This window comes from Achroia grisella, unplaced genomic scaffold (assembly GCF_030625045.1).
Source record: "Achroia grisella isolate CSIRO2021 unplaced genomic scaffold, CSIRO_AGI_Agris_v1 utg971, whole genome shotgun sequence".
Classification (NCBI taxonomy): Eukaryota; Metazoa; Arthropoda; class Insecta; order Lepidoptera; family Pyralidae; genus Achroia; species Achroia grisella.
In genome coordinates, this window is record NW_026713077.1 from 308,416 (window position 1) to 369,894 (window position 61,479).

Genomic DNA, 61,479 nt, shown 5'->3' on the forward strand with positions numbered 1-61,479 from the left:
CTTCTAAGAAATCTTGACCTGTCTAGAACTGCAGTTAGTTCTATACTGGAATGTGTATCTTAAGATGTACTAGCAAGTAACCAGATTTGGGCAGGGAGAGAAACACGAGCGGTAAAGGTGTGAGTCCCTTGACGTACGTTGGCAAGGGACTCCTTAAACCTACACCCGGGTCACAAGTCCCGGGAACTGCTCGGAGTTTCCCTGTCCACCTGCACTGTGAATCCATGAAATGCTAGGAAGTTCATCTCGGTTGTAAACCTGATTAAAGTTTGAAGCAAGATAAAAATAAATTGCTAAAAAGCAATAGATAGAGTCATTAAAGAGGAAGGTTACTATGTAAATACAAGCGGGTTATAGTATAGAATAAACCGAGAATTTCAATGATTTGTAATGTACTGCGCGAAGTCGGGATGGGTCGCTAGTTTCTTATATAATATTTATTCGGTCAACACTTGAACGACCTTACTTGTCCCAATGGACGCTAATGCAAAAACTTTCGAGTTTACCAGGGCGGCATAATCGGAGCCCATGTAAATTATGTCAGTTATATTTGCGTGTTGGAAACGTTTTAAATAATAAGTTTTTCTACTCGCTTAACATTTATGTAGTCCTGGTACTCTGAATATTTAAATTATAAGTAACTAGAGTAAACAAATTATTTCTTTACTTACTTTACTTTAACCATCCACATTCAGAACTGAATGTGGATAGTTATAGGGGCAGAGGAAGACGGAAAAAGTGATGGATGGACTGTGTGAAAGATGATATGGTAAGAAAGTAAATAACGAGATGACTGCGAACAGGGATGAATGGAAGAGAAAAACATATTACGCCGACCACAAATATATGGGATAAAGAAGTAGATGAAAAGAAGTAGATCAAGACCAAGATCAAGTCTTAGTGTTTTAAGTATGTGAAATGTTAAACAAATAGACAATCCACCTGATGGTAAATGGTAACTGTCACCACAGCCGTTATCACGTGATCCTCAGGCGTCGTCATTGATAAGGACTAATCTATACAAGTAAATTAAATTAAAGTGTCAGTTTGTAATTATAAATTAACAGCTTTTCACTAAATACTAGCTAACCCGCACAACTTCGTTTGCATTAAGTGTGACATTTATCATTATATTTCGCCCAATTTACAGAATATCTTTTTAAATTATAACCTGTGTATTGTTCTGATGTATACGCTATATTACTGCAAAGTTTTATAAAAATCCGTTTAGTTTTTGCGTAAAAGAGTAACAAACATCTATCCATCCATACTCACAAATTTTGGCCTTTAAAATATTATTATTAGATACGGTACCAATTAATGAAAATATTTGTCTGTTTGTTTGTTGTTGATAATCTCTGAAACAGCTGGGTTTTGAGGGTTTCACTAGCAGATATCTAACGTTATAAGGAATAACATGGGCTACCTTTATTTTAGAGTATTTATTTCATTTAATAAAAATAATATTTATTCGATCGAAGTCACAAGTAACAACTAGTTATATATAAATATATTAGTTCAAACCGAGCGAACTCAGAATGTACCGCTAGTATTATAATGAAGTCTCATGCGGAAACTTGGAAAGTTTCAAGGATCCTAATATAAACTTACACATGTAAATTATAACAGGTACATAGAACGTCCATAGACAACGGGTATTAAAAATATAGGTTCATGGTTGAATGGTAAAAATCTAGGTTTGTATGTATTTTTAATGGCGAATTATAAACAAATAAATAAAAAAATGATGAAAGAAATTAAAATTTAAGGATGGGCCACCCTTACCTTTGAGGTGTATGAAAAATAGATGATGTTGGCTGATTCTCAGACCTACTGAATATGCATACAAAATTTCATAAAAATGGGTAAATCCGTTTCGGAGGAGTATGGTAATAATCACCCCGAGAGATGCGAGAATCTGAATATATAAATAACTCAAAGGTGACTGACATAGTGATCTATCAACGTACAGCCCAAACCACTGGACGGATCGGGCTGAAATTTGGCATGCAGGTAGATGTTATTACATAGGCTTCCGCTAAAAAAGGATTTTACCCTTGAGGGTAGAATTAATCAAAATGCTAGATAAAATAGGGGGTGAAAGTTTGTATGAAACTTTGACAATTTTAAACCGATCGGGCTCATACTTTGCATGCATAAAGCTACTATGACGTAGGCATTCCCTAAGAAAGGATTTAGATAAATTCCACCCCTAAGGGGATAAAATAGGGGATGAAAGTTTGTATGAATCTTCTTAGATTTTCGACTGATTGAACTGAAATTAAAGATTGGAGCTACTATGATGAAGACGTTCGCTCAAGTAGGATGTTGATAAATTCAACCCCCATGGGGATAAAATAAGGGATGATGCAGGATGTAAATGTATTATGTAGTTTGAATCTATGAGTACCTAATGGAACGAATAAATTAAGACGAACAAAATAATTTTTAGTTCTTCAGGCTAGACTTTTATTTTAGAAAAATAGAGTTAAATTCCACGCGTACGAAATCGAGGGAACATCTAGTTTTATATATAAGACAATAATTAAAGTTTAGTGTTTATTAATAAATTGTATGTATAAATACGGACAGTGGAGTAGTATAGACGCTAGTATATAAATCATAACGTAAATGGGATGCTGTCAGTTATACGTCTATCAGAGCGCACTCAGTGTGACGATGTAGCTGAGACGCGAGTGGCCCGTGCTCGTCATTTTTCATCAGTGTCTGTCAATTGTTACAGTATCCTTGGGTATTTCGATATCTGTGGGGTATGAAAGATTTATCTAGTTTCAATGCACTCAAAGACCGATGTTAACTATTTTTTTTTTATTAAAATAAATAAAAATAGATTTCAGTTGACCAGTGACTCCCATTCCCGTATTACTCGTTCATCCCATAATATCCTTCTCTCAACCCCTTCCCATCACTCAGATTTTATGTCCAATTCGTTTACTGTCGCCGCCATTAGCCTCTGGAATAGAATACCTGTAAACCTGAGAAAAGCATCGAGTAAGCCCATTTTTTAAAATAAATTATTTAATTTCTCTTGAGTCACCAAAATAAGCTAGAACTGTATTGCATTGTATTATATTTATCTATATATAGCATGAATGTATTTATTTATTCAGTATTACATTATGTAATATCATGTACTACATACATATATTATTATTTATGTGTATATTTATTTGCATTTCATATATATTATGTCATATTTATTAGTTACTTTGTCATTGTTTATCGATATAACTGCCCCACAACGCTTTCTGTATGCCTAAAGTTTACCTGGTGGAGAATGCCATTAATGACGTTAAGGTTTGTACAAGTTATATTGTGCATTAAAGAATAAAATAAATAAAATAAAATTTTCTAAATAAAAATAAAAATAAAAGTAGCCGCCTAGGTTACTTCTTATAATATTAGCTATCTGCGAGTGAAATTCCCGTCATAAATTAAAGATTGGCGAGAACGAACACACAGACAAAAAATTATAAAAAATATTTTTTCATCTAAGGACCGTATAATTAGGAAATGACCGCCATGATCAGGGGTAAACTGATTTTACCCCTGATCATGACGATTGAAAAACTGCCGAAATATCGGGAAAGCAATAAAAATAAAAAAAAACGTGGTAGGATCCCGTAATTATTCCTAACTATACGTCAAAAAAACCGCATAAATACCATATAGTTTATACATAGTTAGTGAAACGTTAATTTGAAATTATGAACAGACATTTCAATTTTATATCTTTGTATAGATTTCCGAGAATATTAAAGAAAACCATCTAACCTCTAAATCTATGTATTCACTCTGCAGTTTTCTGTTTAATTCAGAAAATAAATCGTCAGCCTGAACAGAAATAATTAGTATAAAATGCAAATAGTTCACACAAAGCACTCGCTTTATTTAACTTAATCAAGAACTGTAATCATAAAAATGCGCAAATGGTACAATGGTAATGTACAAACTTTGTTATTTAATTGCATTAAACCGGCAGAACTCATTTTGTGACAACGATTTATTAAATTTCATTGAAATTTATCGTTGTCACAAATGAGTTTCAGTAACTTGACGGTGTAGAGGTTTAGCACACGCTTCACTTGTTGTTTAAAACCTTTATTATATAAAAATATTTAAAAACAATTGAAATATATTCACATACGTCAACAGACAACAGTCTTTGATTTCATACATAATAATGTATAATATATAAAAAGAACCGGCAAATACAAACACTTGTTATGGTCGCGGATCGATTCTACGCACGCTGCAAACAATTATATTTATGAGTACGTTTGTTTGTATCGGTTTGAAATACTTAAATACATAAAAGATGTATTTTAGTAGTTCTACATAGATTGGGACTAGATAGCGCTGTGTGAATTGTCCTAGGTTATTCTACATTCTAGTTCTTAAAAAAATGTGTCGTCAAAACTCCATCCTTACTAATATTATAAATGCAAAACATCTGTCAAATCATCTGTTTTTCCGCCAACTCTACTGAACCGATTTAACTAAAATTTGGTCTACAGATATAATAATGGGTTTAGGATGTTGTTTGGGCTCCCTCGATTTTGTAGCGCATCAGAGATGTTTGCAGCAGCGCGGATAGATGGTTTTGAAGCCATAATGCGAAATAGAACTGCATCACTGATGTGTAGAATTCGGGGGAGCGCAAACAGCCTCCTAAACACCATATCCAATATGTCGGACTGTCCGCTTCAGGGGCACTGGATATCGCTGCATTGCTGCGGACCCAGGGCTTCTGGACGTGGACAAAGAATATAATACATAAATATATGAATTAAATGTATAAAATTATAATTTACTAACATAGTTTATAACTTGTTTACTAACATAACATGGATGGATAAATATCCGAAATAAATGGAATAATAAAAAGATAGTCTAGATCCTGAGAAAGGGCATAGGTTATCTTTTAATGGAAAAAATAGTTGTAAGGGGAAATGAAAGGTTGTATGGAAGTATTATCATTTTAAAAGCTAGAGTCTTGATTTTTTTGACATAACATTAAATATAAATAATTTTGACATTCAAACTTTGTAAAAAACATTACCCTTAAGGAGTATAATAAGATAGGGGATGAATGGAACAATTTGTACGGCAATTCGTCACATAAACAAGCTAGAATGATTTTACTTTTTTCTTTAGTTTTTGGGGTTAGATTATTAAATATATTTTCTTTATTTGGTCAAGCTCATTATTTCAAGAGGACGAAGTCGCGAACACAGCTTGTTTTACATGAGCCGCTATCCTGAAAATGGTTGATACAAAACATTGAATTTCTGCTTGCAAACAAATGGCTCCCAGAAAATGTTATGTGATTCTTTAATTGCAATTTATAACCGCGAGAGCTTTACATTATCCGTATACCAATTTGTGTGCTGTTCCGCTTTCTGTTTTGTACGTGACATTCACGCGGATTATGTTTTTATGTATATATATTACTTATATCTAATTTATAATATGTATATATTATTCTTTTTTATGTAATCCGAATTTTTTGTCCAAACAACATGAAAAACGGTAACTATTTTTGTTTATGGATGATAATGGAATGGTGCACCCGCCTGCGCTAACGGTTAATGCTGGCGGGGCACCAGTGGAGGATGATGATCATGAGGTCAGATCAATTAGCTCATCGTGACAAATTTATCAGGAATTTGTCATGATGTTTTCCTCCAGGAAGAACCGCGTGGAAGTCATGCTCTGCTGACCAATTTATCATTATTATATATTTGATCTAGCACAATCATTACAACTACAACATAGACAAGACTATTTACTTTTTTTTATCATAGATACAAAGACAACTTTAACATATTTTACTCTATGTATTGATACAGCCTATAAATTATATACATGATAACTTCAGCACTACCGATTTTAAAATATTTTGACTACAAAGAGACACTTAAATTCAAGTACGGTTTAAAAATGAGGTGAATTATGGATAAAAAAATGGTTCACTGCAATTGTTACCATAAAAGTAGCTTATAACGTATATTCCTATTGTTGCTACTTTTACAGTTCTATTTAATGACCTTGATTGATTGAGCTGACCTTTTTAAGGTGTACAATACTGTAGTACATTATTTTGATTTATCTCGTGGGGTTCAGCCAGCTTTCAATGTAAGCCCAAGAAAATGTGTTTATTACGACATCACATTAGAAATCTCTAAATTTATCAGTGTTTCTCTACAATACAATACATATAAACCTTTCTCTTATCGCTCTATGCATTGCTGAAAACTACATTAAAATTCGTTGCGTAATTTAAAAGATAAAAGCGAACAGTCAGCGGCGTCCATTTTGTTTCATACTGTGTAAACATGTAATACATAAAGAAAATCTCGAACCAAAAAGTCCTACGTTGTCCTCCGAATGCCCGCAAACCCCATCCCCTATTTCCCATCCAAACAACCCCATAAATTCACGGTCATCACATCCAAGCTGCTGAGGACAGCCGATCTTTTTGGCAATCTGCCACACATGTATTAGCGAATTGTTTATTTATTAAGTTACTTGTATATTTTCAATATTGAGTTCCTACCGAAAGGATGAGAATCCCCAGTCCCTGGGTCTTGATTCGGCAGGTCTTCTTAAGACATTTTTAAACAATTGCGTTTACATATGCTTTATTGATTACAAGCTGGACTCGCGACTTCGTCCGCGTGGAATTTAACTACATTTTTCTAAAATATAAGTAGCTTACGTTACTCCTTATTACAGCAGCTACCTGCCAAATAAAGTCCCGTCAAAATCGGTCCAGCCATCGGTCAATTTCAGAGATTAGCCGGAACAAACAGACTGGCAGACAGATAGACAAAAATTTTTAAAAATGTTATTTTGGTGTATGTACCATGTTTATATTCATATGTATGTAGGAACTGTTATTTCAATATTACAAACAGACACTCAAATTTATATGTATAGATTATATTACTACGATTATATAGACTGAGAATCCCGTGAGACTGAGTCCGGCTGAAATGGCTGGACTGATTTTGACGGGACTTTTTTTGGAGTAACTTAGACTACTGTTATTTTATAAAAATAAAGTCGAATTCCACGCCGACTATGTCGCGGGCACAGCTAGTGATAAATAAAACGGAAGTGTCCGTTTGTTCTTTAACAGCTTCTCACAAAATTTCTGTCTATTTTAGCTAATCACTAAAACGGCTGAACCAATTTTGTTGCTTAAATTTCACGCGGACTAATTTGCGTATAAAAGTTAGTCTACCTATATCGTCATGTGTATACGCGAACGAAGTCACGTGCAAAACTAATGTTCCATATTTATACACGCGACAAGAAATTCCGAGTGGCAATTTAGAATTTACTGAGAAACTCTCTGAAGTAATACGATTTGGAATGTGTCATTTCCCAAGCGATGGATATTAGTACTGCGCGCCACGCCGCGCCACGCTGCCCTCATTCTATGTTAATTACATCCGACTAGATGTAGGATGTTTCATGTACGTACAATACTCATACTTATTCGACGACCTCGGTGGTCTAGCGGTTTAGCACACCGCTTTACGACCGATGGTCGCGGGTTCGATACCTCGCACGGCACAAACATTTGCATTCATGAGTATGATTGTTTGTATCGGTATGGGTGTTTTCTATGTATAATATGTATGTATTTACAAAAAAAAATCTATGTATATGTATTAGTTATCTAGTACCCATAACACAAGCTTTAGCTAGCTTAACTTGGGTCTAGATGGCGCTGTGTGAATTGTCCTGAGATTATTATTATTATTATATATCTTATACGAGTTGAACAATATAAAATATAGCCTATGTGTTAATCTGATTCATACTGTAAAGTTTCATCAAAAACGGTTCAGTAGTTTTTGCGTGAAAGAGTAACAAACATCCATACTTACAAACTTTCGCGTTTATAATGTTATTAAAATATAAAATTATCGTGTTAGTTACCTTACTCCTCCGAAACGGCTTGACTGATTTTTATGAAATTTTATATGCTTATTCAGTAGGTCTGAGAATCGGCTACTATTTTTCATACCCTTAAGTGATAAAGGTTGTACACCCCTAATTTTGTTATTTGGACAAAACTTTTTATTTTTATTTTTTACTGTAAATAATATATATAATAAGAAAAGCATTTATAAGGTTATTTATTATTTTATTTGATAATAAATGAGATCAATGGAGAAAAGAAAAAAATACCAGTAGTAATGCGTACGTTGCTTCTTTTATATTCTAAAAGTAGTATCATAAATATATATGTATACTATAATACTCGTTCTCTGGGAATGTATATAGGCGACCGTTACCACATAACATTAGGTAGAGTGTCAGCTTTGACATTCCATTCTCATTAAAAATAATATAACAATATGATGCGCAAGTAAGGCCAGTGGTATTTATTCAATGGCTCGGTGCACACGCGCTACTTTTTGTGACGGTGGTTAAAAAATAGTTGCTCGATGCCGCAACTTTTAGTTGCTCGATTTCTGCGATTTCAACTATACCCTATATAATACTTGATAAATCGTTAATCAGTATTGCTTTAATTTCTTACCGCTGCATCTCTAATATAGGCAGATGAATCGATGAAAGTAATTTCTCAAAAGTTACGTAATCTTTGTATGCGAACAAAATGCTTGGATTTTTTCGCTTGTTATTAGAAGCGAAAAATCATATACTTAGAAAACATTCAGATAATACAAACAATTATACTCATGAAAACAAATGTGCGTACGGTCCGAGGTATCGAATCCGGTAAAGGTGTCCCAAACAGTTAAACTACTGAGGTCGTCGATTAAAAAACTAAAAGTTGCCAGTGTCCATAGCCTCATAATTTGCGACTGAAACCCTCCATTATTGTGCATTATTTATTCTTGTAACGAACATTCGTCTTCAGGCAGTGTTTTAGTGCTTCAGTAATAATCTACGCTTTTAAAGGCAGGTGTTGGTGAATAAATGATAGACGGGCGATCGATACGGTCGTGTGTACGACGCTTTACTCTATTCGCCGCTATTCTTAGCTTTTAATCGACTTATTTATAAATTACTTGATCGTAAACTATCTGAAGCAAACGTCTCTATATCTGTGTCAATTTAAATTGTTATAGATTTAACCGTTACGGTTTAAAATGCTGTAAATAAACGATACACTTTGAATGTTATTATTAGCGAAATGATTAATTTAATGTTTAGTATTTTATAGTAATAGTTAATATTTTTAGTTTATTGTTTATTGTATTAGTAGTTTTCATGTTGAGGAAATTATTTATAATTTTTAATGTGAATGAATATCTAAAACCCAGAAACCGTTTATCTGTTCTTCAGAATTTTCCCGACTAGTAACTATCTCGAAATGTGCGTAATGAAAACATAAGGTTCAGATTTAAACCAGGATAGATAATTGTGAAACCAAAAAAATAAATAATAGGAATATGTACCTAACTCAAAATAAAATAGTAGTAGGTAACCCATGCCAACGAAGAAAGAGAATGGGACAAGAAGGAGGAGAAGACAAAAAGACAAAGAGGTCGGGATGTGGAAGGGAGCACGTTTTTATAGGTAAAAACTGGTTTATCTTGTTTCCGGCTAAACTACAAGTCCTATTATATGTATTATAGTAAATTTAAATGGCAATAGTAGGTAATAAAAAGTCTACAACTTTGGTTCTTACACTTTTTATACACACCTAACCACAAAACTTATGTGAATTTTTTCAATAATAATAATAATAATCTCAGGACATTTTACACAGCGCCATCTAGACCCAAGTTAAGCTAGCTAAAGCTTGTGTTATGGGTATTAGACAACTGATACATATACATAGATATATATATTTTTTGTAAATACTTACATAATATACACAGAAAACACCCAGACCGACACAAACAATCATACTCATGAATACAAATGTTTTTGCCGTGTAAGGAATCGAACCCGCGACCATAGGTCGTAAAGCGGTGTGCTAGACCGCTAGACCACCGAGGTCGTCAAGGTTTTTATATCTATGTTTTATTCTTTTACAAAAAAAAATTACCTGTAATATTTTTCACTTAGAATTTTTTTTTACCTAATGTCGAAAAGAAAATCAGTTGGTACTTGTGCATTAAAGTTTAAGTAAATAAAATGTTTTGGTAATAAGATTCATAAGAAGCTTCGACCACATTTGCATTCTGCATGCATACCTCTGCCTACGCCTTGCATGTTGTACAAAATTACATACTGTCATGCGATTGTACGTAATATTCTTGAACGTGAATGCATTTTAAAATAGACTGCAGGAAATAGACTTACCTAATATGTCAAATAAAAGAAAATGAACTAGTATGGAAATAGAGCACGTGAGTTAGAAGTTTGTATGGATTTTAGCTCTTTTCTTGAGTATAAAGTTTTGTGTCTATCTACAATATTGTTATATAAGAGATATAGATAGATATAGATTAAAATTATCACTAGCGATATGTTACCTGCGACTTCGTCCGTGTGGAATTTAACTTTTGTTTCTTTTATTGTTATCAATAATTCTTCTAAAATAAAAGTTTGTTTTGTGTTGACTACCTCGGTGGTCTAGCACCGCTTTACGTCCGATGGTCGCGGGTTCGATTCCTCGCACGGTACAAACATTTATTATTCACGAGTATGATTGTTTGTATCGGTCTGGGTGTTTTCTATGTATATATACAATATGTATGTATTTACTATTCTATTCTATTCTATTCTTTTGATCTAATTTAAATCACTGGACGATGACTAAATGCGCGCTAATTTTATAAACGGCTTAACCGACTTAGATGCGATTATGCATCATTATGCATTCATGCATTGTGGTAAGAATTATTTTTAAATGTTTACATAAAAATATTAAGTTCTTTGGCAGTTCGTTTTCACACAAAATTCTTAAAAATGTATGTAACGAAGAACGATTATTTATTTAAAAGAGCAACACGCAAGTTTTTTCGTCGTCCTTTTTGTGAAGACAGCTTTCTGAATGAGCGGTAGATTAAAATAATAAGTATGGCTATACAAAAGTGCTTTAAGTTTATTTGAATACAGAATTTTCTATTCTTCCACGGGTTTGGAGTGTCATCTGCACTCACCTCCAATCGGTCGGTGAAGCTATAAAGGTCAGCTGCGGCCAAACAGAATTAAAAGAAATATAATATATACATATATCTAAACGTCGTAAATTCCAAAACGTCGTAAAACTTTCAGTGATAATTTTTTTCATATTAACTCACCGGTGATGGGCATGCCGATAACAAACAAAATCCGAGATAAAGATATCTGTTAGTAATGGCTAAATAAATCTCATGTTACAAGGCAATCAAAGCAATGAAGTCTTTCCGAATGAGCGGTAGATTAAAAAAATAGTATAGCTATTCAAAAATACTTAGAGTCAGTTTCAATATGGTGTTTAATTAAATAAAAAATAATTAAATTAAAACTCAAATAAATTTCAAATGCAAAATCGGGCAAATTTAAAAAATATTGAAATGTAAATCAGATTCAATTGATATAAATTTAAAGAAATACCAGAGTAACATAAACAGTATGGATATACATCCTGTAACGTCCCTGTAGAATTATGAATCTTCGTAAGAGACTCGAATTGCAACTCCCACGTGCCGCTGTGAGTTATTGCCAAACCCTATATCGCTCCATGTACTCCGGCTGATAGTCTCCAGTTGAGTTATGAGAGCCTGGTATCGGTAAATTTAATTTACCACGTAAATTGGCTTATTCATAAGCGGATTTTCGATGTTGCCTCATTTATTTGATTTATTATTGTGGAATCTATTTTCCTCCCTTATTCATCCTTATTTAATATATAAATGCGAAAGTAACTTTGTCTCTGTCTGTCGCGCTTTGACGCTATAACTACTGAACCTATTTAAATTAAATTAGGTACATAGATAATCTAGACCCTGAGAAAGGACATAGAGCTACTTTTTAATACGAAAAAAGGGTTGTAAAAGATTTAAAGGGAAATTGAGGTTGTATATAAGTATCGTCATTTTTAATGCTTAGAATAGAATAGAATAGAAAATCATTTATTCAAATAAACTTAATTTAAGCATTTTTGAATAGTCAATTAGATAGTAGATAACATTTATTTTTTTATTATTTTATGATTAGTATAGTAGATAACAATTTGTTTTTTATCTACCACTCGTTCGGAAAGCTGTCTCATCACAAGAAGAACGAGCAAGAAACTTGTGTGTTGCTCTTTTAAATAATCCTTGTAAGTTTACATTTACAAGTCGAAACGTGTGAATACAAACTACCAACAAGCACTAATTTTTTGGGTCAAATATAAATATGCAATAAGATTATCTGTCGTAGTGATAAGAGCAGACTAGTCCCTACAAGCAGCACTCGTTTCACGAGTATGACGGATGAGCCAGCCATCACTACGCTCGACCATATTTTAGGGAGCCCAATGACCCGGCCCGATTAGATCTTAGAAGAAGCTTACATCTTGTTTTTAGTCTGTTGATTAAATATGACAATCAAAGTTTGTAAAAGTTTTACTCTTAGAGGTGTAAAATAAAATAGGAAATGAAAGTTTCTACGGAAATTCGTCCTTTCACGCATACGAAGTTGCGAACACAGCTAGTCTTAAAGAAATATATGTACATTCCGCAACGGTAAAAATAATTCCATTTTTTGAAAATTCTTACCGCGTCTCACTCCTTAATAGAGTTTTTCTTTTGTTTTTTTCACAAACGACTGATTTGAATATATGATAACAGATATCAACAAGACGGTATAAATTTTTGTGTCGTCGCTTTTTACGGATCGGCCGCTGAGAGAAAAAGGGTAACTTTAATAATTCTGCTTCCGTGCGACTCTGTGTATACATACAACCGAACACGCTCGCTGCTCGTTCAATAATTAAATAGTCGTTTGTCAATTCTGCCTTAAACTTGCCGTACAGTCAACCACATAAAAATCGTGGAGTTAAGGATATTTAAAATTAAGTAACAATAATTCAACTAGACGCAGCGTGGGAAGGCCTCCAGCAAGGTGGACCGACGATCTGGTCAAGATCGCTGGAAGGCATTGGATGCGAGCAGCGCAGGACCGATCGTCGTGGAGATCTTTGGGGGAGGCCTATGTCCAGCAGTGGACGTCTTCCGGGCTGCGATGATGATGATGATGATGAATTCAACTAGTGGTCGAAATCTGACTATAATTAATTGTCGATTGATAATTCGACCATAAATATTTAAAGTATGAATTTGAATATATAGTTTCCTTTATAACAGCACGGAAACAAACCTCGATTCGCTGATTTGACAATTGACAAGTGACGTTTATTTATCAGTCGATTACGTTTATTGATTTAATATATTTTTGTGCATAATTAAAAAAATATATTAGCATTCTACAAACATTTAATGCTGGCTCAAAGTATAGTCGTCTCTGATATAAGTTCAATTTGACATTATCTTGACTATTCTGTCAATTTCTATTTATGTGGTTGACTGTACTCACTTTCTCCGTACACTAACGACATGAAGTCGCGTCGCTACACTAATATTGTTATAGATTTATCATTGTTACACTAAGTCAAAAGGCTAACGTGCTAGCGACCTACCAATATACAAATTACTAAGAAACTTTTTTTAGGGATGATAATGGAATTGTTTAACCCGCTTGAGCTAACGGTATACATTGGGGGGCACCATCGGAGGATGCTAGAATGAGCATGAGGTCAGCTCAATTAGCCCACCTTGACAAATTCACCAGGGATCCATCACAATGGTTTCCAGGAGGAACTGCGTGGAAGTCAACCTGACATGGTATATTGCAAGCAACTAAACCTAGTTTGGATTTAGGAAGAGGTACGTTAGATAACGTTAGTACTTTAACCTCAGATATTCACATAGTATTTTCGCAAAATGTGTAAATTTTATCAGCTTTCTTGGATAACTCTTGAATACAAATGTTTGCATCGTACGAGGAATCTATCCCGCGGCACCCAGATGTGAAGCGTTGTGCTAAACCGGTAGACCATCAAGGCCGTAATGATGCTTGCACTAACAGTGGAAAATTATAGGACTAGGATGAAATAGAAATAATCTTTATTTCAATAGACCCCATATAAGCACTCTTTGATATTCATACATCTATATTTTTATAATAATAATATTAATCTCATGACAATTCACACAGCGCCATCCTAGACCCAAATTAAGCTAGCTGAAGCTTGTGCTATGGGTACTAGATAACTGATAAAAATACATAGATTCTTTTTTCGATACAAACAAATACATGAATACAAAATTTACCGTGTGAGGAATACCATAGAAAACACCCAGACCGATACAAACAATTATACTCATGAATACAAAATGTTTGTGCCGTGCGAGGAATCGAACCCGCGACCATCGGATGTAAAGCGATGTGCTAGACCGCTATATCACCGAGGTCGTCAACTTTCATTTTTATTCTATCGCTCATTCGTAAAGCAGACTGATACAAGAAGAACGAAAAACGATAATTGCATGTAGCTCTTTTAAATAAATGTTGTTCAGCAATTTAGAATTTTCTGTGATGATGCTGAAGTAAGTTAACACGAAAGGGAAAGGGCATTTATCCCACAAATATCTATAGAGAAGTTGTAATAATATTAGGACAATATGGATAGGAGAAGGTTTATCAGATGAGATGAGTCCTAACAAAACCAAAAAGATTCGGGCCTTTTACGTGTGTAATGGAAAATGGTACGTCGGCTACACACCTACCAAATGGTAAATATCTATTTCTTAGTTTCATGAAGTTAAACAACGTTATATAAATAATAATGCGACGGAGACATAAATTCACAACAGATAAATCCGCCTCCAAAGTTTTGTTGATAACATTGAAATTCCAGTGAGTTACTAGGACAATATGAAATGTAGGAGAAACTTTATCAGATAATACGCTTTGCGTCCCAGAAGTGCCACAAAACCTTCGTGTAACTGCAAAACTTTGAGCGGATCACAAACTGTTGCATTAGAGATGTGAGAATATCGATGGATATACCTGAAATCCGTCGGGATATTTGCGTCAAGATATTGGGAAAACATAAATATTATATTTTTATTTGTCCTTGTAAGTTGGTGGCCATAAATCTTATTTCCTTACATAATGTTTTTCTTGAGGTTTCTTGGTATACTACAGGTATGTATAGTCTCATGTTACCTAACGATCTGTGTAAGTATTTAATATTACTACTGGATGCCCAGCGGTCGAAATTCGATAATAGTTATTTTAAATTATAAGTATAATACTAGGTTTGTTACCGGTGTTGTTTACACACCAGGTCATATATTGAGCTGAGCGTGTTAATTTTTAAAAACTCGACCTTGACCTATCAGAAATTTTTAAGTGGTACATCATGGAGGCTCGACGATCATCCTTTGAAGAAATTTTGGTCTCAATCGGTCAAACCATTTCGGAGGAGTATCGTTACGGAGTGCGAATCCGATCTCTCAGAACGCTCCTACTTCGCGATCCGCTCAGTAATGGTAGTGATTATGTTTTTTTTATTAATGTATTACTTATGCATAATTAAAAAAAATTGCATCCTGAATTCCTTCTCTATATAAATTATAAGTCTCCATATCGACAATCTTAACGATCACGACACGAAAAACGAATTAAAGTTTAAGTAAATAAATATTTTTATGCAAATTCTGCTTGACTTTTGCCTTATAAGTATATATATATGGTCATTACTGGCGGCTGATGCTCAATTTCTTTAACGACTCCATTTAGGATGGCAGCACTTTTTTATGGGAAGAACATAATATTATCTTATAACGTATCTTCCAAATTTATATGCTTAAATAAAATACTAGGTTCTCAAGTTTACGATACAGGATAAAGTTAAAAAGAAAAGTTGCTTACTATTTATATGACACTAGCGACCCGGCTTCGCACGGACGCATTACAAATCTTTGAATTTCTCGGCTTGTTCTATACTATAACACGCATGTATTATACATATAAATTTTCCTCTTGAATCACTCTATCTATTAATGATAATTGCTTTAGAATCCGTTGTATAATTTAAAAGATATAAGCGAACAGATAGCGGCGGCGACTTTATTTTATACTATGTAAAGATACGATATTAGATTGTGGACTAAAAATATTAATAGAAAAAAATTCATAAGCGTCTAACCATTTTAGATATTACATGCATTTTGAATTAATGGATATTTTTTTTAATTACGATTTGAATTTATCATTCTTCAGGTTCTATATGTGAACAGCTAAGCAGCATTACCAATTTTGATTATATTCAGATATACTTGGATTTTCATAGGTTTTCAATGTTAGTAGTCGAATCTACATATATAATTAATATGTACCTCAAAAACCTGTAAAAAAATAATATATAAAAATATAAAAAGAGGTACTTTTTAGGAAAATTTTATAAAAATCTTAAGGTTATTTTGAGGTTCGCAAAAGAGTATTCGCAAAGTACCTAAAGGTATATTTTACGTCGACTCAGTCTTATGAGTATTTTAAGGGGATTATGAGAATATGTTAAATCTAGGAAATGGTTATATTGGGTGTACAACCCAACACTAAACTTTGACCTACCACAGTGTCCCTCTTCTGTTAAATAAATAAAACTACCAGTGAAGTTGGATTGTTAAACTAAAAAGTGTTTACATCTAGTTTTTTTTTCGGACTAGTCTAATGATGTTGGTCGCAGCTGGCCTTTACAGCTTCACCGAACGATAGGTGACGATTGCAGATGGCACTCCAAACCCGCGGAAGGACTTATGGAGCGGCTGAAGGCCAACTCCCGCCTGACGGATACGACTTTTGTCTGAGGGCACCGCTAGGGGTTCGAACCTCTGCTCAGGCCGTCGTAATTTCGATCTTCGTTTGAATTGGACGGGGGATCGATCCAAGTCACAAACGTTACATGCTAGAAGCTAACTTTAACTAGTGGTCGCCTAATGGTTAATAGTCCATAATATAAATGGATAAAAAGTTGATAAAAATTTGACTTATGGATAAAAATAAATTAAATCTATAAAAAATCATTACACATACTTCCATGTATTTGACAAACGCATATGTACTATTTTGTTTATTTGTTGTTGCTTGTTCGGAAAACTTTTCGTGTTTTTGTTCATTTCTAGAAAATATCTTACACATCTAGACACGCGGCAGCGTGTCAAGCCGAGTTTCAAGTAAACTGGCTTGCAGCACCGTGTGTATATTTACACGAACCATTTGGAGCCACTTTTGACCCCCTCATAACTCAAAAACTCTTTCACACAAACCTGTCAAATTTGTTTCATATATTGAGACTTGCGAGATAAATATGTGTTCCAAATTTCATAAACATATCTTAAACGGTTATTTAGATATTAATGTCCAAAAATCGTCATTTTTATCACTGATCAACTATAGATCAAAATTATAACCCGTTTCCAGATGACCTAGGAAGTTCAAATTTGGTATGCAGATAGGTAATTAGGTGAATATAAAGGAAAAAATCTGAAACTGGTAAATTGTTACCATTTTTACAATTTTTCACTTTAATTGATTCTATTTCAACTTATACTGGACGAATACTAAAATCTCTATGAAAACGTCGATAGGACCAATTGACATTGATCCCTGGCGAAAAATCTCATCTTGTACTGGACGGAAAGTAATATTGTATGAAAACGTCGATCTTTACCAATTTACGTTGACCCCTTCACATCAGTGTCGATAAAGCAAACTTCAAATATTGCATTGAGCGGTAAACACTAGTCGCTATAATTTAGATTCTGTCTAAAATATACTCGTACTTATAACTAGGAGTATAGTCGAATTTCGTATTTATTATGTTATTAACTGAGATTTGGTATTAATTATTTTTTCAATATTTAGCGCACATCGATAGTGTAAAATCATTATTTTTATAAATAATTATTAAATAATAGGCATTTCGGTATATATTCACGCGGTGGCGCCGTGTGGGAGCGGTGCGATAAAACTCAATGTTTTGTTTCTGGATATCTAACCGTTGCGATTTATGCTACGAAATTTATAGATATTTCTTAAATTATACTTATATGTATATTTGTGATTATATTATTATTACATTATTTTAGTAAATACGTATGGTATAGACAATAGTTTAAACCAAAAATTAATAACAATTTTAGTATAGTTATAAGTAGGAATATACAGTTAACTCGAGAATGAGAACTTATTGGTAACAAATTGTTTTCTTGAGAATTCAATAGATAACAGTCAATTTGTTACATAATCGTTGTACGAACTATAACGTGTCAATACGAAGTTTCAGACATTAAATAATGTATATGTTGATAGAGAACAATTCCGTATTTGCTTAACATATGCTATTACTATCCACAAATCACAAGGCCTTAGTTTTGGCAGTCCTCTTCTCAACATAGCCTCCTCTATATTATTTAATAAAGGGCAGGTTTACGTTGGACTCTTCAGAGTTAAAACCTTAGATGGAGTACGTCTTAACAATTTAGATCCAAGTCAACAGTGTATTGTAGGGTTGAACCATCTGTGGACGTTATACCGCCCCGATTTGCCCAAAAAGTCCTGATACTGAATTGGCATTGCACTTGAACATTTAAAAGTTACAAGAAAATATAGAAAATAACACAAAAAAAAGACAATTATACCCCGTAAATATACGAAAATACAGTAATTTATCAAAAATAATTTGGTATTAATTTATTATAAATAAGTACTTTTTCGTATAATTTATGTACAAAAAGTGGATGATATCCCATCAAAAACATAAATGTGAAATGATAGCCGGACAAGTCTCTTTCTATTATGATATATGGCTTGATTGATGACTCTCTCCGACAAAAGAGATGAGATCTAAATGGGTGCCAAAATGGTCTGTTGAAATGTATTTATAACAATATAAAATATCATTTCTTCTTATAACTTAGGATAATATCACTGTAGCCATAAGGTCCTTGACTTTTTTTCATATACGAAATATACTGTAGCCTTCGCAAGTTCTAAACATGTTACTTGTCGGTTCCTATTTTAATATAATAGTAACTAGCAATCGAAAGTAATAATTGGTATATGAGAACTGGCCAAGTTAGACCTTAGGCAACAGTATATAAGAAGAAATGATATTTTATATTGTTATAAATACATTTCAGGACAGACCATTGAACTTGGCACCCATTTAGATCTCATCTCTTTTGTCGTAGAAGTCAACAATCAAGCCATATATCATAATATTAAACTCGGCTATCATTTCACATTTATGTTTTTGATGGGATATATATTACTAATAATATCGCACTACAACCACACAACCACAGCGACAGGTAGTATGTGGTTCGTGTATGTATTCTTAATAAAAGTTCTATTCTTACTAACAAACTTTTTCATTGCGGTTCATTATATTAAGGTTGCACTATTCCATGAAAAATTTGCATTTGTTTGTCTACTTTGGTCATCTATACATATAAATAAAATTGGAGTGTCTGTTTGTAATATTGAAATAACCGTTTTTTACTACATGTGAATATAAATACGGTACATAAACCAAAATAACATTTTTTACAATTTTTGTCTGTCTGTCTTTTTGTTCCGGCTAATCTCTGAAATGGCTGGACCGATTTTGATGGTACCTTTACTGGCAGGTAGCTGATGTAATAAGGAGTAACTGAGGCCACTTGTATTTTAGAAAAATAAAGTAATATTGCAAAATTCCACGCGGATGAAGTCGCGCGTACAGCTAGTATACTATATAATCGCAGATTATGGTCCCTTAGTTTAACCATATTAGCCTGTATACACTACCAAACAGTCTACCAGAAGCGGATGCCCACTTTCATCCGGTCCTAAATTAAGTCCGTCGTAAAATATATTCACGAAATTTACATAAGAGGCGGTGTTTTAAAACAATTCAACGTAACGTTGCTATGTAAAGTATATTAAGATATATTTTTTAAGCACCCAAATCCTTACTAATATTATAAATGTAAGTCTCTGTCTGGCTGTCTCGCTTTCACGCCAACACTACTGGATTTTTTTTTTATAACACAGGGGACAAACGAGCTTGCGGCTCACCTGATGGTAAGTGATTACCGCCGCCCATGAGCACCCGCAACACCAGGGGAATTGTAAGTACGTTGTCGGCCTTTTAAAAAGGAATAAGCTCTTTTCTTGAAGGTTTCAATATAATATCGGTTCGGAAATACCATTGCTGGAAGGTGATTCCACAATGTGGAGGCAAATTTCTTTTTGCATCGCACAACCTGTATTGATTTAAATGAAATTTGGTACACAGGTAGTATGAAGCTACTTTTTAATGCAAAAATAGTGTTTGAAGGGGTTGAAAGGGGAGATGAAGGTATGGAAATATCGTCTTGAAACTTATTTTGTAGGCTGTAAAATATTACCCTTAAGGGGGTAAAATAAAACAGGGGATGAAAGTTTGTATGCAAAATCTACATTTTTTAATTTAGAACAATGAAACTTTTTTCTTTGGATTAAATTATTGAATTATTTGAATAAATGATTTTCTGTTCTATTCTATTTATTTATATAAATTTACTTTGTTTCAGACGCATTGAGAAGAGCGCTTCCAAACGATGGCGAGGTTCGGTGCGCCGGATACTTTCCGCGTGTATTTGTAAGTAAATCAATTGATAGCCTCGGTGTTCTAGCGGTTTAGAAGAAACGGCCTTACTTCCGATGGTTGCAGGTTCGATTCTTCGCACGGTGCCAAACATTTTTTTCATGAGTATGATTGTTTGTATCAGTCTGGGTGTTTTCTATGTATTCGATGGCGCTGTGTGAATTGTCTTGGGTTATTAGTATGATCATTATATATTTATAATTACTGTCTGGACTGGATCATACTTACTACACATTTAGCATTATAATCTTCACCGAATTTCATATTCATAATATTCTTTTACATTATAGCGTTATTTATGCGTTATTTCTTTTTTAACGGATTTTGCATCAAAATCCTTTCCGTAGTTTTTGTGTGAAAAAGTAACAAACATTCATCCATCCAACCATCCATACTCACAAACTTTCACTTTTATAATATTGTGTAAGATGGCCATTTTATGTCATTCTTTTATGCCAAAGAACTTACTTAATATTAAGAAGAAGAAGACTAGAAGTAACCAACCGTTTTATTCGAATTCCAGATAACCTCTCATGTTTCACCCACGGCTGCAGCACTGGTTGGGTGTCAGGTGTACTAGGAACGGAGGCCTTAACAGGAGGTGCATGGCTCGCTGCTCTACCGTGCCTAGTGGCTCTACCAGCAGCTCCCTTCTTTGCAGTATTAGCTGACGCTAAGGGCAGGAAAGCTGGTGCTTTTTGTATTAGTCTTAGTTTCATAGTAAGTACAAACTTGTATTTATTTGTAAGTAAAATTATGCAAATATAAAACGCCTAGCCTAGCCTTTTTTTATGTAACTGGCCCTCCCAACATGAACGACCATCCAGTTCAGCTAGCTAATTCATTTGAGAAGAACCGCAGGTCTAGAGTCTAACTTGTGTATAAATTTCTAACTAATCTAGTCTATTCCAATACTGTTTTTTATTATTTATTCAAGACTAAACTCAATAAATAAAGATCAGCTTTATATAGCTTTAATTGACCACCAAACATCGAATTAATACGAATTATACTCGAAAACGGGTGCTGCTTGTAAGGATTGTTCTGCACACGGACTGATTTATTTTGTTACTCAAGTAACTATACATTTCTTTATATAAACTTTGCTATCTGGCAGTTTGTATTGACATAAAATTCATAGTATATAATATAATAGAGTACAAAATGACGCAACCTAATGTTATTAGATTAGAATTAGTTTCCAGATTAGATAAGCGGGCAAGAAACTCAGTTATTTTTTTTTAATCAGTCATCAGGAGTAATTGATGATTCTTTTAAATTTTTCTAACCTCCAGATTAGTCTATCATTGATAGCACGGTGTGCATGCATTTTCCAGTAGATAGGCTGTGAGAAATTCATCATTTAAGTCATCAGGAGTAGTTTAATTACCTTTTAAATATTTTTAATCATCACATTAGTTGCCCAGTGCATTGTGTGGTATTTTCCAGAGTAAATAGACTGGGAAGAAACTCAAGGGTACTTTTATACACGTCATCAGGTGTACTTTAATGACCTTTTTAAATATTTCAGATCAGCTGGTCCCTGGCGGCATGGTGTGGCCCGCGTGGCGTGTGGGCTGCCAGGGTCGCAGCGGGCGCAGGAGGTGCCGGTGCGTTGGCTCTAGCGCCGCTGTATTGCGCAGAGATAGCTCCCAGAACGAGGGGACTGGCTGCCATGCCTGCGTTGGCTTGCAGGTACATATATAATATAATAATATTAATAACTAACTGTGTCCGAGATTTCACCAGATTGAATTTGTAGCCTATGTTATTCTGATGTATAAGCTATATTATTGTAAAATTTAATTAAAATCCATTCAGTAGTTTTTGCATGAAAGAGTAACAAATATCCATCCATCCTTACCCATAAAATACACTTATATATAAGTACTTATTTAGTATTTTACCTCTCGAAATGAAGAACTTTTTGATGGACGACTACGGATGTTCTCTCTACCGCACTCGCGCAGCGACGGAAGTTTAATGGGGAAAATTCAATAAGGTTGTAAAAAAGTAAGTCATTTATTTGTGTTACAGACAGATATATACATAAACAATTAAGCCACAGAGATATTAGCAGTTTTCGCGTCCTTAACGATAACAATAAATTAAAAATTGTTCACTTCGTTTCAGTTGTGGCATCCTGTTCGCGTACGCTGCAGGTGGGATGCTTTCCGCGCACGCATTGTCGTTGTCAATGGGAGTTCCGCCTTTGGTGCTGCTGGTGTCACTGTTGTGGCTGCAGGAAACACCTTCGTTTCTCATCAGTGTGGGCAAAATACAGGTTACCACCTCTTTACGTTTATGTTGTCCTAATACTCAAAATATATTTACAACCTTTGTAGGCTGTAAAATATTACCCTTGAGCGGGTAAAATAAAATGGGGGATGATAGTTTGTATGGAAAATCTACATTTTTTAATTTAGAACAATTAAACTTTTTTCTTTGGATTAAATTATTGAATAGTTTTTCTTAGTCAAGATAACTATAACAAGTGGACGAAGTCGCTGGCACAACTAGTGAATAAATAATGTTGGTTGTTTCATCTACCATCTACCCTATTAATATGACTAGGTGGTCGCCCAGTGGTCGAAATTCCACCATAATTAATTTAACATTCAGTAAGACCTTAAACAAATAATTTCAATAAAACAAAGTCTGTGGGTAACCACAGACTTTTACAATAAACATAAGAGTAGTAGTGTGAGTAATGTTCTATTTATCGAAAGAATGTATTTCTAAATTTATGCATAATTAAAAAAAAATATTATCATACTGCACTGGTCCTTCTCTATATAAATTATTATTTATTCTTTATTGTACACACACATAGGAAAAAAATAACAGTAATAAAGTAAAAGTAACGTAAAAAGGCGAGCTTATCTCTAAAAAGAGATTTCTTCCAGGGAACCTAGAAATAATATAACCAGTCATACGTCTTAAAAAATAATATTTTCAACAGGATGCAGCCAAAGTAATATGTTGGTTCGATGGCTCTGACTTCCAAGAGGACCTCACTGATGTGATTGAACAACAAGAGGTCCGCATCAGGACCTCAGAATGTTATGGCCGCAGAGAGGCGATGCGTAGACAAGATTCGGACATCTTGCAACCAATGTTGAAGAGGAGTAGCGGGTTGGACTCCAATTCGGAGAAGAAAGCAGATCCTTCGCCTTGTAGGGAGCTGTGTATGTTATGTCTTCCTAGTACTTTTATATATCAAAAGAGAAAAAAATCTAAAACTCAGTCCCGAGGGGGATAAAACGGATTTTGATGTTTGTATAAATAATGATGATGAAAACAATATCTGAAGGCTTATCGATATACCTAATATCGGTTTAGTGGGGGGAATGAGGATTGTTAGTAATGTGGATTGATGATCTTATTGCTAGCAATGTACCATGTCAGATTCACCTCCACGCCGTTTCCTCTGAAAAACATTGTGATAAATTCGTGGTGAATTTGACAGGATGGGCTAACTGACCTGACCTCATGTTCCTCCCTCTTTCCTTCCGCCAGCGTAAACCGTTAGCGCAGGCGGGTGCACCATTTCATTGTCATCCATAAAAAAAAATTATCGGTTTAGTACACCGCTTTAATTCCGCAGGTTCGATTCTTCGCATGCTAGAAACATATGTATTCATAAGTATAATTGTTTGTATTGGTCTTGATGTTTTCTATGTATATATTTTTTTATTTTTTACTAACTCCTGCTTCGCAAAGATGTACATGTATTATACATATAAACCATCCCCTTAAATCGGAGAGGAGAGTCGGAAAGGTTAAAGAGTAATCGTCTATCGTGGTATGGGTATGTAATGCGTAGGAATGAAGATCATATATTAAGGACGGTGTTACATATAAATGTGGATGGTTATAAGGGTAGAGGAAGACAGAAAAAGAGATGGATGGACTGTGTGAAAGATGATATGGTGAGAAAGGGAGTAAATAACGGGATGACTGCGAACAGGGATGAATGGAAGAGAAAAACATATTACGACGACCACAAATAAATGGGATAAGAAAGAAGCAGATGATGATAAACCAATAATTAAATCACTCTATCTACTGCCAAAAACGCATTAATAGCCGTTGTGTAGGCTAAAAGATCACAGGCAACGGAAGCTACTTCATTTTATACTATGTAAAATTGTCTTGAATCTTGTCCATGAATATAGTTATACATATAATAATATAAAAATAAATTTCTATTTGCAGTCCGCAAGCGTCGTGCCCGGCGCGCTCTCTTCTCGTGCTTCGTGCTTCTGTGCGCTGCGGCCGGAAGCGGCGCTGGTGCTGTGAACAGCTTCGCTGCGGCAGTGCTTCGGCATTCAGCGCACAGTGTGCCCCATCTAAATGTGACAGCGTATAACTACACTATGTATAACGGGTTGGTTTGATACTTTTAATACTTAATTAAAGGCTTTCAAAGTCAAAGAAAATTTCAAAAATTCCCATTTCATGCATATAATATTTTTTATCACTCTCCATACTGTCCGTACATTTATTAAGCTTCATTTGTTTAAGATAAATTTTCGTCTCCCTATTTCTTTAAAACCACGCTGTGGATTTATGATACAGTTTTCACATCGTTTATAGAGTTTATTCCAAAAGCTATAACTTAATATGCATAGAAAATACTCAGATCAATACAAATAATCATACCATCAAACCAGTACGGAAGTAAACTAAACAGTTACAACAAATGTACATATTTCATTAAGACTTTTGACTTACAAAGAAATTTATTTCATTATCGCCGTCTGTTCTCTTAGATCTTTTAAAATACACAACGAATTTTAACGCATTTTTAACAATAGATAGAGTGATGCAAGAGGTTGGTTTCTATATAATAACGAGACAAACAAATGTATTTCATGATGACCTTACTTACAAAGAACTTAAGGTTGAATGTTGTGATACGTTGCAGGACGGTAATGACTGCGCCCTTTTTCGAGACTTCCGCCGCTGGTTCTGTGGTATGCGGAGTGGCGCTGGTGCTGGGGGCTGCTGTGGCCACCGCCACCGTCGACAAACTGGGACGGAAGGTAAATAAGACCTAGTTAATCATACTTTGTGCAGGTCCAATATTCCGTCCATAAAAAAGTTAACCTTAAAAGATAAACGTATATAACATTTCCATCATACATATATTTTATATAAAAAAATATAATATCAACTACTTTAGCTCCATCTAGCAACCAGTAATAGAGTTATACGAGCAAAGCTGCGGGTAAAATCTAGCAGGCTATAGTTTAAAAAGATATTATGTAAATTGGGCGAAATATAATGATAAATGTCAAGTAAATTTAATGCAGACGTATTTGCGAGGCTCAGCAGAGGCTCTATTTATTAATATCTAATACATAATACATAATAAAATCACACACAACAGGAACTCACTCAAATTCATTTTTGTCTTTTTTTTTTTTATTATTAAAATTAGTTTACAAGTATTCTTTGTTCTACCATATTTTTTTTGTCTCATAGAAGAGGATTTCAAGATACTCACACAGAACAGGGAAACTCATAGTTTTTTTTTTATTTTGCGGATTTTCTAATAATCTTTTGGCATTTTGTTATAGATGCTGTTGCTATGGTCGTGTTCTGGCATTACCTGTTGCCTTGCTATACTTGGAGCGTACTGTGACCCTCGGCTTCGTATGTTCTCCTGGTACTCACACCGACTGTGGCCTTATAAAAGAATTCACAAGGGCATACAAGAAAATGTATTGAACATATCTCAAGTTATGATAAATTTAACATACCATGACAATGTAACTGATGGTGTTATGAAAAATCAGAGTCATGATATAAAACCATGGAGGTTATACGAGTATGACAGCAATTTGACAGCCACCAGTTGGGCGCTAAAATTGAATGGAACAGAAACGAGTGAGACTACGCTCTGGGCTCCGGCTATGTTGCTCTCGTTTATGCTGTTCTTGTACAATATAGGACTAGGGTCCGTGCCTTATGTACTTATATCAGAGCTGTTTTCTATCAACGTAAGTTTGTAATTTTTTTTATATTAATAACTATCTTCTTGTAATGGGACAGCTTTCCGAATGAGCAATTCCCGATTGAGATTAAAAAAAGTAATGACTATTCAAAAATATTTCAATGTAAGTTCATTTGAATAATTTTGCTATTCTATTCTATTATAGCCATAACAACATCTGTGGTCTAGTGGTTTAGCACACTGCACAGTTTACTTCCGATGGTCGCGGGTTCGATTCCTGGCACGGTTCAAACATTTGTCTGTCATCCTTACTCCTTACTAATATTATAAATGCGAAAGTAACACCGTCTGTCTGTCGCCCTTTCACGCCAAAACTACTGAACCGATTTAAACGAAATTTGGTACACAGATAGTCTAGATCCTGAGAAAAAACATAGGCTGTTTGCGAAAAAAGGCTTGTAGGGGATTGAAAATGGAGGTGAATTGAATTGTGAATTGTCCCAACATTTATTTAATTGAAAGTTCTAGTAGATCTACTGTATTATCTATGATATTTGATTATCTGTGGTACAATAATAAACATTTGTTTTGCTCCAGGTTCGTAGTCTCGCCTCAAGTTTGCTTATATCCTGGATGTGGCTTAGTAATTTTCTCCTTCTACGCTATTACGGTACTGTCGCTGTATCTCTTGGTCTCCACGGCACTTACTATATCTCCGCCTCCATCACACTTCTGGGCTCCTTGTACACTTTCTTCGTAATACCAGAAACGAGGGGCAGAAGTCAGGAGCAAATCGACCAATATCTGGATGGTCCCCTGATAGTGCTCAAGAAGAAAAGAAAGAATCAACGATGACGACTCTCCCACATGCTTATGGTATTCATTTTTTTATAGTTCTACAGATAAATTATTAATATACAATTTTAATATCACAGATAATGTAACAATTTTAGATATTTATATTAGATATATAGAAAAAGAAATAAGATTTAAAGTTCATTACCGAAGTCTCCTTATCGAAATAAAAATTTTACTATTTTTTTTTTTGCATGGGTTTCCCATCTCAGGGAAAGGCAATAGGACTCAGCCCATACAGTCATTGTCTTTGGTACTAATGTTTTCAATATTACCAACTGTTTACTTGAAACGTTAACTACGTAATAAAAAAATTCCGATTAATAAATCAACTGTAAAATATATATTATTAAATAGTATCAAGAAACCTCAAAAGGATGATACGAGTATGTAAAAAAATTAACAACAATTTTAGACATTATTGTACATTGTTTATTATTTAATATTTTAGTTAGTAACAACTTCTTGTAAGTAATATTAAATTTTAAAATTTTTAATCTATTTCATAAACTGACATGTATTTGGAGATAACGCTATCCATCAGACTAGTTCTCTTTTAATGTAATTAAAAGTAAATAATACTGAAAGAGTGTGGTATCATATGTATCTAATAAAATTAAATAAATACCTATCTATAAATACATTTTAGAGAATTATAAATTAACACACTAGAATCGGACATTTAACTTTTATATTAATATCCAATAGGATCTTTTAGAATATATTTTCTAAAGTACATACACAATATATACAGAAAACTAGTTTCATAACAATATTAATCTATTAAATTATATCTGTACAGTATTAAAGAAATTACGTTATAAATAAAATCAATTTTAACTTCTATATCTTATAAATATTAAGTAATACAATTTTATATATTTAAAATTAAATTAATAATATTTATTTTTATAAAAATATGGCGTTAAAATGATTTTTATAAAAATGACAAATGAAATTTTACTATAAATAAAAAATTATCGTAAGTAATGATTAGAAAAGTAAGTGGCTTTTAAATTATGAGCGAATTTTTTTTTTGTATAAATTTAACAAAATAAACTTAAAGTTGTCGTAATAATTGATTCTAATAAAACATATGTAATAGTGTTACAGAATTATTGAAATATTATATCTTTGAATTTAATGTTAAATAATTAAGGGTAACAGTTTAGAGTTATTAAGTCGATTGGGCTACTGCCAAAAAAAATGTGTTCTAGTAAATTAATATATATGTTAATGAAATAGAACACCTGTGTATAATAAGATTAATGAACACCAGTGACCCTACTGTATGTTTTTCAAATATTATGGTAATCATATACATGCATAAAGAACGTTTGACACATACAACCTTTCTTTTGTCTTTTGCTATTATATATTAAAATTTATAGAGTAATAAATAAATATTTTATCATAAAAATTCGCAAATGTAAAACAGAACAACTTACCAAAGTTATATCAAAATTAAGGCAGTGAAGTTACTGAGTTATGATATTATATTATTAGATAATAACAAAATCATGTAGCATAGAGAATATGTTTGCAAATTATAGAACAGTTGTTGATTATTACGTAAGGTTAAGTTACTGTAAGGCGTATTATAATGTGTAATAGTGTATAAATAGAATAGAAGAAATGTGTGTCAACTAAATAGTACCAACAGTCTGGTATCTGAGGGACCTAGACTGAGGCAAGCAATCACTATATGCAAGTCTTCGCATAGCATGGTTTCTTCAGAGGCTGCGTCTCCCCTCCCTCACCCAAGCACGGTAGAAATACTATCAATCGAAATTTTACTCTAATTATTTACGTTCCGTTCTACTCTGCTTACAGTAATACAAAGGTATTTTTATGTTATTTTGAAAATTCATTATAATTCCAATGCACTGCACTAATTTTCAATATTTTATACTGTCTTGGATTGTTCATGCGAATGAACTAAACTTAGGTCCTTTTTTGTTGAGGAGTTTTTCCGTTACATGTAATTCTCAAAAAGTTTGTTTAAAGAAAATCTATTAAGTGTTGTGTGCCATTAGATGTTTTATGTTATGAGCAGAATTTAATCAAGTTTAATTAGTTAATAATAAAATATCATAGTAGCACGTTTTGTATGGAGAGAAGTAAGGAATATTCAGCCTATTGATGTAAGTTTACACTTACATATGCATTTAGTATTTGAAATTGCAAACTGCCACTTCAATTTAATTCATTTGTATATATTAAAGAATAGAAATAGAAATGAGAAATACAAGTAGAAAAATATAATAAAGTGTAATTTTAAGCGTAAAAAAGCACTACCTAGTGTTAGTGTAAATAGAGGAATCGAGAAAATTGAAAATTTTCTGTCAGAATGTTATGCACACAGTAATATATGCAGTGATATATGAATCGCACAAGTAATTTTGTAAACTATTATAGATATTAGCAGCCAAATTTTGAATAGAATCATTGTGAAATGGCGACATTTTGTATGTATAAGTAAAAAGCTTTAAATGTCCAATTGTTTTTTATTTCATCACATACTTATGTATCAAAATTCAAATAGTTTATTCATGTAGAACATTTTGGCCGCTTATGAACATCAAGTTTTTTATAATTAATATTTTTATCCCTGATTCAGGATACAGATTCAATTGAGAAGAAATAGCAAGAAACTCAACTGAATTTCCTTTTTTTTATCTATTTCTAACATTAAATGAAAATTCCGTACATGAACAACTACTGCCCTGCCATGCACGTATGTAATATAAGTAACTAGCTACTCACCCCGGCTTCGCACGGGTGTACATGTACTATATATATATAAACCTTTCTCCTTGAATCACTCTATCTATTAAAAAAACCGCTTCAAAATCTGTTACGTAGTTTTAATGATTTAAGCATACATAGAGACAGACAGACAGCGACAGCGACTTTGTTTTATACTATGTAATGATGGTTTAGTGAGTGGCTTTGCTCAATATATATCAAATATTATTTAACCTTACTTTGATTACCCGTTATGCCATCCTGAACAATGTGAGAACCCAAGTCTTTTAACTCACATTTTGCGTATGGGCGATGCACACACTACGTTACTCACACATTCTTTACATTTATATTGTATTCTGTTAACTGACCAATGTAATTCTGTGTCTATTTTTTTATATTACTGTGTCTTGTGTATGCCTGTGCCTGTGTGCCTTTAACGCAAATAAAAGATTTATGTAACATTTCTCCCTTCAACTTCGGTTCATTGTAAGTTGTGTCAGATATGTCAATTTTAGATGAGGTATCGTAATTGTTGTAGTAATAAGAAAAAAGACTAGGTAAACGGAGAAAATATATTAATATAGACTACTGACAATTAGGAATAGAAAAAAGGAAATTGAAGTATCAAACAAGAAACTAAAAAAGGAACTATAAATTTTAAAATACAAATTTAGAATATAAAATATTTCTTCATTAGCCAGTCACAACAGTAATGAAACGAATTATTGTCTAAATCCATTTTTATTCACCAAAAACAACGTACATTCAAGTATATCACGAGGTTTAATAACTACATTAGTAAAAATAGTATAATATTTGTAGTATATTTATAAACCCTACTCTTTGCCGATACTTCCTTTGGTAATTTAAAATAACGTCAACGAATATATACATATATAATATGTATTTAAACGAGAAAGTTAAAATTTTGGGACGTTTTATCCCTTTGCTTACAGTTTTACTGATTTTGATAAATTAAATCTACTATATTAAATTTACCCATTATTGGTATGTAGACTATTATTTATGCTAATTTACGCAGATGAAGCTGCGAAATGTATATAGGTGGTATTTAAATTTATATTATATTTATTACATACATTTGTTCAAAAGATAGATCACAAAAATGTCATTTACAGGTACTACCTAATTTATTATTTCACTATGTTTCCAGCATTATAGTGGACACATTAACTCTGTTTTGTAATGTTACACACAATTTTTGTTCGTTTTTTTATGTCATTGTTATGTACGAGTTAATAAATTTTGTTCTGATGCCATCGACGTGCGGTGGCATCTAACTATAACCGATGTGTTCCGGTTATAGTTAGATTTGTCAGAAATAGGTGATGCCTCCGTCTTATAGATTTCTGCTACCTGGCAGCTTGTTTTGTAGGCACAGTTTAGTTTGTAGAGCTAGTAATTGCATTTAAATTACAGTGTACGGAGACACGCGTTAGCTTTCCTGAGGGGTTAAGTCATACCATTGAAACTCTTGTTTCTCTAGAACATTCTGGAAACTGAGTTACGTTATAAGAACAAGCTACTTGACTGCAGGAATGGGTGGGTGAGACAGAGCTCTATTTATTTTTGTACTCAAAATATTTGCATCTTTAGAACTGGGGGAACAGAATCGAATAGAAGGGTCAATGTTTTCAATGTAACAATGACTTTTAACGAATTAGAGAGCTCAATACAATTTTTTACATTATAGACCGGGATGTTTACATTTAGTAGACTTACTATGTTTTTATAAGTTCCTGGTATTTTGGTATATCCCTATACAATCTTAACGTCCGTAAAAACTTAATTAATAACTACAACAGTCATGATATCCGTGCCATCACAGCCTAACCGCACCTTGTGTTATATCATCATATAATTTTTGGGTCAAAGGAACATATTCCATAGTTTTTTGGTCCAGAAAATATATAGGGTCTTGGAAAAGAGATATATTGTAGCCTTGTTCAACTAGTTCCTTCTTTCTCAGCTTGAAGGTCGCTGTCAACGGTGGTTCAGGGAGTATTCGAGCGAATAGAGGTCTAGCATAAACTGGCAGTGATGATTTTAGACCTTTCGCGAGAGTCGTTATGTCTAGCTTTCTCTCAGGATCAGCGATAGCTACCATGCCAGCTTTGCCTTCCACATTCGGTATCTGCAAAATATTTTTATATGTTTTTAATTTCGATAAGACATATATATATATATATTAGAAATTTATTTAGGATCAACACCCATGTTGTAAGAAAAGAAATATTACAAATTTGTTAATTATTATTAAAGAATAGGCTCATTATGTTAATACTTTATATACGGTACTCACAAAGTTATGAGCAAAAACTAAAAGACGGGACTGCTTCTAAATAGATATAGGTTATAATTATTACTCTTAAGAGATAGGATGGTAATAATAGAAATTTCCTATAACATACCGCTACACCATAAACTACAGAGTCCTTCAAACCCACTATGGTGGTAATTACACCCTCCACCTCCGCTGTAGATACGTTTTCACCGCGCCATCTGGAAATAGAAAAATATATAATGTAAAATTTATAAAAGTCAGAGTTTAATTCTAGATATGTAACAGTGGCCTTCAGACAACTGATGACAATAAAAGTCACGCAGCACCATCATGTCTTAAACTAAGCAGATAATGCATATATCAGAGATTGTATGTATTAAAAGTATTAGACAACTAATCGACAATTTTGTTTGTACAACTGTATATATTACACATAAACAATTTGTAAATATTTGACATTTGTAAATATTACAAATAGAATAATTATTTTGATCATAACAAAAAAAGAAAATGAAATTAGGTGTTTTTTAGAAGACTATTTTATTATGTACTGGATTTATATTATTTTGTTTAATTCCGCTACAATTAGCATGTGTAATTCCGCTACAATTAGACCACGAATATTCAAAGCGGACATTTGACTCCCGTTACGACCTTTCCTAAAGGTGATCAAATTCCGACCGTTATTGAGTCTACACCCATATTGCGACACGTTCTTCGCTGAATGAGGCACCATGAAGCATTACATATAGTTCGGATATAGCTTGGAAGCCTAGTGTTGACTGTTCGGCGCCCAAACCGCGACGACCAAGCGCGTCGCGGTTTGTCGTTATTAAAGAAGATCGCAACGATAGCCAAGTTTCCTCACTGAACGTTTATAGTCTCACACAAGCTATTTATAGCGGAATTAAACAAAATAATACAAATCCATTATGTAATTAAATTTACTTTCGCAAAATAACACCTATTTTGTTTAAATGCATATTGTTATGTTATAAACTTACCTGAAAGTGTCACCGGTGCGATCTTTAAAATAAAAATATCCATAATGATCCATGACCAGTATGTCGCCAGTATTGAAGTAGCAATCGCCGTCTTCTTTCACGTTTCTGACCATTTTCTTCTCCGACGCCGTCTTGTCCGCGTACCCGGAGAATGTAAGAATTGCTTTCTTTGCATCTATTTTGCCTAAAAGTACGCCTGTAAATAGGGAAGAAAGAATACAACTAAAAGAAAAATACATTAAGTATTGGTTAACGAATGTTCAGAGTGACATGTTTTTCATTTATATCATATATAGTATATTCTGATAGGTATATCTACCGATGGTGCCAACCTATACAATGTTACTTTTTATTTTATTTTTTTTAATTTATTAATAATAGTAATGAAATATGTAAATTACATACACATAGAGGGTATTTTTCTATGATTTTTTTAGCTTAGATATATGTTAACATATTATGTGAGTTTCATCATAATTACTCCAGCGTTTAAGTGAAACCTTAACATATAAACAGACAAGGAAACAGTTTTGGTCACACAACGATTGGACCATTTTATTATATGTAAAGATAAATACCATTAGTTATTTTAAAATTAATTTTAGAATAATAGCTGAGCTTCTTGCCAATTCTTCGTAGATCGAACACACTGCTAACTGATGGTAGATTTATATCATAAGAGTCTATAATAGATCTATATGTATTAAGATATTTTGATTTGAATTGATTGAATGTAAAGAACAATATAGAACTATTCATACCAGGCTCGTGTGGTCCACAGCTTATACATTTTCCATTGCTGTCCCTGAAGATATCTCCTGTAATTTCATCACATCTACAAGGAAACAAACAAATAATGTAACTAATTTATATAAATGAAAATAATTTTTTATTCAGTTTAAAATAATTTTTGCATGTAAAGGAAACACTTTTTCATTAAATTCCAGCAGTACATAATCCCGCGCGAACCCGGGGCGGGCAATTAATTATTATTTCTTGCTGTCATTCAACTTTAAGCCACAAATTAAATAATCATTTATTTTCTTCTAACAAGCAGACATGGCTGTGTGTGCACAGTTCTCTTTGCCTTTCTTTTAACGAGTAAACAGAAAAAAAAGTTATTTTTTTAGTTTATATTTTTAATAATTAGATACTTACTTGACTAGAATTAGTGGATAAATTGATGACACCAGCCGACTTAAAAAGCCAATGGCGCCAACTTTAGAATCCAAATTCACTGTAAAAAAACAATAACTGAAACATTGAGAAAATTAAGAAATTTTACAGTAATATAGCTTATAAATCAGAATAACATGACAAATGTCAAGTGTGATTCAGACGAAGTCGCGTTGGTCAGCTAGTACAAGATATATTTTAAAATTTAGTTCCTTACCAAGATTACTGTTCCCCTCTGTAGCGCCGTAAAACTCCATTACTCTTTGCACATTAAACCTTTGGATGAACTCTTCCCATATATGCGGTCTTAGTCCATTACCGACTATCACTTTCACTCGGTGAGCCCGATCGTTGGGACCAGGAGGCAATGCAAGGAGGTAGCGGCAAATCTCCCCTATATATTGAGCAACCTAAAGAGAGAAAGAGAAATATAGATATTAATATATCACACACTATGTTTATTTATTTGCCTAGCAGGGGCTGCGACTTCGGAAGCATTCATAATGTCAGTAGGTTATTTTTAATTATATACGCAATTTGGTACACAGATAGTCTAGATCATGAGAAAGAACATAGGCTACTTTTTAATGCGAAAAAAGGGTTGTAAGAGGTTGAAAGGGGGGATGAAAGATTTATTTATTTATTTATTTACATAGATTAACATTTACATTTGTATATAGATTTACATTTACATGTTTACTACAATACAATTTTTATATAAAATTTATGTGATTGTATGGAAGAATCGTAATTTTTGAAGGTAGAAGCTCGAAACATAGTTTTAAGGCTGTTGATTAAATGTAAATAAATATGACATTCAATGTTTGTAAAGAAATTACCCTTAAATATAAAAATATTAAATAAAGTAAGAGGTGAAAGTTTTTATGTTCATTCGTCATTTTTGAAGCTAGAAGATTGAAACTTATTTTTGTGCATTTTCTGCTGATTAAATATAAATATAACGACGTTCAAAGTTTGTAAAATTTTAGCCTTTAATAATACAAGGTGAATTGAAACTTTGTCTACGTCACATTTCTGCAAAATTTTTCATTTCAGCTCCGCTTGTACTGGTCGTAGCGTAATGTCATATAACCTATATTTTTCCCCGATAAATGGACTAAAACAATGTTTAATTCAAACTAGTGGTTTTTGACGCGCTCCTCAGTTTTATAATATTTTAAAACCGGCTTTTAATAAATCTTTTGAGGTTCTTGACAATTTTTCTCAATTTAATCTGTGTATTGAATTGTAATGGTAGGGAAAAATATTAATAATAGAAAAAAGTTGACGTTCATACACTGCTAAAATGTCCTATATGAATAAATTATTTTTGATTTTGATTTTATTACTATCTTAGATTTTTTATTAATTAAAGATTTACACCTGTGATTTTCACTAACCGTGCATCCATGCTTCGCCGCATCGCTCCAGTAGTTTGAAGCTGAGAATTTCTTCCTGAGTACGACGGTACATCCGAGTATGACCGCCTGGCCAGCTCCCAACACGCCACCAGCCGTGTGGTGTAGTGGAAGCGGGTCGTATACCACGTCTGCAGAACTGAGCTGCGCTGAGTTATACACTCCTAGTGGGATGAGCAGGAATCTAGTGGAACAGAAATAATATATCTTACTAATTATTAATGCGAAAGTTTGTGAGAATAAATCGATGGATGTTTGTTGCTATTTTCATGCAATACTACTAAATTTTACCAACATAGTTTTATCAGAATAATACATAGACTATACATTTCATGCGGTTGAAACCATGGGCACAGTCAGAGATATACGTATGTATATCTTACAAATTAGAAACGAAAGCCTCGTAGTTCAGCATTTTACCAAATGACCTTAAAGGTCACCAGTTCAAAACTGGACACAGATAATAAAAATATTTATTCGAATGTCAGCTTACAGCTTACATATATATATGTAAGCTGTATATATAGGGGTGGTTTACCCCTAACATGTAGGGGGATGAAAACTAGATGTTGGCCGATTCTCAGACCTAATCAATACGCTCACAAAACTTCATGAGAATCGGTCAAGCCGTTTCGGAGGAGTATGGGAACGAAAACTGTGACACGTGAATTTTATATATAAGATATACATATATAGCTTGAATAGTTTATATATATTAGAATTCAGTACCTGATGTTTGTAATAACGGCTGCTTTAGGAAACCCGGTGGTCCCACTAGTGTAAATATACAGTAGCGTGTCTCTCGGCTTTGCCTGCACTGCTTGGAACGGCTCTGAAGTCATTTCCTTGAGTTCAGAAGCAAGGGATGCAGTATCTTGTAGTACTGGACTGGAGTTGCGTTCCGGCGAGTTGTATTGGAAGAGTGGGATATCTCTAATCTCGTGTTGGATTTCAGTTATAGCTAGAATTCAAATTAAATCATTTTATTATATTAATAGGTAAAACTAAAGCTTTGTACCTCTTTTTAAGAAAATTGCGAGAAAGAAGAAGTATGAAATTTCTTATACTTATAGTTTATACTAGCTGTACCCGCGACTTCGTCCGCGTGGAATTTAACTTTATTTTTCTAAAACAAAAGATTTTTTCTAAAATAAAAGTAGCCTAAATTACTCCTTATTACATCACCTACCTGCCAATAAAAGTCCCGTCAAAATCAGTTAAGCCATTTCAGAGATTAGCCGGAACAAACAGACCGACAGACAGACAAAAATTTTAAAAATGTTATTTTGGTGTATGTACCGAATTTATATTCATATGCATGTAGTAAAAGACGGTTATTTCAATATTACAAATAGACACTCCAATTTTATTTATATGTATAGATGTATAGACAGAGGAGTGCAGAAGACTATGTTATATGTTTTACTTGCGATAGTCGGGGATTCGATTCCTCGCACGGTGTAAACATTTGTATTCATGAGTATGATTGTTTGTATCGGTCTGGGTGTTTTCTATGTATACTATTTTATTAACTAACTAAGATATTTTAATTATTTAAATAAATAAAATATCTTAGTTAGTTAGATGTCTAGTACCTATAACACAAGGTCTGCTTACCGTGGGACTAGATGGCGCTGTGTTAATTGTCCAGGGTTATTTATTTATATAATTTTTTATTCTTTTAGTTTAAAAATTATATAAATCGATGCATACAGTTATTTGTGTACATGTTTATGATACTAGGCGATCATAAATGGCGATGTAGTAATACATAACAAATACTCACCGTCCACCATTTCATCGCCGAAGATCACAGCCTTACATCCAGCTATTCTCAAACAGTGTATCAACTGGGCGCCCTTCAAGTTTGTATTAATTAGAGCTGTGGTGACCCTCAGCTTGGCCAGACCGAGCCATACAAACACGTACTCCGGCTGTGTCTCCATAAAAAGTGCTATAACTTCCCCACTTTTGAAACCCTGCCTTTTAAAGTACCATGCTATTCGGTTGCTGAATTCGTCACCCTACGAACAAAACAGGTGTTCAAATCAAATAAAACAATATTTATTCATGTAGGACATTTTAGCCGCTTAAGATCGTCAAGTTTTTTGCATTAATATTTTTTCTTAAACTATGAATAGCATATTATTTAAACAACTACCTAAAGCTTCTAGCTTTTAAATTGATCATACTTCCATACAACCGTTCATCTCCCCTCTCAACTCCTACAACTCTTTTTTTTATTAAAAAGTAGCCTATATCTGTCCTCAGGGTCTTGACTATCTGTGTACCAAATTTCATTTAAATCGGTTCAGTAATTTTGGCGTGAAAATGCAATAGACAGACAGGCACAGTTACTCCGCATATACAATATTAGTAAAGATTTAGTTTTAGTTCATCTAGTTTCAATCTTTATGGTTTTGTCGTTTTCTATATAATACATGATAGCGTGTACCAGGATATCATACCTCGCGGAATGTCAGCGATCTGTCTCCCATAACGAACGCCTTCTTGTTTGGTGTTTTCCTAACGATCTCCGACCATCTGCTGACGACTGTGGTACCGCAGCGCTCCCATAGCCATATCCTGCCTATTGTTTTGACGAGGACTCGAAACCCACTGTGAAATATAATGAGGCGATTATTTTAACTTTTAGTCGCCTAGTGGTTAAAATAATAAAAAAAAACGAAAAGTTTTTCGAACCAGCAAATAACAAATAAACAAAATAGTACATATGCGTGTGTCAAATACGAGGGCTACACTGAAAGTTTTTAGAACTAGCTACTTGAGAGCAATATAATAAAAAAAAATTTTTAAATTTTGAAAATGGAACTCTTTACGAATAGTACTGAGTATATAATTTATTCGTATGTCATGTGTTTTACGGTTTGGCGGCAAATTGAAAATAGTCTGTGTAACGTTATCATGAACTTAACACGAGAAAATTTTCGTGTGATGATTTTTTATGACTTTCGTTGTCATCTAAGTCAACAAGAAAGTTATGATAGACTACTATTGGACTTCCACGATGAAGCCCCGTCTCGTGCCACTGTTTACAACTGGTTTAATGAGTTTAAACGTGGTCGCACTAATCTCACCGATGATTTGCGTGAGGGACGGCCTTCTACGGCGACAACCGAAGATAACATCCGTGTTGTGCGGCGTATGATAGAGACTGACAAAAGAGTGACCTATTAGCAGATCGAGGCAAGCTTAAAGATTGGTATGAGTCAAGTGCACAAAATCCTCCATGAACATTTGGCGGTCAGGAAGCCTTGTGCCCGGTGGATACCTTATAATTTCACTGAGGCTCAAAAACTCCGTCGGGTTGATTGGTGCCGTGAAATGCATGAAAGATTTAACGGAGGTGACTCAAATTCTGTGTTTAACATAGTTATGGGAGACGAAAGCTGGATTTACTGTTATGATCCCGAAACTAAAAGACAGTCAGCTCAGTGGGTGTTGCCTTCTGAGGAGTTGCCAACTAAAGTGAAGGGAGGTCGAAGCATAGGAAAAAAGATGGTGGCCTCGTTCTTTGGAAGAACAGGTCATTACGCGACAATTGTTTTAGAGGATCGAAAAACAGTTACTGCAGAGTGGTACAGTAACAATTGTTTGCCACGTGTTTTGAAAAAGTGCGTGAGAAACGACCTCGCAGTAGGATCCTCCTTCACCACGACAATGCTTCGTCGCACACCGCCAGGTAAATGATCGATTATTTGGCGACCTCAGACGTAGAACCACTGGGTCATTCGCCTTATAGCTCCGACCTCGTACCTTGCGATTTTTATTTATTCCGAAAAATGAAAAAAAAAGTTCGAGGAAAACGTTTTATGGACGCCGAGGATTCGGTGGCTACGTGTGTAAGGACGAGTGGGCAAAGTGCTTTTCTCAGTGGTTCTATCGGATGCAGCGATGTATTGACGTGACTGGACACTATTTTGAAAAGATAAAATAAAGGTAATAACTTGCTAATTTAATCAGTTTTTGATTTTCTAAGAACTTTCAGTTTGACCCTCGTACATGGAAGTTTGTGTAATGTTTTTTTTTTAATGATTTAATGTATTTTTATCCATAAGTCATTTATATTATGGACTATTGCCCTAAAGGCGACCACTATATAGTTACAAGTTAAATAACAAACTTTCCCTAGCAAGTAACATTTGTAACTTGGATCGAACCACCATACAATTTAAACAGGGATCGAAATTACGACGGCCTGAACGGAGATTCGAACCCCTAGCGATGCCCTTGATGCGTCGTATCCGTCAGGCGTTGGTCTTCAACCGCTCCATAAGTCCTTTCGCAGGTTTGGAGTGCCATCTGCACTTCCCTCTATCGTCCGGTGAAGCTGTAAAGACCAGCTGCGGCCAACAGTATTAGAGAAGTACTAAAAAAAATTATCATCACAAACTATAAAGTTAAGTTGTTCATAAATTATCATCAATTAACTGATCTGTGATTATCATCAGAGTCACCTTCCCCGTCCATTTTCATTAGTCTTGACATTAATACGCATTGCCTAGTTATTCTACGTTCTAGAATGTAACGGAGTACTAGTAACCATTCACACAATAATGTTAGGGCACGTCATACGATACGGGAGCGAGACAATCATTCAATCAATGAAAGTGAGTCCACTGCGCACCGGCATACACGCATCATACACGCAAGTGGACCCGTGCTATTATAGAAGCTTATAAACTAGCTAACCTGGCCAACGTTGTTTGGCTATATAAATTATAGTATTTATATTGTTAACCGGGTCTTAACACGAACAATTTTATGGTAAATATAGCTATTTACCTCTCTCGACGTTTCACCTAGGTTGCACTAGCCGTTGTCATGTTCTCACGACTGAGGGAGTTTGTTGAGAGAGGTAAATACATAAATATTTACCATAAAATTATTCGTGTTAAGACCCGGTTAACAGTATAATTAATGTATATTAAACACGATAGTTAAAAAAAACTGCATTAAAAAAATTATTTAAAAGAGCAACACGCAAGTTTCTTGCTCGTTCTTCTTGTGATGAGACAGCTTTCCGAACGAGCGGTAGATTAAAAAAAATGTAATGACTATTCAAAAGTGCTTCAATGTAAGTTTATTTGAATAAATGATTTTCTATTCTATTCTATTCTAAAGTCCTAATATCGCTTGAAAAAATAGTGGTTGGTAGTAGAAGGCCCAAAATGTAAGAGTCTGTGTATTTAATGACGCGTCAAGACTAAATGTTTATATATAAAATATTTTTTTTTTGTCTACAACAAATATATATTTTTAGATGGCCCACGCCGTAATTATTATTTAGATGTATAAAAAATACATAACAACCTATTTTTAAACGTATCGAGTATTAAAATTTCATCTTAATCGGTTAAGACATTTCGGAGAAGTACCTATTTTTATTTATTCATTTATTTCAGGCAACTAGGCCCATATTATAAATACCTTATAGACTAACATACATATAATATAATATTTAAAAATAATACAATCATATTGTCTGTGTATTTAGATGACGCGTAGCGCCGAAGACTAAATGTTTATATATAAAATAACTTTTTTTTTGCTGCGTTACCCTCAATATATATTTACGAATATAATCGACAATGGCTCCTTAGTGTCGTAATGTAGACGGGACAGGTACATTGTCGTGGTCGGTGTAGATGTAGTGCAAAAAATGACTTTTGTACCACGACAACCATCATCGTTTTAAACGTAGGGTCAATGTTCAGTGTCGTTTTTGGCACACGCCGCTGTAAAATTTAGCGACGACGGCGGCAAAATCTGTGGTTAATCGGCTTAAGCACATTTTGGGGGGGCGCGGCGGCCGGCGGTGACACCACATCTGGTGACGTCAGTGACGACGCCGAAACCGCTGACTCCGCCGTGAACAACTATGGCAACTAGTACTGTGAACTCAGTACATATCTATGAATACCCAACACGGACATTTCACCGTCATGTGATGTGATATTAGACTGATAGATTGTATTATATAGAGCAAAAAGACAATCTCTTGAAATTTGCTAAGAGTAGATGCAGATTATCTTTTGGTATCATACTGCTGAACTTAATGTTCATTTCCATAAAAAATGTAACATTGTTTAAACGAATACATCGATATATATCGATCGATACGTAGAACGGTTACAATCAGGTGGGCTCACTTTGTTGGCTATTTCGTTTCATAAAATAAAAACTATATTTTCTATTACCAATAATTCATATTTACTAGGAGGTCATAAATACTCTGTATACACACAATGAGACACTGGAATCAGTTGTAGGTAGCAACAGTTTGACGTCAGTTTGCACCAGATAGAGGGCCCAATACATAACAGATGTAACAATCTTGCACCGGATGTCAGTGATAACTCAATTGTGCGCGCGCAAGGTGTTACGAATTGTGAAGTGAACCTTGGCCTCTCCTGATATCCTAGTACACTGCATACATATATCTTACTAATATTATAAACGCGAAAGTTTGTGAGTATGGATGGATGTTTGTTACTCTTTCACGCAAAAACTACTGAACGGATGCTGATGAAACTTTACAATAATATAGCTTATACATTGGAATAACACAGGCTGTAATTTAACAGTACATTAATGATCATGGAGTATTCCATATTGACCATCCTGTCAGTCACCCGTGAATGGTCAATATGTTAAACCTTATATAGAGGGGTTGTTAGGGGCCGTCCATTAATCACGTGATCTTTTTTTAAGCATTTTTAACCCCCTTCCCCCTTGGTGATACGTGGTACCCGCCCCCCTCCCCCACTCATCATCACGTGTATTTTTTGATGATGTAAATTGAATGATGTAAATAATGATCAAGATGACAATAAATGTTAAGTAAGTGTAATGTTAAGTAATATAAATAATATTGTAATTTAGTAACACACCACAAAAAAAAATGAAAATGATAGGCAGTTCATTGAAACTATAAGAACTAATTAAAACACTGCAGAATGATATTCTTTTAGTTGGTTGATTTAAAAACCAAACTACTGAACCGATTTGAATAAAATTTCTAAGACGCATATCAGTTTTGATATAAATGTACGTATAACTTCAAGGAAGGTTTAAGTGGTGAGAAAATATGAATTAATTGCGTAGAAAGTATATATAGTAAAAACAATTTAATTTTCGCATACAAACTGTCCGTACCTGTCAAACACGATTCAGAAATTTATTCCGTAATAGAACTTCAAAAAGCCTGTTTAGGTCTGAGGCGGAACGGAGTTCGAGAGGTCAGCGAGTATTGGATATATAAATACATAAATGCTATATATAGATAAATATATTAAACTAATACAATGCAATACAGTTATTACTCATTTTAGGTCTAAGAGGTAATTAAAGAATTCCTTTTTAAAAATGGTCTTACTCGGTGCAGGTCTGCGTACATGCGTACATAGCCGATTAACAAGAGATCGGATATTACCCACAAGTACTGGATTATTTACAAACCATGGTGGACTTTGCACATTCGCAGCCACAAACAACAATGGATGTGGTACTCATTATAAAACTATAGCGACCTTTGACCGTGATAACTCCAATGTTTTATGAATCCCTGATACATTATGTAAAGGATTCCTTTCACTGCCACACGATATGCATGCATTGTTTTTGATGAAATTTATAGCTTATGTGTTATTATATAAACTATATTATTGTAAAGTTTCATCAAAATTAGTTCAATAGATTTTGCATGAAATAGTTACAAACATACATCCATATTTTTCCATACTCCCAAACTTTAGCGTTTATAATAGGAATAACTTTTGAACGTTTATTTTTATATTACAAGGTGATGGTCGAATTGATAAGTGACAAAGTTCATGTGTGATCATTTCAGAGGACCAAGGTATCCTGCTTCCGTACCTTATAATTTCAATGCCATATCTCATGAAATGCAGATTACATTTCAAAGTATAATACTATAATTCCATTTAATATTAAAATACTTTTGAACAATTACATTTTAAGTATATTAGCGACTTCACACGGATTCAACACAAATCTTTTAATTTCGCAACATGTTCTATACCTCAACAACCACATTGTTGCTTTCCCGCCATTTTACTTTTTTAAATCTGCACTGCCTACTATCTAGGGCCGAGGGGCGACCAGTTGAAATTTGATAAAAAAAATAGCGAATAATGGAATGTAACAACACTATTGTTTTATGAGCTTATATATCAAAACCTGGTGAAATTAGATCCGCTTTACGTAAACAAAACAAAACTTATGTAACAAAATTACTTACAGCCAGTCTCTTTTGTAGGTTTTCTGCCATATGTAAATCCATTGGTATCGGTCGCCAGTCATCAAGTATGTTGCTACTAGGCTCACAGCGCCCACAAGAGCCGGTGTGTTTCGTGCCAGCCATCCTAAGAAGGCACAAGTCACTCCAACTGTTCCTAATATGACGCCTTTTTTCCGCTCAGCCTCCTCAAATTTTACTACTGTTTTATCTGTCATCCTAGTGATTGCATTTGTATTGCACTGCGTCCTGAATGAAAAAGAAATATTTAAATGCATCTTCCATCTCTCTCTCTCTCTCTCTCTCTCTCTCTTTGTGCCTCTCCTCTATACTTATCTATATTAATAAGTGAAGCAAGAATTTTATACCCTTTTTTGACGAAATGGCGCTGACAGAGGAATATGAAAGTTCACACACTTATATATCTTTACAGAAAAATTAAAAATATAATTCTGTCCGTCTGTTTGTTCTTACTAATCTCTGGACCGATTTTAACGGAACTTTAACTAGTACATAGCTAATATTGTTAGGAGTAACTTAGACTACTTTTATTTTAGAAATTCTGTTTATCGCAATAAATAGAAAATTTCTACGCTCACAAAGTCGCTGGTTCAGCTAGTATAATATAGAAGAAACATATAAGAATATATTGCGTACATAAATACAGTTCTAGCATTAAGTAGATACATAATTACACTTAATATTAAAAATTACAGGTTCTGAAAGTATGACTTCTTATTTCTTTGGAATGACAACGCATGTGTGCCACGATCATCACATGATGCCATGCTGCTGGTCACGTATATAATCGACGGTTACCACTTACCATCCGGTGGGAAGCTATTTTGTCATTCTAATTATATGAAAAAAAATTATAAGTATGGTATCAAAGTACTTTTATAGAATCATTCCGGTAAATGGTCTTGCGATGCGATAAAAAACTTTAAAATGTACAAAGTACTAATTAATAAGATCATAAACATATACTAGCTGTGCCTGCGACTTCATCGGCGGGGAATAGTGACTTTGAGCAAATATAGAAATAATATTTAATAATCTAACCCACAAAATACAAAGATAATAGTTTCATAGTTCTATATTAAAAAATGACGAATTGACGGATGTCATTTGTTACTTTGAATGTCATATTTATCTACACATATCAATAAAATTGGAGTGTCTGTTTGTAATATTGAAATAACTGTTTTTTACTACATGCATATGAATATAAATATGGTACATATACCAAAATATTTTTTTTTACATTTTTGTCTGTCTGTCTGTCTGACAGACAGACAAAATAATCATCTCTGAAATGGCTGGACTTTTTTTGTCAGGTAGCTGATGTAATAAGGAGTAACTTAGGCTACTTTTATTTTAGGAAAATAAAGTTATAATCCACGCGGACGAAATCGCGTGTACAGCTAGATTATATATATAATCAACATCCTAAAAAATAAGTTTCAAGCTACATTAAAAATGACCATTTATCTATACAATTTTTCATCTCCTCTTAGAACCGTTTATCGCGCAGACTATCTGTGTAGCATGTTCATTTAGATCGCTTCAATATTTTGGCCTGATAGCGCGACAGACAGATAAACAGACATATAATTTCGTATTTATAATATTAGTAAGGTTATACGTGGGCGTCAATTACCATTTACCGTCAGGTAGGCCGTATGCTTCATTAACATTACAAATACAAAAAAAAAATTGAAGTATGTCTGAAGAATCGATTTAATATATACAATTTTCTATTATTATACATGTCTACTATCATTAATTTATTATGAAAAACATATTTATTTCTTGTCATTGATCAAAATTTGAATAATACATGTACAACATGAATAATTAAAAGTTAAATATCAACTAACCACAACAACCTCGGTGGTCTAGCGTTTTAACACACCGCTTTACTTCCGATAGTCGCGGGTTCGATTCATCGCACAGCACAAACATTTTGTATTCATGATTATGATTGTTTGTATCGGTCTGATTGTGAGTGTTATCTATGTACATAATGTATGTATTTCAAAAATGTAGGTACTTATTTATATCAGTCTAGTACCATAACACAAGCTCTGCTTAGCTTGGAACTAGATGGCGCTGTGTGAATTGGCCTGCGATATTATTATTATTTCAACTTAAATTACTTTATGGAATGTCCTGTTGATACCTATTATAATATTATCATCTATACATATAAATAAAATTGCAGTGTCTGTGTGTAATATTGAAATAACCGTTTTTGACTACATGCATATGAATATAAATAAGTTAAATACACCTAAATAACATTTTTTACAATTTTTGTACAAAAAAGTACCGTATGCATGTAGTAAAAACGGTTATTTTAATATTACAAACAGGCACTTCAATATTATTTATATATAGAGATGATAGACTTAATTCTAATTAACTTCTATATGGAACAGAAAAAAATTGGTTTGGTCCAAATTGACAATGATCGTAGCATAAACTTTTATGTATGTAAATATAATATATATATACAGAAATCAAAAAATATTGTAAAGCCGAAGAGTTCATTTGGTTGGTTGAGCACGGTAATCTCAGGAACTGGTTTAAATTGTAAAATTCTGTTAATGCTGAATAGCCTATTTACCCAGGAAGGTTATGTAACATCCAACGAGCAATTGCAGCGGATCTATCTATTTATCGAACCGTACATAAATATTTTTTTAGGACCAAAATTAATATTATATTACTATATTGTACTCTTTTCTTTGTTGTTAACTAGCGAGTCGCCCCGGCTTCACACGGATGCCTTACTAAACTTGAAATTTCTCAGAACGAACAGACAGCGGCGGCGATTTTATTTTGTACTATGTAAAGATTTATTATTACACTAGACAGTTAATAAGTATATACAAAAACATCATTTATATATTATATACTACTAGCTAATCGCCCCGGCTTCGCACGGGTGTACATGTATTATATGTATAAACCTTCCTCTAGAATCACTATCTATAAAAAAACCGCTTCAAAATCCATTGCGTAGTTTTAAAGATTTAAGTATACATAGGTACAGATAGCGATAGCGACTTTGTTTTATACTTACGAGTGTTTTGTTTCTTTCTTTCTTATTACGATTTCAACGCGATAGAAAACGATAAAATGTTAATAGTTGTTTTGTCATATAAATCAAAGTAGTTCACCTACTAATTTCGCTATAAAAAAAATGTAGTTCGTGGTAGAAGTCTGAAAATGTAGGAAAGTATGTACCTATTTTTAGTGCCATATCGTAAAAATGTATTGATCAAAATTTTATTTTTGGTAGGACACCCGTATTATTTGGTAGCAAATAGATAAGAAAGAAAATAGATAACAACCAATTCTCAGCTCTACATAATACACATAAAATTTCATCAAAATCGGTCAAGCCGTTTATCTTTTGCTATATAGTTATGTATCATTTTTAACTGTTATAATAAATGAAATTATTATGGTTATGTTTGACATGTAGTAAAACTATAGACTCAATTTGACAACAGACTAGCAATAAACAAAAGAGTACATGTGTTTTTGTATCACATACATGATAGGTAGTATGTAATGTTTTTTTATTCTTGATTTTAAAATAATATTTGCATGCTGCACTCACTATGGTATATCTAAATATATATAACTCAAAGGCGACTGACATAGTGATCTATCAACGCACAGTCCAAACCACTGGACGGATTGGGCGGAAATTTGGTATGCAGGTAGATGTTATGACGTAGGCATCCGCTAAGAAAGGATTTTAATTAATTCCACCTCCAAGGGGATAAAATAGGGGATGAAAGTTTGTATGAAACTTTGTCAATTTTAAACCGATCGGGCTGAGACTTTGCATGCATAAAGCTATTATGACGTAGGCATCCCCTAACAAGGCAGGATTTTGATAAATTTCACCCCTACGGGGATAAAATAACGCGAGCGCAGCCGCGGACAAAAGCTAGTAAAAAAGTATAAGTGTGCGAAATTTCATACTCCTCCGTTTACGCAATTTACGTAAAAAGGGGTACAAAGTTTTTGATTCACGTATTAATAAATTAAAATATAGATACCTTGAAAGCCTCCTCCTCATTATAAAGTATATACTTATAAACAACAAACAATAAATGTACATTTAATATATTTATGTTTTGGTAACAGATTCCAAATTAAAAGTGACTTAAAAACTTAAAATTAAAATAAAAACTTAATATCTCGAAAATACATCGCTATAATATTAAGAGATTATAAATACTCACCTTCCGGTATTTTTAATTTATCGATTAATACATAACGATCCGAATATCGATTATTGTAAACAACTCGGTCAAGTTCCACTCACTGTCAACTAAGCACGACTGACCTCTGAGGCGCTCGAGCGCCGGGTTATAATGAATGAATCGTGTAAGCACTACGTTGTAATGACGAACAAACGTGTTTATAAGTTGTACGTATTTATGCTTATAAGTTTATAATTTTTAATTTCCAGCAACGAATACATTAGAGTAGAGAAAGTCTGAAAGTAGCGCCGGTGTCGGAGAGATTGAAGAGTAATCGTCTGTTGTGGTATGGGCATTAATTCATAAAAATTAGGGCAATATTGAAAGGAAGTGGTTACATACGTATGTAACCACTTTAATATTGGAAGGGCGTAAAAGAGATGGATGGACTGTGTGAAAGATGATGTGAAAAAAAGGAGTAAATAACGAGATGACTGCGAACAGGGATGCAGCAGACCTCGCAGACCCTGAATAAATGGGATAGAGGAAGAAGCAAATGACGATTTGATGATCACTAACAATGTATCAGTATGTATATGTAAAGACAATAATATCATCATGTACAATTCACATAGCGCCATCTAGTCATTCCTCAAAAAAGTCATCACATCAAAGTGTTAAGATAACTCATATATATGACGACCTCGGTGGTATAGCGGTCTAGCACACCGCTTTACGTCCGATGGTCGCGGGTTCGATTCCTCGCACGGCACAAACATTTGTATTCATGAGTATGATTGTTTGTATCGGTCTGGGTGTTTTCCATGTATAATATGTATGTATTTACGAAAAAAAAAATATCTATGTACTTGTATCAGTTATCTAGTACCCATAACACAAGCTTTAGGTAGCTTAACGTGGGTCTAGATGGCGCTGTGTGAATTGTCCTGAGATATATACTAAAATAGATACCGAAACATCCAGACCAATACAAACAACCATACTCATGAATATATTTGTGCTGTGCGAGGAATCAAACCCGTGATCATCAGATCATAGGGACGCCACCGAGGCCCTCAAAGATTTTCATCTATATTGTGTTTAATCTACATAATAACGATGCAAATCTTTGCAATGAAATTACTATAATGCTTGAAATTACTATTTGCAACTTTAAAATGAAAATAGGCAGGAAAAACTTTTGTTTTCAGTTAAAATAACAGTAGTAATCGATGAACAATGTAAACAATAAAAAAACATTTATTCACATATAATTTTTCTGCACGTCTAATTTTTATTACTACCCATGTCGTCCAGTCCGGCTAACTACTTCAGTTAAGAAGAGCTGGTAACGGCTTCTCCGTTAGATGGCGTCATCTGTTAAAAAACCAAACTCATTCACACCTTTCAGTCTCATTCCTTATTCCTTTCCGCGCCATCTTTATTTCGGAACGGATTCCATAAACGTTATTCGATTTTAAAGCAACGTTATTTATCGTTTAGTGATTCGTTGTACTTATTACAACGTTTACAACACTATTAACTCAATTATCCGACACGGTCTCCCCTCTCGGCGGATTTTATCATGGTCATTGACGCTGCGCCGGAGCATATTTTCCTTGTTTAAAGGAAATACAGTCTTAATACGTTGGTCATTAAATAGATTTTAGTTTACCAGTTTGTTTACTACGTACTACTGATTATTGTTTATCTGTGTAACATTTGAATGTCTAAGAATGTTATCTATTATGACATATGTTTTTCTTAATTACTCTTAAATTTAAACTAATATTAGGGGAGGGGTTGTTAAGAAGGGGTACTACTGATCCCATGCACCACTGGTCAAGACCCCATTGGGAAGACTCCCTGGAAACTGTCGGGGTTTATTCATGGTGAATTCATCACGATGGGTTACTGACCTGACCTCATGGTCATCTTATCATCTGCCATCGAGGCCCCGCCGGCATATACCGATAGTTCGGGTGGGTGGACCATTATCTATCTATACATATAAATAAAATTGAAGTGTCTGTTTGTAATATTGAAATAACCGTTTTTTACTACATGCATATGAATATAAATACGGTACATACACCAAAAAACACTTTTTACAATTTTTGTTACGGCTAATTTCTAAAATGGCTGGACCGATTTGGACGGGACTTTTATTGGCAGGTAGTTGATGCGATAAGGAGTAACTCAGGCTACTTTTATTTTAGAAAAATAAAGTTAAATTCCCCGCGGACGAAGTCGCGAGTACAGCTAGTCATGTTATATATAAAAGTAAATGATATTACAACAAGGAAATATTTCATTTATTTATGGACAAACTCAATAAGTACTTAACTGATTTTTAAAGTTATTTCACCTATATAAAGTTACATTATTAACATGATACCTACTTGTATTTTATTAAAAAGCTAGCGACTCGCACGGGCTTCGCACTAATGCATTACAAATCTTTGAATTTCTCGACTTTTCTATAGTGTAACACATAAACTTTCCTTTTATGATTCTATCTATTTCTGAAAAGAGTATTAAAATCTGTTGTGTTATTTAAAAGATATAAGCGAACAGACAGAAGATTATAATCATAAACATCAAATATAATTATAAATCAAGGACAGCCTCGGTGGTCTAGTGGTTTAGTACACCGCTTTACTATCCGATGGTCATGGGTTCGATTCCTCGTACGGTACAAATATTTGTATTCATGAGTATGATTGTTTGTATCGGTCTGGGTGTTTTCTATGTATAATATGAATTTATTTACAAAAAAAAAATGTATCCATGTATTTATATCAGTTGTCTAGTGGGTACTACACAAGCTCCGCTTAGCTTGGGACTAGATGGCGTTGTGTGAATTGTCCTGAGATATTATTATAAAAAAAAACATACATGAATACAGGTCGATTCGCTAGTTTTTAATAAACCACTTCATCCCCTTTCTCCCTGAGAAATAGAGGGATGAAGTGGTTCCATCTTTGGGTCTTCTATGTTGGACTGGAACCTCCGGGTACTTCACCCCGGCTCTGTAGCAATCAAGGGACTCCTCACCATTCCTGGCTCTTTAAAAGGTGGTTTTTCGTTAATCTAGCATTCCATACAGACACAATAAATAGTAATAAAACAATAGGCATAATATTATATTATTTAATTCACATCTCAACATCAGTACGCTTCGATTTCACAAACTGCAACTGTATAACATCGACCGTCAACCCCTTCGTTTCAGGGACAAAGTAGATAGAATACACAGCGGTGAGGAAACACACGACGGAGAAGATGAAGAAGATGGCTCCGAGACCCACGGTGACCATGAGCCAGTTGAACAGGAACAGACATAAGAAATTACACAGCCAAGTCCACTCCAATGCCAACATGGACATGTAGCTTTTGACCTGCAAAAAAAATGTGTTTTGTAACCCCGACGTAATGAGTAACGTAACGAGTTGTAAATTCACACATCTGTCTTATATGCAGTATGCATATCTTCAGTTGGGCTCAGGGAGAGAATTATATATATAGAATATAATATAATATAATTATATAGAATATAATAATAACTGAAGACAATTCACTCAGCGCCGTCTAGTCCCAAGCTAAGTAGAGCTTGTGTTAAGGGTACTAGACAACTGGTATTAACACTTACATATAGATTTTTAAATCATACATATATGTACGTAGAAAAAGTGGGTATTTTCATAGAAAATACTGCGTGATTTGTGGTGGTTATTATGTATCCCACACAAAGAACAACACTGACTGTCCTCATCCTTAAACGCTGGTTCAAAACAATCAACTGATTTAGATTTTTTAAATTGATGGGATTATGACGATCTTAGCAATCGTTTGTTCTAGGCGTTGGAAAACTATCATTTGGTCAATTTTAAGTACCAGAGGTTTTTTAATAGTTGATTTAATTGCACTTAAAAATATTATTGCCTATTTCTACTTATATATTTATGTACCAAGAAATTGCTTTAATTATATGGAGTTAGAAAATACGAATACATACATATACATACGAAAAGACTAGTCTTCAGAAATGATAACTCATGAGGGTCATATCACTGTTGCTGTTGCCACTTACCATCCGATGGGCACTTTAGCTAATTTGCTTACATAACTACATAAAAAATGAATAAATACTAGGTTGTCATAAATGCAAAGGAGCGAACCTCAGGCAGGAACACTTCTGAGAGCAGAACAAACGGTATAGTACCAGCACCGATAGTGTATGTCGCAGAATACAAGTAGATGAGCGCAGCTATCAGCCACTTGGGACCCCAAGTAAAGTACATTTGTAACCCAATTATTGCGCAGCAGAGACCCGCTCCGAATGAGGCGAATATTAAAAGAAGCTGAAATAATAATAATTAAATATCTATAGTTCTAAATAAAATTGGAGTGTCTGTTTGTAATATTGAAATAACAATTTTTTACTACATGCATATGAATAAAAATGTTATGTTGGTGTATGTACCTTACATACACCAAAATAACATTTCTCAAAAATTTTGTCTGTCTGTCAGTACAGAGATTAGCCGGAATAAACACCGGCTAATCTCCGAAATGGCTGGACCGATTTTGACGGGAAAAAAATATATTTGGAAATTCTTTTTCCAAAATAAAATTTTTTAAAGTTAACATTTATAGGAGCAACAAATAAGTTTCTTCTTGTTATAAGTCTAAAAAAATTATATGATTATTATATGCAAATATAAAAAATATATATACCTATACTATTTATGTAGAATATACCTTTATATATATATCTTTACATACCTTAATGTTAGCTAGATAACAATACCATACGGCTTTAAGCTCGCTTTTTATACAAGAGTGTTTTTTTAATAAAGAATAAATAAAATAAATAAAATAAAATAAATTAAACATTTTGGTGGAGGAGTTCAACAATTAATAGAAAAAGAATAAAAAAATATGCAATATATACATTTACATTAACACAAAAAATAAATATTACATAACTAATTTTTTGCAGACCTTACAAGTAATTCATAACAATAGTGCAATTTTAATTTTTGTTTGTGTTTGATGAAATGAACATGTTTTTTATGGGTATTGTAAACTAATTGGGTATAGTACCTACCTAATACTACCTCATTTAAATTTATATTACTTCTTACATACAGACTGCATTCATAACAAAATAACAGATATCAAACTGTAAACCAAAAAAAAAATACTACATACAAAAACATCATGGCGAAATAACCAGAGAAATCAGGTAAAAAAATTTAGTCAGAACTACAAGAAAAGTAAATCTTTGTAAATCGGTTGAAGTACTAGGGCGACATATAATAAAAGAGCATCACCCGTCGTCCAACCAGATCGGTCAAGTATCCAGCAATGATTCCGCTGACCACCACCATCGCTGCGAGCAGCACACTGCACAGTGTGGATGACATGATTTCTTCGGGCACCATTTCGTGGAACAACGGTTTGGAGTAGATCAGCACCATGTTTAGGCCTTGCATGATGGCCGCCGTTAAAACTGTTAGTATCATATACATAGCACGACGAGTGGATTGAGATTTCTCTGAAACAAAAAAAACAACGTGGAAAATTTATTCATTATTACCATCTTGTTACTACGTTACTCTCGTGGTTTAAAAGTACCATATAATATAATATTTGACATCTTCAGGCATAATATATGTACACAGACTTTTTTTTTTTCTTTCATTATATACCTTAATGTTAGCTAGAAGAGAATTCCATACGGCATTACGCTCGCCTTTGTACAAAAAGGTAATTTTTTAATAAAGAATAAATAAAATCAATTAATATGCATTAATAGAAAAAGAATATGCAATATATACATTTACATTACTACAAAAACGAAAAAAGTGAAATTATAAAAAAAACTACAAAAAGTACTTACTGAGAAATTTGAAAAACCCAAGTTTTTCAGGGCGCGACGATTCCAAATTTGGATTGAGTTTTTCTTTTTCGGGAATAGACTCGTCTGAAAATAATCATAGAGAATTATTATTCTAAACTATACTTGTCGGCCTGGTTTCGCACATGTGAAATTATTGTAGGTATCGTAATGATGCTCAGTCAATCCACAATATTTAATCAGGTAATCTTTTTAAAGAATATGTAAATATTTTTGAGCCTATACGTACATTACAAACAAAAACAGAACCATAAATGTGATACTTAAAAATAAATAAACCTATAGCTTTTTATTACGATAAACAATTTCTAAAACTGATTATGTATATTTATCAGAAAAAATCTAATCTATTTACTTTTAATATTGTTTTAGGTTTAGATATAACAAACTAAAGTATAGTAGCTATAATAATAAATGTACTAGATGTATTAAGAACTAGTTGTTCCTGCGACTTCGTCCGCGTGGAATTTAAAATTTAATTTTATATAATAAAAGATTTTTTTCAAATAAAATTAGCCGAAGTTATTACATCAAAATAGGTCTACTTGCCAAAAATTGAAAAAAAAATGTGAATCAATATATAGGTAATATATAATTTTACATGTGTTCTTTGATATATTATACATGTCTTTACTGAATGTTACAAATAATGTATGTTTTATCTCTCTATCTAATAAACAACATATTAAACATTTAATTCCTGGATAATGCTTGGCATATTGACTCCACTATCAGAGTGTATTTACATGAATTTATTATACTATTACATTATCAGAGTAATACGGAAACGATATTAGAGGCAGTGATTATAATGAAATATTTATCTACTATACTACGATAATCTAAAATAATGAGATTGTACGTAATATATAAATTCGTTGACTCGTGCCTCAATTCGGCATGTACTAAAGGTTTGCTATTACCATATTCTTCATTTCTATATGCAACTCGTTACTATAGGTTTGCTATTAATGGGTGCCATATTTTTCAATTCTACATGTAACTCGTTACTAAGGGTTTATTAGGGATTGGTACCAAATTCTTCAATTCTATATGTAACTCGTTACTAATGGTTTGCTAGTAATGGGTGCCATATTTTCAATTCTACATGTAACTCGTTACTAAGGGTTTGTTAGGGATTGGTACCAAATTCTTCAATTCTATATGTAACTCGTTACTAATGGTTTGCTAGTAATGGGTGCCATATTTTTCAATTCTATATGTAATACGTTACTAACGGTTTGCTAATGGTAGGTACCATATTCTTCTATTCCATATGTAACTCGTTACTAAGGATTTGCACCATATTAGAACTTCACAACGTCCTGGAAACTGTCGTGATTAATTTCTGGTAAACGCTTTGGTAGGCTCATCCTATCTTCCTCGACTCCATATTGCTCCATTCCTCCACACATATTATTTTGTTTAATTCAGCTACCACTAGTGTTTATGAGACCACAAATATTCAAGGCAAAAATCTGACCACCGCTATTGGAACGTTACGACATTTTCTATTAGTGATCAAATTCTGAGTTTTTAGTCTACACCCATATTGCGACACGTATTTCACCTCTAAACGAGGCTTCATCAGGCAAGGAATATAGATTGCAAGACTTGGCCACCAATCTGCGAGTAATTAACTTCTATATTATGTACTCTTAGTACCGCATGAGCAAGTATATATACTGTATCCCCTAGAAACCTTCGTTAAATCTTGATAGGCTAATTCATCTGACTGCATCCTCATTCTATCATTCTCCACTGATACCCTTCTGAAAATTCTGACGAGTAAGGTAGGTACCTACCTTACTCGTCAGAATTTTCAGAAGTCCTATTCTACCAGGATTCATAAAAACTAAAATTACCTTCCATTTCAGGACTCAGAATTTTTCTAATTTTGTCCAATTCCTGCAACACGTCTTTTGAATTCGGTTTCGCGTTTTTGTAGAAAGCGATAGACTTTATGGCCTCCTGTAAAAAGAGATTACTTAGTAAACAATAGATCGTACATTAAATTAATGTAAGAGACGACAGTAGGTTCGCCTTCAATATTAGATCCATGGGTTTTTTTCACATTTTTCTGACGCCTATCTTAGAAAACAAGAAAGAAGTTCTTGATTTGAAAGTTATTTTTTGATTGATATGGGAATAATGTGACAGCGTACATAAGAATAAGATCTTAAACATAAGATCGTAATATTCCGGAACGGCAACATATGAGGAATACATACTGTCCGTGATGTTGTCAATATATACGTTATAGGTTACCACATACCATCAGGTTGACCGTCAGATTGTTTGCCATATAATCACTTGACGACTTACTCACGATTACTTGAATGACGAGCGTGCATGGCTATAGTTGTTCATGCACTGGATTTTCATTTAATGTTAGCCATAGATACCTATAGAAATCTACATTGTACATAAATGGCTTTTAAAAAAATATTCTATTGAGTTTCTTGCCAGTTCTTCTCAATTGGATCTATGTACTGAACTGGACGGTAGGGAAAATTATGATATATATTATTATAAAAAAAATTTACGTTCTTAAACTGCTAAAATGTCCTACATTAATAATGATTTTTAAATTTGAATTTTGAATTTGAAACACACTAAACTAAAACGTAGATATGTCATGACGTTCTCAAGTGATAGTTCCTGTCTATCCATCTGGGTTAACAGTCATGAAGTTTATTATTATCTTTAAGAAAAGTTCATAATGATGTAAATTCTTACCTCTTTCCTTCCCTTCGTCATGAGATACACCGGCGACTCTTTCAGGAACAAAAACATAGCAACTCCAAACACACTCATGGCTAGGATAACATAAGTCAGAGAGTGGTATTCCAAACAACCGCCAAGCAAGTTAGACACCAACATTCCGAGGCCGTAGAATATTATAGGACATGAGGCCATAGTGCCCCTGATGGATTCTTGGCAAAACTCTGTGATATAAACTGGCACTACTAGGAACACAGAACCACTGATACCGTATATGAACAAAGCAGCTAGAATAACCTCCACCTGGTTGCTGAATGATATCATTATCCAGGATATCTGGAAAATAATAAAATAGAAATGAAAAGAGTCTTTATATCATTACATTTTACGTGAAGCAAGAACTCTTTACGACAACTGCGAAGACGAGTATGAAATTTCCCACACTTATAGTTTATATAGAAGGAGTAAAAAATGCAAATACTTTTTAAAATTTATGGATAAAAAATACGTTAAATCAATAAAAAAAACTTTACACAATCTACCAGGTATTTGACACAAACACTCATAGAAGTCAAGTCAAGTCTTTGGCAATAAATCCTTATAAATGTAATTTAAATTTATTACGGTTGAATTCAACCGGTTACCACCAAGCGACTAGTAATTTCTATCGAACAGAGAGCAGCGACGACTTCATTTTAAATTACGTAAAGAAGTAATTCTTAATAAACATTTAATACTTACTACACCTATAGAAGCTGTTAGTACAGCACAATACTTTCTTCCAATCACATTCAATAGCACACTGGCTATAGGATTACCGACCAAAGCTCCTATACTGGACAAACTGCCCAGTAAAGCAGTTTCTCCATCAGTCATTGGTCGGTTTAAAGTTGTATTCTCCGAGGTGAAGAGAAGGAATGTTGAAGATGGCCACGCGAAAGTCAGTCCCATGGCCAGACTGCTGTAGGATACTGGGGAATAATAAACACTAGAAGAAAAAACTCTAAATAAATAGTTTTTTCTATGGTATGACAATTTTTCAAAACTTACTATATAAGCTACGGAAGAGTGGAATCTCTACAGACATTTTATGCTTAAAAGAAGGCTTCGAAAATTGATTAGAATTTTGTCAAAATTTGTGTTACCTAAATAAATAATTGTTGAATTTCCATAATGGAATGGTACACCCGCCTGGCGATGCACCAATGGAGGATGATAAGATGAGCATAAGGTCAGGTTAGTTAGCCAATTGTGACTAATACACTAGAACTTTACGATGTTTTCCAAGGGGTTGTCCTCCACAAGATTGGGGATCAACCTGACCATGGTACATCTAGCAATGATCGTTAGTCTACATTACTAACAATCTCATTTTCTCCCCTCCCGAGGATTAGGTTATCATAAAAGCTCGGAGTGTTCGATAGATATGGGCAGTATACTCACTTGAAAAATACTTTTTCTGAGAATGACATAGGCATACTATGTTAGTACATATGTAACAGAATGTTATGTATGAGCACCCGGGTGAAGCCCTGTCACATCATTAGTTTATTATAAACTAGATGTATTGCTTTACAAGCTACTTCCGGCGGAATTGTCGTCACCGCGTTGAAGTATCAATAAAGACGCTCTCGATCTGCATGGAATAGTGGACAATTACTTACGTATAAAAGTCGAAATCACTTGCACGATCACCCCCATCTTTATCACAATATGAATTAGCACACCTTGTAATAGGTTCTAACAGTGAAGCGGATAGATGAATAGTGAAGAAGAGATCGACAGATACGCATTATTTTATCACACGACTATTTCCGAGATAAAAACGTTTTAATAAAGGTAATATGATCTAATAAAGTTGTTACGACTTTCATACATGACTGTGAATATTTTGGTGTCTATTGTATCTTATCTATACAGAGCGCCGTTAAAATATTAAGTTTAGCATCTTTCGAAATCATGAACGCCTAGTCATGACATGGTTTTGATTGTTTGAATATGTGATCTACCAATTGTTAAGATTATGAAATAACTAATGAAGAGCGACCTTGGACTGCTCAAGATTAAGTTCTATGACTGATTATTGTTTCCTTCCTTTAAAATACAATCTTAAGTAAATTACTTAGCTTACTTCGCTTACGAAGTGATTGGAAATTACAAATGCTCAACTGGAAATTTCTTATAACCAAAATTCACGTTATTTTATAGGAAACTATCATTGTTTTGTCCGTCCGATCGATCAACCGTCCAATTCAAACGGGGATCGAAATTACAACGGCCTGAGCTGAGGTTCGAACACTAGCGGTATCCTCAGACTAAAGTCTTATCCGTCAGGCAGGAGTTGGCCTTCAGCCTCTTCATAAGCTCTGAGGGTTTGGAGTGCTATCTGCACTCGTCCCCGATGTTGTTATTGTCCCCGGTATTGTCTGGTGAAGCTGCAAACACCAGCCGCGGCCAGCAGAATAGTTTGAACAAAGCTACTCTGCTCAGCTTCAAATACGAGTATGTGGGGGGAAAGGGGATTGTTAGTAATGTGGACTTATGATCTCATTGCTAGCAATGAACCATGTCAGGTTGACCTCCACGCGGTTCCCTCTGGAAACCATCGTGATAAATTCTTGTTGAATTTGTCACGATGGGCTAACTGACCTCATGCTCATCTTATCATCCCCCACTGGTGCCCTTCCAGCGTAAACCAAGGCATGATAATGGAATGGTGCACCCGCCTGTGGGTGCACCATTCCATTATCATACATAAAAAAAAAATACGAGTATATTACTCGCCGACAAGATACTAAGGCGTTAGATCTTTGTCCTCCAGATAGTAATACATGAGGGGTACATCGGAGGTCAGGTGGTTCCGTGTTTTCCACGTTGACACTGGTTATCAGGTATGTAGGTTACATACCTGATCAATATCTGAATCAGTATCTGTTTGCTATTTGCCAATTACATTGTACAACAAATTATTTTTATTAATTACAACAAGTTTATTTAATAAATAGGTATTAAATACAGATACGTTTCGGTTACGTTATTATTCAAATATATATATAAAAGTATACATGATAATTTACTTTTTTGTGTATATTGTTGTACTTTTTTTGAATATTTTTTTTATTACCAAACTGTTATGTTATGTTGCGGAAGTAAATTTCACTACTAAATGGATTTGTATTATTCGAACCCAAGATAACATTTCTAAGCAAACTATATTCCGGTTTACCATTGATATTACTGGATAAATAATGGTAATATTATATAGCTGTATAAGAATTTACTTTGTTTAAGATCAATAATAATTTTATTTATGTCTCGTTAGATGAAGGAGTTAGAATATTAAAAAAATTATATGTAAGAAACCATAAACGAAAATATAACTAGCTGTACCCCCTTGCTCACCCGCGTGAAATTTATAGCCTACATGTTATTCTGATGTATAAATTATATTACTGTAAAATTTCATCAAAATCAGTTCAGTAGATTTAGCGTTAAATAGTAACAAACATCCATACTCATAAACTTTCGTGTTTATAATATCATTAAGATAAAATATAATATAAAATGAGAAAAATTGCGAAAATTTTGAAAGCTAGAGTTGTCTGTATGCTGTATATTCTCTGCATTTCGAGTAGGGAACCCAGTAAGAAAATATATACAGTACATGTAGATTGGTCCATCCCCATTTATAAATAAATTAACGTCATTCTTGAAAAAATATTTTTATTAAAATTATCAAAATAATACAAGTTATACTTAAAAATAATAATAATATTAAGTGTACAAATGTAACGATTGCTAAGCTTTCAAATTGTGAATAATGTGTTACTGAAGACAATCCGACAAAATATTTGGTAGCAGACCCTAGACCAAAGGTTTGAAAAAATAAAAAAAAACCTAATGAGACTACTATTACACACCATACAAATAAAAAAACAGTTTATAATGTTAAATCAGCATTTTAAATTTCGAAAGTACTAAATTAAATTAAAAAAAACTTTTATTTTACAGTTTGGGTAGCACGATCGAAAATTATCCTAAATTTTAAATGCATAGCATCACTAACACGCTTTCATCTTTTAGAACATAGTATAGTATAATAATATCAATATACTTGCATATATAAAAACATTATTTACACAATATTCAGAAGATCCTGAAAGAG

At 33.7% G+C, this 61,479-nt stretch overlaps 3 protein-coding genes across 3 annotated transcripts; 1 reads left to right on the plus strand and 2 right to left on the minus strand.

Annotated features, from left to right (window-relative positions):
• Positions 1 to 20,604: 20,604 nt before the first annotated feature.
• LOC131854194 (solute carrier family 2, facilitated glucose transporter member 8-like) lies at positions 20,605 to 27,575 on the plus strand (the record flags this gene model as incomplete). The annotated part of the gene is made up of 9 exons (XM_059205323.1): positions 20,605 to 20,680; positions 21,210 to 21,406; positions 22,218 to 22,381; positions 22,820 to 22,970; positions 23,649 to 23,874; positions 24,905 to 25,076; positions 25,617 to 25,734; positions 26,272 to 26,694; positions 27,246 to 27,575. Coding segments are annotated over 9 exons (1,785 nt in total), but the record flags the coding sequence as incomplete, so codon positions are not given.
• Positions 27,576 to 31,973: 4,398 nt separating this feature from the next.
• Positions 31,974 to 48,817, minus strand: LOC131854184 (long-chain fatty acid transport protein 1). Its single transcript, XM_059205314.1, has 12 exons — positions 48,704 to 48,817; positions 44,442 to 44,687; positions 38,626 to 38,776; positions 37,944 to 38,181; positions 36,887 to 37,118; positions 36,140 to 36,341; positions 34,957 to 35,149; positions 34,722 to 34,800; positions 34,325 to 34,398; positions 33,564 to 33,759; positions 32,687 to 32,777; positions 31,974 to 32,409 (listed from the first exon to the last, which is right to left on the minus strand). Exons 2-12 carry the CDS (start codon positions 44,654 to 44,656, stop codon positions 32,098 to 32,100), a joined length of 1,983 nt encoding a protein of 660 aa, XP_059061297.1. The 5' UTR covers positions 44,657 to 44,687; positions 48,704 to 48,817; the 3' UTR covers positions 31,974 to 32,097.
• A 3,005-nt stretch (positions 48,818 to 51,822) lies between these two features.
• LOC131854195 (facilitated trehalose transporter Tret1-like) lies at positions 51,823 to 58,265 on the minus strand. The gene is made up of 7 exons (XM_059205324.1): positions 58,056 to 58,265; positions 57,330 to 57,650; positions 56,456 to 56,561; positions 54,573 to 54,656; positions 54,004 to 54,227; positions 52,846 to 53,028; positions 51,823 to 52,065 (listed from the first exon to the last, which is right to left on the minus strand). Exons 1-7 carry the CDS (start codon positions 58,263 to 58,265, stop codon positions 51,823 to 51,825), a joined length of 1,371 nt encoding a protein of 456 aa, XP_059061307.1.
• Between the last annotated feature and the right edge of the window lie 3,214 nt (positions 58,266 to 61,479).

Coding starts and splice junctions, on each gene's coding strand:
- LOC131854184 (XM_059205314.1), bottom strand. CDS start 44,656: ATGACAGATAAAACAGTAGTAAAATTTGAGGAGGCTGAGCGGAAAAAA. Junction 38,777..44,441: donor ACCTACAAAAGAGACTGGCT/GTAAGTAATTTT, acceptor TATATTTCACAG/TGGGTTTCGAGTCCTCGTCA. Junction 34,801..34,956: donor AGAGGGGAACAGTAATCTTG/GTAAGGAACTAA, acceptor GTTTTTTTACAG/TGAATTTGGATTCTAAAGTT.
- LOC131854195 (XM_059205324.1), bottom strand. CDS start 58,265: ATGGGACTGACTTTCGCGTGGCCATCTTCAACATTCCTTCTCTTCACC. Junction 56,562..57,329: donor TGACGAAGGGAAGGAAAGAG/GTAAGAATTTAC, acceptor CTCTTTTTACAG/GAGGCCATAAAGTCTATCGC. Junction 52,066..52,845: donor CAGAAGTGTTCCTGCCTGAG/GTTCGCTCCTTT, acceptor TTTTTTTTGCAG/GTCAAAAGCTACATGTCCAT.